General features: G+C 41.4%; 2 protein-coding genes across 4 annotated transcripts; both read right to left on the reverse strand.

The window, feature by feature from the left end:
* Positions 1-9,998: 9,998 nt before the first annotated feature.
* Positions 9,999-14,308, reverse strand: LOC148863924 (plasmodesmata-located protein 7-like). The gene is made up of 5 exons (XM_088977789.1): positions 14,103-14,308; positions 13,868-13,898; positions 12,100-13,723; positions 10,638-10,748; positions 9,999-10,515 (listed from the first exon to the last, which is right to left on the reverse strand). The coding sequence occupies exons 3-5, from the start codon at positions 12,860-12,862 to the stop codon at positions 10,508-10,510; spliced, it is 882 nt and encodes a 293-aa protein (XP_088833915.1). The 5' UTR covers positions 12,863-13,723; positions 13,868-13,898; positions 14,103-14,308; the 3' UTR covers positions 9,999-10,507.
* Positions 14,309-28,711: 14,403 nt separating this feature from the next.
* LOC148863925 (putative peroxygenase 4) lies at positions 28,712-32,773 on the reverse strand. 3 transcript variants are annotated; one of them, XM_088975168.1, is made up of 7 exons: positions 32,139-32,773; positions 31,895-32,005; positions 31,719-31,804; positions 29,770-29,864; positions 29,316-29,441; positions 29,101-29,244; positions 28,712-28,978 (listed from the first exon to the last, which is right to left on the reverse strand). In XM_088975168.1, the coding sequence occupies exons 1-7, from the start codon at positions 32,191-32,193 to the stop codon at positions 28,963-28,965; spliced, it is 633 nt and encodes a 210-aa protein (XP_088831294.1). In that variant the 5' UTR covers positions 32,194-32,773; the 3' UTR covers positions 28,712-28,962. The 3 variants fall into 3 exon arrangements, with proteins under 3 accessions (XP_088831294.1, XP_088831297.1, XP_088831295.1); XM_088975171.1 differs by lacking the exon at positions 29,316-29,441; XM_088975169.1 differs by lacking the exon at positions 28,712-28,978 and having other exon boundaries at positions 29,054-29,244.
* Positions 32,774-59,363: the final 26,590 nt, after the last annotated feature.

The raw sequence follows: 59,363 nt of genomic DNA on the forward strand, positions 1-59,363 counted from the left end.
GGTGGACTCGTACAGAAGGGATTTTAAATTGAGCCGGTGGATGATTTGGAACACGTACCCCGAGCTCGATATCAGTGCCATATCCACTTCACGCATAACTCAAGAGATGGCCAACGCTGCTAATGGTGAGCCAGATTCCGAGGGCGAGGCAGGACCTTCGGGTATTGTTGAAGTGGTTTCTGATAATGAAGAAGTAGCTCCGGGCCCGTGAAAATGTAATTTTTTTTGAAATGTACACTCCCTTATTTTGAAATGGAATGACTTTTCTTTTGGTTAAGTGTTGGTTGTTCTTTCTCTTGAACTAACCGTATTTGCCGAATTGATCATATGCCCGATCTGTTTCTTGCCCGGGTTACTGCACTCGCACGACCTGTTTTGATGTTTAATACTTTAAGTCTCTGCTTCGCCTGAGCCTTTGGCTGACACTTTTCTTCTCTTGCCTATGCCGAGGTTCCTTCGTTATCTCGGCATCCTAGCCCTTGGGCTCTGGTAGCGATTTCGTCCACTTCGCTTAGCGGTCTATAGGTAGTATTGCCTTAAGTTGACGATGTTCCATGCTCGGGCTACTTGTTTGCCCTCTAAGGTTTCGAGCTCGTATGCCCCGTCGAGCGCTCTCTTTACTCTGTAGGGCCCTTCCCAATTTGGTCGAAGTTTGCCCACGCCGGGTTCGGGCACCATGATCTTACGGAGAACCAGGTCGCCGACGCGGAAGCTCCGCTTCTTTACTCTAGCATTGTAGTACCGATCTACTTTTTGCTAGTAGGCTGCTGTCCGGATGTGCGCGAGGTCTCTTATCTCATCCAATAGGTCAAGGTTAGTGCGTAACTCATCTCCATTTGTCTGATCATCATATGCTTATGCTCGCAGTATAGGTATTCAATTTCCGCTAGGATTACCGCTTCAGTGTCGTAGATGAGGTTAAAGGGGGTCTCTCCCGTGGCGGTTTTTTCTGTAGTTCGGTGAGCCCATAGAACACTTGGTAGCTCGTCCGCCCACAACCCTTTAGCTTGGTCTAGTCATGCTTTCAGTCCACGGAGGATGGCTTTGTTCATTACTTCTGTCTGACCGTTTGCCTGCGGGTGTGTGACCGATGTGAAGTTCTGACGAATTCCCATATTTTGGCACCATTCTTGGAACTTGATATCCTCGAACTACTTGCCGTTGTCGGAGATCAGTGCCCGAGGTAGCCTGAAGCGACATACTATGTTCTTCCAAAAGAAGTTTTGTATGTTTCGGGCTGTAACTGTTGCTAAAGGTTCAACTTCTATCCATTTTGTGAAGTAATCTACTGCCACCACCAGGAACTTTCTCTCACCTGTTGCTGGCGGGAATGGCCCCAGGAGGTTGATGCCCCATTGTGCAAAGGGTCATAGACTGGTGAGGTACTTGAGGTCGGCAACAGGTTGATGGTGGATATTGGCATGCTTCTGACACTTGTTGCATTTTCTGACGAGCTCAACAGCTTCTGCCTTCATCGTTGGCCAGTAGTATCCTTGTCGAAGTGCCTTTTGGGTGAGGGCTCTGCCCCCAGGTGTCCGCCGCATAGACCTTCATGAGTGTTGCGGAGTGCGAGCTCGGCTTCGGCATGTCACAAGCAACGCAGGTAGGGGAGCGTGTAGGATCGTCGGTACAACCGTTTGTCTATTATGATGTATTTGGCTGCCTGGCGTTGCACCCTTTTGGCTGCATTGCGGTCCGCAGGGAGGGTTCCATCTAGCAAGAAGCTCACGAATGGGTCGATCCAGCTCGACTCTGCTTCAAGGACGAGAGCGACCTCCTCTGCCCCACCGAGAATGCTAGGCCGAGGTAAGTCCTCTATGTACAGGGTTTTCATTGTGTTGTGACTCGTGCTAGCTAACCGGGATAGGGCGTCGGCCTCAGTGTTCTCTGACCTCGGGATTTTTCTGATGAAGTGTGACTGGAAGTTGAGCAGAGCCTCCTTTACTTTTGCCAAGTATGCGATCATAGAGAGCTCGCGTGCTTCGTATTCGCCCGTAACCTGGTTGACCACGAGCTGAGATTCACTATAGATAACTATGTGCTTTGCTCTTACCTTTTGCGCTAGGTTCAGCCCGGCTATCAATGCCTCATACTTCGCCTCGTTGTTGGACGTCGCGAACTCAAAGCGTAGTGCGTACTCCAATTTCGTGCCACCTGGGCCGCGTAGGACTATTCCAGCCCCGTTGCCCTGCTGGTTTGAGGAGCCATCTATGTGAAGGATCCAGGACTCCTCATCCCAGTTCGCGCTTGGCCTAACCAGAAGAGATGCGACACTGGCTCCTACTTCACGGGGTTCAGACTTTATTGGCTTGGGAGCTCCAGGTTCACCCGAACTGGGGATCTCGGACTTAATCGGCCCCGGGGCTTCGAGGCTGAATGTGCACTCAGCGATAAAATTTGCTAAGGCTTGGGCCTTAATGGCAGTTCGTGGCTTATATTGGAGGTCATATTCGCTGAGCTCGATGACAGTGTGAGCTTGCAAATATGGGCGGAGTTTCCGAGCTACAATTATCAGTGCATATGCTAACTTTTCTATCTGCGGGTATCTTGTCTTTGCTCCCTACAGAATTTTACTAACATAATAGACGGGTCGCTGGACCCGATCTACTTCTTTTATTAGTACCGAACTGACCACCTCGTCGCTTGCCGAGAGGTACAGTTTTAAGACCTCGTCCTCCTCGGGCCTGGCTAAAGTTGGCATAGTAGCGAGGTAGTTCTTTAGCTCGTCGAATGCGAGCTGGCAGTCTCAGGTCCATTCGAACCCTTTGCCTTTGATTGCCTTGAACAAAGTCAGACAACGGTCTGCGGATTTGGACATGAAGCGGCTCAGAGCGGCTATGCGGCCGTTTAGCTTCTGAATTTCTTTTACTTTTCGGGGTGGTCTCATATCTAGGATGGCCTTTATCTTGTCCGGGTTGGCCTCAATACCACGCCGGTTGACAATGTACCTTAGAAACTTCACCGAGGTGACACTGAAGACACATTTGCTGGGGTTCAGTTTCATGCTAAATCGACGCAGAATTTGGAAGATAGAATCTAAGTCTTGTATTAATTCCTGTGAGAACTGCGTCTTGACGACCATGTCGTCTACATAACATTCTATTTTCATGCCAATTAAGGGCCGTAATAGCTTATTTACAAGTTTTTGGAAGGTCGCCCCAGCATTCTTTAGTCCGAAGGGCATGACCTTGTCGCAGTACAGGCTGAACTCGGTTATGAAGCTGGTTTCTTCCTCATCGGACTGGTCCATCCTGATTTGGTTGTAGCATGAGTAGGCATCCAAGAAGCTTAGCAACTCATGTCCCGAGGTCGCGTCCACTAAGCGGTCAATTCTGGGGAGGGGGAAACAGTCTTTTGGGCAAGCTCGGTTCAGGTCGGTGTAGTCGACGCACATGCCACTTGTCATTTGCCTTTTTCACCAGTACCAGGTTGGCTACCCAGCTCGGGTAATGAACTTCCCTTATGAAGTTTGCCGCGAGGAGCTTTTCGACCTCCTCGTCGACTGCCCTCCAATGTTCTGGGGCTAAGTTGCATTTCTTTTGTCTAATAGGTCCGACTACAAGGTCAGTATTAAGTTTATGAGTTATAAGGCCAGGGTTAATACCAGGCATATCGGCTGCAGACCATGCAAAAATATCTAAATTTTGAAGTAAGAAACTCACCAGTTTGGTTCGTAGAGGCTCCTTGACGGAAGCACCGATCTGTAGCATTCGAGCCAGATCCGTAGCCGAGGTCGGGATCATGACCATTTCCTCCGTGGACGAAGCTCGTTCCTCGCCCTGCTCCGTAGGCCACTCCAGCTCGAGGTCGTCGGCTGCCTTGGTTTTTCCCTTCAGTGCGACAACATAACACTTGCGGGACTCAAGTTGGTCGCCCCGTGCTACCCCCACACCGAAGTCTGTGGGGAACTTCATTGCTAGATAGTCGGTGGAGACCACTGCCCTCAGAATATGCGTAATTGGTCGCCCTTTTATGGCATTGTATGGAGAGGGGGTCGCGATCACCAGGAAATCGTGGTTGAGTCTGACCGCACAAGGCCATGTGCCGACTTCCACAGGTACTGTTATCTTCTCAAGGGGCCTGACTTCCTCTCCGTTGAAGCCCACCAGATGAGTGTTTGTGGATTTCAGTTCGCTTCTCTGCAACTATACCTGGTCAAACACCGATTTGAAGAGGATGTCCACCGAACCACCTGAATCCACAAGTACGCGCCTGACTTCGAAGTCGCTGATTCTTAGTTTTATGACAAGCGCATCATCGTGGGGGTAGTGGACACCTCGCGCATCTTCTTCCGTGAAGAAGATCGGTTCTTCTGTATTCGGCCTCTTTGGCGGGTTCTGTCCTTCTCGGGCTGCCTCGCGAATTGACGTCCAGGCTACTGCTGAAGTACACCCTGCTACCACCGAACCTCCCACTATCACATGGATGGTTCCTCGAACTGGCCTCTCTTCCGGAGGCTGTCGTGGCAACGCTTCGGCTGGTCTACTGCTGGATTCGGGGGCATCCTTTCTGTGCTCCCCTTGCCGACTTGCCTTATTGTTATTATTATTGTTATGCTATATAAAATTTCTCAAGTATTTGTGATGGACGAATCCCTCTATCTCGTCCCGGAGATTATTACACTGTTCGGTACTATGACCGTGATCTCTATGAAAACTATAGTACAAATTTTTATTTCTCTTGTTTGGATTCCCCTTTAGGCGAGGTGGCCACTTTACGTATGGGACGTCTTTGATTGTCATCAAGATCTCGGTCCGCCTCGTGTTTAACGGCGTGTAATCCATCCGAACTGCTAAGGGAGCTCGTGACTGCTGGCTTGGCTTCGCCTCCCGGGCCGGGTTTCTTCTGTCACCTGGGTTGGAGGGCTCACATTCTCTTTTCCTTTTCTCGACCCCGCCTTCTGTCTTTTGGTTGATCTCTTCCTCTGTTCTCATGAACTTGTCTGCAAGCTTAAGGAATTCGGCCACGGTCGCGGGTTGGCTAGCTACCATGTGCCATTTGAACTCCTTGTGTGTTACTCCTCTCTTGGCCACCACGAGCTGTACCGCGGGGTCTAATCGCGGTATCTGCAAGCACGCTTCATTGAACCGCTTGATGTAGCCCTGGATGAATTCTCCTTCTCTCTGGACTACTCCGAAGATGCTTTCCTCGGTTTTGGAGCACCGCTTGCTGGTGACAAAGTGTGCGGTGAAGACCTGCATGAACTAGGCCCAGCATTTTATCGACCCGGGGGCCAGGTTCCTGTACCAAGTGCGAGCTACCCCCCTAAAGGTGGTGGTGAAGGCCACACACATGCATGATTCACTGGCCTTAGCGATGTGCATTTTGGATTGGAAAGCATCGACGTGGTCGTTGGGGTCAAAGGACCCATCATACTTGTCCAAAGGTGGGAGCTTGAAGTTTTTGGGCATGGGGACTGTCAGGAGTTCTGATGCGAGGGGGAAAGGAACTGAGAGAATTGGGGCAGCTTTTACCTTGTCCGATCTCGTCTCTTCCTTACCTCTGAGCTCGGGCAGGACATGGGTGGCAGTTCGGCGACTTCGCCGGCGCCTTCGTTGTTGAGAAGGCCTAGTACTGGCGTTGTTGGCCTTTGTGTTGCCGAGCTCGATGGGCCCAGAATGTTGGTAGTCTACTGCTAGGGCACCAAATCGGTTCTCTGTGAGAGGGAACTTTGGAGCGCCGAGGTGCTGATTTTATGGGCGAGGTTCCCAACCCGCCTGCGAGTTGCGAGGCGGGGGTGATTTTCCTTTCCCTTTGGCTTGGGGATGAGGCTTGGCTATTAGGGGGGTTCTGGAGTTGGGAGGCTTTTCCTTGGTGAGGGCGTCCACCCTGAGGGGAGGCCTTAACCGGCTTTGGAGCAAGGTGCCGAGGTGGAAGCAGTGACTGGTTCAGGGGTAGTTGAGGGAACTGTTGCTGATAGTGGTGTTGAGAGAGGTGGTGTAGTATTTGGTGTTGCTGGAATTGTTGCATTTGGGCTTGCATTGTCCACATGCATTGCATTAGTTCGTCAAATTGGTTTTGACGGGTCACTAGGGGGACAATAGTTGGTTCAGCAAAAGTTGTTTCGATAGGGAGTGGAAGAGGGACATTCATGGTAGGAAGGTTTATGGGCGCCACTGTTTGTGGCGCATTCAAGCTAGGGATCCCATCCACCGTAAGGGGGATGGTGAACTGTCCGATGCACACCACAGGGACTTGGAGTTGTTCCCCGGTGGTGTTCATCTCTGTGCCACGTCCGACATTGCTAGAAGAAGCCATGAGTGTTGGAGTTTCTGGAAGAAGAAGAGGTTATGAGAGTTTTAGATGGAGGCTTTTAGAAGCGTTTCCCACAGATGGCGCCAATTGATGTTGCACAATCTGGCCGGTCCTAGCTGTCGACGGCCTTGCCTCTGAACGGAGCTACAGGGAACCTTAGACGGAGAAGATGAGGGAACTCTGGGGGGAGCCCAGTGAGATTGCTCCGAAGCTCAAGTTAGTATTCTCTCAAAGGCAAGATAAAACCAGATGGCGCAAAGTTCACATACCTTGTTCTTGGGGGGGTAGGGAGCTTTTTATAACCACTTCACGCACTCACTCCGAGGCTTCTGTCAGGTCAGGTATGGTTATCTCTGCGCTCCTGCCAGTTCGGGTGTCATCACCTCTGCTTGGACAGAACCGCCACAACTTCGCCTCTAGGACGCCAAACTGAACAACCGTACCTCGCCTGACACCAAGGAAGTCCGTACCTAGGTGGCAGTGGGTGAGGTGAAGTTTTGAGTTCGGATAGGGGAGTGTCCCGAACTGTCGTGGGGCGGGCCAGTTCGGGTCGTTGCCTTGTGTGAGGCTCGGGGCCTAAGGGAGAATTCGGGCTCCTTGTAGGGAGTTTGGGCTCCTAGCAGGGAGTTCGGACTATTGGTAGGGAGTTCAGACTGCTGGTAGGGAGTTCAGACTGCTGATTCTTCCCTTTGGTGGTCGCTCCTTGGACGTGCTATTGTGCAGAGCTATTGCCTTTGCCACGTGATGGATAATAACGGGGTCGGGCTAAATCTTCGTTCATCACTAATGCTTTTTGCTTTTTTCTTAGTTTATTCACTGACCATGATTTGATCCATTTTTAAGTACACAGGGGAGTGGTAATGGTTAGGTATGTTTATGGGTTGTGTTCAATATGGGTTCGGCTTGATCCAAGCTCGATTCAACTAAAAGGCAAGAAAATATCAAACCCGCCCCGCCCCATTTATATAGTACATTTGTACTTAATCAAACCTATACATACAAAAATTTAAATGATGCAATGATGATGGACCGGGTTCAATATGGACCCATTTCAACCTGAATCCACCCGAAACCCGATAGGGTTGGGTCAGATTGGGTTAGGGTTGGTGCGGGTTTACCCTTACCCGACCCATTGACATCCTAATAATCATAATTCAGCATTCCAAGAATATTAATTTTTTTGATATATTTAATATTCCAAGTTGTACCTCATTCCATTCATACTTCATCAATTAATCATTGATGAATAAAGTATACATTATCAATATTAATCGCTTAAAAAAACTGCTTTCGCCATTTTAAAGTTGTCCCTTCATATGTCTTCTTTCAAATGTGGAATAAATTAAAGGAGTGCTATAAAAAAACTCTCATGAACAAATGTGCATGAGGACAATGCATCAAAGGCACTTTGGATAATAAAAAGATGTGTCCTATTCTTTCCATATTTTTGTGACAAAAATGGCCTTAAGTGGCTAAATAGTGACTACTCAAGTTTCATTCATGGTATCAAAACTAGACCGGATTAGATTGTTAGACCGGAAAAACCGGGAATCGATCAGGTGATAGGTTTTGGTTTCTCCAAAATCGGAAATTTGCTCAAAACTGTTGATTCTGGTCAGTAAATCGCTGACCTGGGCAATTAATCGCTCGAATGGTTTCGACTATTTATTTTTTATTATTTTTTTGTTAGAACGAACCGATCATTCGACCCAATAACTGTACCTTGACCGGTTTGGTCTCCAGGTCATTTTTAAAAACCATGGTTTCATTAGTATTTACCAGAAATCAACTTTAGACCGACTCAAAAATAAATCTGTTTCCAAATTCAAGTTTACCCATATAGAGAAAGATACGATTTCAATTCATCTTGGAGATTTATTGATCAGAAATAATCCTCAAAGCTGAAATATGTTTACACCAAGGATCAATGGTTCAACCATCCAAATTTATAGGCCATTGGATGAATCAATAGAGTTTTATAATATAATATAATGGGTTAGAAGTTGAACCAAACCGGGGTTATAATCACATCAATGGGGTCACCAGTCTAACCGGCCGAGTCAATGAAGGGTTAAAAACATTGCCTAGAATGAACTCGAAACATGATGATATAGTGTTTTCAGGACCGATGCCCTCTCACTTGTGTTGAAGAGTAAGAAGTGGATTTTGGAAAAAAAATATTATAAAATTATATAATGTTTTCATGCTCGAAACATGATGATACATTTTTAAATGTATAACATATATTGATTCGATGTATTATTTCTTAGGTATCAATTCTAATGGGCAACTATAACCTGAAATTATGCAATCAAAGCAAAACTAAGAGGGCATTTTGGTCCAAAAATATAAAATATTAGTGAAAAAAGAATATTTCATGGGCGTTATCTTGGGAAGGAAGGAAAAATGAGTATGCACAATCTTTTTCCCATACAAACAAAGGAGTTTGGGGCCCATCCATAAAGCCTTTTTCTAATTTCCCATACAGATAAAACTTTGAACCTGGATAAATGGTCTCATATTAAAAAAGAAAAAGAAGAAAAAAAGCAAGTCTATAAAGTTACCCTGAGAGAGCTAGGGTTGATCTTATTACCTTTCTCCATAACAGACCTAGGAACATACAATTGGTCCTACCAAGAATGGTCTAGTGGTAACACCTTTGTAGTTTTAATTTGCAAATTTTGAGATGCAAAATTTGCAATGCCAATGAGTGTAAATGTGACAAATTACAATTTTTATATCATATACGATTACAAATCATTATTGCAAACAAATAGAAACAAAACTGAACTGGGTGCAAAATTTATATCTACCCGTTTCAAATTTGCATTGCAAACAAACGGAGCTTCAGCAGCAAAGAGGTGGTACTGGGGACTTAGCCATCAGGCTACCTTACATTATATCAAAAGCTATCTCTTTGATAGCTTCTTTTAAATCTATCTGAAATCTAATTGGTGGATCATGTGTAAAAGTCATGAATAAAATGCCATCCATCTGCTTAGTAGCTGCAAGGATGCTTGTTTTTTATGGTTGTTCTTCTTTTATTTGTTTACAAGATTTTTGTTTGTACTTTCTCAACCTTATGTAATTTTCTCTTGCTGGTCATCAATTGAGGATGGAAAGAAGACAATGCTTTTGTGGAACATGATACTTTGCAGTTTGTTGAGAATATATATAATTCAGAGGGGGAGAAAAATGAAGACTTTTGAAGACGAATTTAGAAGTTATTAATTAATTCAAGGCTCATGGTAGATATTTGTTCATCTTTATTGTACTGGTCCAAATCAATTCAAGACTTTAATAAGGTGGAAGTTTTCTTTTTATTTATAATTAAAAAAAAATCAGTGCTTGACTCACCTTAGTGTGTCAGAGAGAGAGAGAGAGAGAAGGGAAAAAAGAATTAATTTGAAATAACATATTTAAACTATTCGTCAATAGCTCGAGTGCAAAAAACTTACATTCACATTTTTTTTTATGAATATGTTACATTGCATATTGCATGAATCCTTTTTTGCCACTCAAACATTCAGCAATGATTTTTTTGTTAAAATATTCAAATAAAATCAACTACAGAAAATATTTTCAATTCAAGTAGTGTTAAAAAGATGTTAGGTAGTTTGGTGGTAGTTTCCTTGAGCTTTTGATAGCACACATTTGGTATCAAAACTGAAACCCATCAGTGAAAGCTTACATAGCAAACAAAAACAAAATGGAAGGATGTAAAATACACAATGGACAACAACTTTGCAAATTAGACTGAATCACATTATTGAATTGATAATAGATTTAGAGAACAATCAGGTTGAACATTGATTTTTGGGACAAAACCAAGCTTCCCAACCCTGAATTATGGACAAAGTAATAAAGTGAAGGCCTACAAAGACCAGGATGATATGACGATGCACCTAATCACCTTCTAAAAGAATTTGCATTTGTTTCTGCACAATGGACAACAACTTTGCAAAGTGGGGTGAGGAGAGTGGAATCTTGGCCTCCTGCCTTTTTATCTTTCTAGCTTTCTCTTCATTTGTTCCAACATACCTTTCTAAACACATCCTTTCCATCTTCTTTTTAGAGTCTCCTTTTATAGAAATACAAAAGAAAGTTCAAAAAAGATAAAGAAGGAAGAAAAATAGAAGTTGAGAGAGAAAAAAAAAAAAAAGTGAAGCAAAAGAGCCACCAGAAGTAAGTCACCGGAAATCGCCGGAGTCAAGTGCAGTTTCCGGCAATTACAATTCCCACCTGTATCAATTTATTTACCTGCATAACAATTACCATATCCATTACATGGTGAATTATTATTATTTTTATTTTCCTAATATATTCATTTCAAAGCCTTAAGAGTGTGTAAACATTAAGAGAGAGAGAGACAGGGGTCTTACCTTTCTCCCCACACACCCTTCTTAACAGAGAAGCAAAGATGATGATTAAAGCCACCCCAGCCAATAATCCGATAATAATTGCGAGAGTCTTTCCAGCCTCATCAGATGAATCTGTTGTTTATCATAAGATAAAAATTTAAAATGTACTGATCAAGAGCATAGAAAAATATATATTGAGTCAAGGCATTATAATTATTTTATTAGTGAGGGCATCAATGGTCAGTACCTAAGTAGGTAGTTGGTAATGGTAAGTGACTTTAGTGCAAATTGACTAAACTTCAAACAATTATAGATATACTTAATTCTAAGTCAACTTGCTTTTCTGACCATTACAACACATCACCACTAGATTCTTTACTTGTGGTTACAATGAGACAGTAATTCATGGTAGGGCCTTGTTTGTTGATTGTTCCTTCACATGGTAACCAATGGTACCGATGAACAAGTGATTTAGTAAGAAACAAGGAACCCTTCTTTGTTTATTAGACACTAGAAAAGTCTAAGCAGTTGTGACAAGAAGGTTGTTCTTGAGTAACAATCAGACTTAGTTAACACCATGCCTTTCAATCACTTGTATAGAATTTGAGGGGTGGAGCGTCAGCTCTCATCTTTTCTTTCTTGCGGTACAACACCTGTCACCTTTTCATTGGCCATACAATCTAAAAATAGTATTGATGTTATGTAGGGATGTACTATACAATTCTTTTTTTCCCATCCTCTTATCTTGATCACAATCTTTCGTTCTCTACTTCTCTTAAAATTGCCAAGTGCAACCACTAACCACGGTAGAATGGGTCCCCATTAGAGGGTGCCTTATCGGATACACATCTCCGCCCCACAGCACATCCCCGCTGTGTATTGGGAACATCTCCCAATGATAGTATCATTTCAATCGGGAGATGTTCCTAATGCGTTGTGGGGTCTTGACCTTATTGCTTCTTTCCTTACTCCAAACTCCAAAGTCACCAAACACTGATTTGTTGATGGGTCTTGACCTTCTAAACGAATGAAATTGCCAAATGGCAAATTATGGCCCGGCCGGTTCTTGGGTCTTGCTTTTCCCAACTGACTAATTCCATTACCAAACGTTTGGAAAATGAAAATTCAATCGCAATACGAAGGTATTTTTGTAATTATGTAATGCACCGCAAATCAAAACCGCTGGTAATTGGTGAAGTTAAACACAACAAAACACACACACACACACAAAAAAAAAAAAAAAAAAAAAACAACTTACAAAATCATCTTGGATAATCTGAATCGACCAGAACCACCCTGCAAATGACTCTTCTCGTTTACAGGGGTACCGGTAAATTCGAAATCTATTCAAGGAGTTTCCAGTAAATTTCCACTTAAAAAAACACCTATGCTCTCACTTAAATTTGTAGTCAAATTAAACCACCCAAAAAGTAATAAAACCAGAAAACCAGAAACCACCATCCATGACAGTAAAACCGCTTACCATTTTTGGCCTGAGAGTAGTAATAATTCCCAGCGCCACCACCACCACCGGCAGCAGCAGGACTGGCTGAGTACCTGGCGTAACACTTGCCCAAGAACATGTCGCCCGAAAAAGCCGTGCCACAATCACTTCTCAACCGTCCGATCGCCTGAGATAAGCAATCCTGACACTCGCTTGCACTCAGGTCCCCCACACACTGCGCGATCCCCTGAACGTCCTCGGACCCGCCTACCCTATAGGGCCCACCTCCGCTGGTCAGACTGGCCAGAACCGCATCTCTCCGGCTCATGACGTCAGGATTATACCCAATCGACGGCCCACACTTCTTCAACACCACGGTCTTGTCTTCTACGCCCAGGAACGTCGTGTTATCATACTTGATGAAGCAGCCCTGCAGCTGCAACGCGCCACCGCACGAGTCGAAGCAGAGGACGCCGAGTTGTCTCACGGCGCTGGCGATGCACTGGGAGCAGTCCGGCATGGAGAGGTCGCCCCGACATTGGTAGAGACCGTAGACGACGTCGTGTGAGTTGGAACTCGTGACGGTGAAGTTGTTGTAGGCGGAGAAGGTGGCGGAGTTGACCAGGGAGGTGATGAGGGAGTTGAGGTTGGTCTCGTAGGCTGAGGCCGACGCGTATTTTAGCTGCGAGCAACCACCGTAGATGAAGGTGTCGGTGGCCGGACTCGACGGACTGGGGAGAGTCGACAAGGTGAGAAAGAGAGTAAAGAGAGAGAGAAGCGGATGAAGCTCAGCCCGAGCCATCGTCGTCTCACTCTCAGTCTGTTTGTTCAATTTGGTCGGTTTCTCTTCGTTTTGAGAAGGAACGAGAGAAGGGGTAGTAGTAGACTAGTAGTAGACTTATGAGAGACATTTGGGTGAGTATGGACCGTTGGATGTGAAGGGCTAGGAAACATTGAGCACAATGAAACATATAAACATTCTCTCCATGAGATTTTCTGACAAACTCTTCATTGCTTCGGATTGAACTTATGTACAATGGTTAATAAACTTGATTTCTCGTTGGAGTTTTGGACTGAAGTGTATCTGCATGTATTTGATCGAAAGTGATCAATCAGTGGGCTAGTGGGTCCAGCTTGTAAGATACGAAATTTATTCTTTTTCCGTGCATGGACGGTGGGATCTACTTTAAGTGGGACCCAGGATGGAGCCCACGGATCTTCCTTGTAACATGGACTGCAGGACGATGGTGCCTCCGAATGACGGAAATGCCCATGAGCAGCTTGGGAGAGCAGATAGAACGATAGAGGGTGTTACTGTCTAAAAGAAGTATGACTGATATAGGATCGGTTTGGCTACGTAAGTCAAGGAATTTTCTAGAAATTTCATGTTATTAGTGTGAGGTACCACTTTTTCTTACTTTATCTCTTGATTGCTTTAGGCCCCAAGTTGATTCCAGGGAATGTGAGTTGACTACTATATCTCTCTGTTTAGAGCTGTTATTAATGCCATGATGCCTAATGGGTCGGATTTTCCCGGTCGAGCTGAACCGATCAATTTGGTTGTTGAGAAAGGATGAGATAAAAAGAAATATGTTTTTTCTATAGGAAGAAAGACCCACGACGATACTGACCCATAACAATACATCCCAATGCACAGCGAGATCTGGAAGACACTTATTCAAACAATCATAAACAAAGACCCATAAGGATACCAACTGAAGAATCATTACATTCAGACAGGAGAGGCAGGGAATAAGTAGATCAAATATCCATAATGATAAATCTGGAAAAAAGAGGGAGCTCTTACCTTCCCGCAATTGAATGGAAATACTTGAACCCTATGGACAAAAAAAAGTGGATAAGCATGTTAGATCTATAATGTATACACGCAAATATGTAAAAAACATAGCTTCATACCGTCGGAAACAATGGTGTTTAGTCGGTGAACGACTGTGTATTACAACCGATGGAAAGAGAGTGACAAAACCAAAAAGGGGAAGAAAATAATCATCTGGGTTTAGGGGTTATAGATCTGGCCTTACCTTGCCCGGATATTGCCTGAAACGTCATCGGAGACTCGACCGTTGTTGAGATGTTGAAGCAGTGAGGACGACTCCAGTCACAGTCGAGACAACCTGATATTTTTTTCTCAGTGTTTTCTCTTTCTCACCGGGGTCACACCATACCAGCGCAACCCCACATCCTAACTTTTGAGGAACAACCAAACGCATGAAGGTGGAAATCTTATGAGAATATTTCCATTTTCCCATTCCATTCATAGCAACCAAACGCACCATTATTGGCAGCAGGATTTGATCCCAATTTCTACTACTAGTCATATATTTTACCAATTAAATCATATTCATTGATCAAATTTGTACTTTTTTTTCCTAATTAATGATTGCATCAGGGTCACTTTTTGTTGTTTTGAACTGATTTTATAATTAATAATATATAAAGGTTTTTTGTTTTTTTTTTGTTTTTTTTGCAATTTTTGTTGATAATTGGACATGGCCACTTTTTATTATATTCATAAAGTTCTGGTTAAAAACACTTACTTTATCAACATATAAATATTTTACTATTTTATAATTACTTTTATTACGATTATACTATAAAAAATAAAGTTTTAAGTTATTATTATAGGTAATTATAATTATCAAGTATTATTGGGTCATACCCAATTATCTCAATCATGGTTTTGAAAATCGGATCAGACCGGTAACCCAAAAATCGGTTAGGTAACTAGTACCATTTCACCCTAAAACTGCTTTTGGGCAAAAAACCGTTGATTTGGTCAGCGATCTGCCGATTCGAGCGGTCGAACTGTCCACTCGTCGATCCAGTCAATGGTTTTTGACAATTTTTTTAAAAAATTTTAAATCAGAACGGGCCATTCGTTCGAACTAGATGATTGGACCATTCAACCAAAAAACAGGTGACTAGAATGATTCCATATCCGGTCCGGATTTTAAAACTTTGATCCCGTATTAATAATTAGTACGGTTCAGGATATATCTTAATATAACCAATTGATAAACCCTGATATGAACCAGACCCGACCCATTCTCTCTTCCTCGTTTAATCAAAACGTAGCGGATTATATTAAAGACCCATATGGTAGAATTGGGGTCGATTATCATATTATGGTTGGGAAACTGGGCCCGAGTGTGGACTCACAGGATCCATGATTCAGGGGCAGATGAGTCTGGTATAGAAATTTGACCCGACTTGGATACGGTTCAAATGGATCTATATTCGGGTTCAAATGATTGATCTAATCGTGTGGTGGTTGTAGTGGAAGGGGTCATGTAAGATGGTGGTACACAACTACACATACGCCATATCATTATTAATCCTTGTAAAGTATCATTAAATCAATTCTCTTCTTCTTTCTGGGCTTTTGTTTTGTATGATACAGTCTACCAAGGAGCTAGGTCATGACCACCAAAGGGAGCAAGTTCATTGTCTTTTGGTCACCTTTTAAATGGAGAAGATACAACAAGAAGAATTGAAATTTGAAATTGAAGGGTTTTGGGTAGTAAGCGAATCTTGAGCATTTGAGATCCATCAAACCTTTTTCTATCTCTTTGCCTTTTGCTTTTTTCAAGCTTTTGCATTTTGTCCAGATGACTTTATACCCATTACAGTCTCTCCACTCAAGACAGAAAGACAGCTGCTTCCAACCTATTTTCACATCAGATTTGGCTGGGTCAGATCAGATGCTAAACAACCCCATTCTTTGCTCCCTTGCCCGATCCGAATCAACCCATATTCGAGCCCAGTTCCCTATGAAGCACTGCAAAAGTGTCAGCTTGACTTGTAAAGCTTCCAAGTTGGTTCTACAGCTGGGCCCATATGTCTTTTTTGGATCCAGGAGGGGTGGGTGTCAGTGGGATCGGGACCGACTCGATCTTTGTGTTTTGATTATCAATTGGGCTTGATAAGGGCAGATTAATCTGGTTTAATTTGGTCCAGCTAAAAAACCATGGCCTGGCCAAAACTGGACCAGTTTAGTGGTTTACACTAGACCAATGATCCTGGCTAGTATTATTAGAACTAGGCTTATACATCACATCTTTGATCAAATTTACAAAAGTCCATGGAAGACCTTCACTGAATCTTCCTATGAAATCAGTGCAATTGCCCGGAAAGTAAGAGGGCTTGGAAAGATGCTATAAGATGATATCTGTTAGATAAGTGGGGACAGATGAAGTGTTGCTCAACGTTAATGGGGACAAAGAAGATAATGACCAGATTGATTATTCATTTTGAGGTCTTGTATATCAGTCCAAATATATTAGGTTGGTTTTGGAGCTTAGGCCAGAAGCTCTTGTTTACCATGGTGACTGTTAGGAAGTCAGTTATTTATTTATTTATTTATTTTTTTTAAAGAAATCTCTACAAGTTAGATGCATTAAATGAGAGAGATACCAATTCTTCTAATATTTATTAGAAGATCCATCACCCACATCTGAGTAATATGGGTAATGAATTTATCCTGATCAATCAAAACATGATCAACAAATAGTCAAATTCTCTTTGGTTTCTAGTTAATCACTCACCATCCTTTCTCTAGCTCTCTCTCTCTCAATAGGACCAATGTAATTGTTTCACTATATAGCAGAATTCACCGATTGACTTGCTTGGCTAATATCATCAATTCACTAGTCTATTTGGTTCTTACCACCATCAACCAAGTCAACGGGTTGGACAAAACTTTGTTTTTCATGCCGTTTACACCAAAACAAATTAAAAGGTTGGAGAAGAAAGTTCTTGGGGCCACAGTAGCTGGAAATTAGCTGAAACATTTCAGTCTGAAAAGTTGTCCGCCCCATATTTGAAATGAATAAAACTTGTACAAAAATTGCGTATTGAGTGCTCCATGTTTCATACGGTTTTCCTTTTCTTTAATTTTCGCAAAACTAGGGCTAGCAATTTAAAGGCTTTTTACCCTTGTCAATGTTATCATAATAAAAAGGTAAAATAGAAGTAAAAGATTTTGTTAGAGGTTTAGTTTATTGGTCAACCAGTCAACCATCAAGTGACTGCATATGGTTCAACCAAAATTCCTTAAGAACTTTCTGTTTCTTCTTATTTTGTATCAAACCAAATACAGTCTCAGTTAATATTTGAGTAAGACCCATAAATTGGTTGACTGGGGGGGAGTTGTTTGCTTTTTTCCCCACTCTCTCTCACTGGCTTGAGCTTTACTCTTGAATAAAATTTTTATTTTGTAATTTTAAAATTAAAGACTGCATTAGAAATTTACATTGATGCCGAATTTTGGGTTTGGTTTCCATAACCAGGAATTGAGGGACATCTGTTCTTGCATTTCTACATAATTTTATATAGAAACCAAAAGCATGAATCCATGTTTTAAGTTGGAACTCTTCCTCCACTGTACCCTCTCTGCATTATTGCGTTTCCATTGTTGGGAACTTCTGACATGTTGATTTCTTTACTTAATTGTTTTGTCATGTAGTCTCCATGTTGTGGAGGCCCAAACTATATTTTTTGGCCTAAAAGCAAGCAGGAAAGGGATGGAACAAGAATGGGGTGTCACATTCAATAATGCTATTAATTAATTAAGTTATGATGCATTTGTCTTTGCTTCTAGTGCATAGTGCATGTAGAATCCTCATGCCAAGTCAAGCCAACCATTTTTTTAATACTTTCTCCTCAAGATAAGGGTCCAATTGAGTGGCCAAGATGGCCAAAACTTCCATAAGTCCTCCTACTGCAGACATAATAAAGAGGGACTTTGATATAAACTCTTTAGAAACTCCACAAGAGTTTGATACTAATTCAAGGATTCCTTATGTTTTCAGGCGAAGGATCAGAAATTAGTCGTACTCTTGTTTTAGGCTTCATCAGGAGAGTGTGTATTTGCAATAATTCAAGTTGATATTAGTTGCATTCATTCTCTCTTTCTCTCTCTCTCTTATTTGAATAGGCCTATTTTGCCTGTTTTATGGTTAATGTGATTATTTAAAACCTTATAGAAATTTTAGTCACAGTTTGAGATTATGTATTCATTGATATATTCCCTATCATGAACAAAAGTGCTGACTTGGTAATCATGTGAGGGTTCTTGCTTTTTTTTTTTTTGAAATTCTTTGATGGTGATTGTAATTTTTGCCAAAAAAAAAACCTAAGTTTTGATGGTTAATGTAATTCAACTTGGCTTGACAAACCAAGTTTTGAGGGCTCTCTATTGATATATGGCATTACTGGTGAATTTTGTCATCAAGCATCTTGTCTTCTAAAGCCTCACCTTACAAATCTACTCTTCATTTGGTGGTTCAGCCAACTGCCGATCCCTATATTAGACTGGTCCAAAATATTTATTAGGTTGGATTGGACCTGGCCCGTTCGTAACAAATTTATATTGGATTGAGTTGGATTAAACCAATATCTGTTCCATTGATATAAGATAAGAATATATGTGTCAATGGACCGGGTTTGGGTTGAAACCAATCTAAATCAAAATGAATTTGAACAGATTGGGTGGTCCAGACATTGAATTGGATTGGTCCAAATCGATTGATATCTATTGTATAACCATGCATACTTAGGGAAGTTTAGAAGGCAATTAGAGATGGAGCAGTTTTGGGCAATCATGTAGCAACAAACCCATCAATTGAGTGTAGTGGAGATAATGATGTTGGAAAAGAAGAAGGAAGGAAGAATATAACGTAGGAAATAAATGACTGGCATCCAAGGTTTTAAATATCCATACAGACCGATATATTAGTAGGGTGTATCGGCCTGTATCGGTGTCTTTTATTTATTTATTTTTTAAAACTGATTCAAAAGGATCGATACAATATATATCAACCTGACTCAATACACCCCTTTAAAAAAGCATTGGAAAGACCTCGATACAATACATATCAATCGATACGGGCCAGAGCACAACCATTCTGCACGGGTGAACAAACCCCATCTGAACAAACGAAGAAAACAAAACTACTAATCACCACAGAACAGACAACTGAGCACATCCAAATAAAAGAAGGATGAATTATCCACAAAAAGATGGCCATCCGGCCATGAATGAGACTTAAAATTCAATAAATTATAGCACATGGGAGAGAAAATGGCCTAACCTTCCTTCAGATTCTAAATAAGAAGATGGGGCCCTCATTTTTGTCTCTTCCCATTTGCATCCATGAGCCTTAGCCATCATAATCAACTGAGCCTACCTGGGAAGTTTTCTGGTTTTCTTAGCTTGGTTTGAGTGCTTACTCACAAAGATGCCTGGCTTAATGGTTCAAGAATTCTGATGCTACCTATCAAGCACTGCAGATGATTGTTTAGCTGCTTCTTCTTCTTCCCATCCATCATAGTTTGCAACTTCGATATTGATGTATGTTTCACTATGCAGAAATTGGGGGCCCGGGGTTTTGGAGATATTGTGCTAATCTGACCAAGAAAGATATATATGTGGAAATTAAGGCTTTATTTGCTTTTGATGAAGTTATTTATTCGGGTAAGAGTTTTTTAGGAATCACTTGCCTAGGTAAGTGTATTTATCCATATTCTTTTATTTTTCAAGTAAATAAGACAATGACTGTTTTAGTCATGAAATCCATGATTAAACGGGGCAATTTTGTCCTATCAAAGTATAAGCAACTTTCCCTTATCCACCCACCTAAAGGGAAATAAATTTTCCATGAACCCTACATAAATCTGAAAAAAGAACATAAATATCTTAATCAATGGGAAACAAAAATCCTATTGACCAACTTTCCCTTATCTCAAAATCCAAAAAAAAAAAAAAAAACCCAAAAGAAATTAGGGAAACATTTAATACTCAAAAAACCATAAAAAAATCAGGCACCAAGCTAAGAATGGAGGAATGACTAGATACCATTATTATGTGTATTAGATTACAACTTTAAGATGTAGAAAGGAGGGTTTTCATTATATGCCGTTTGTGGTGCCCTAGTTGCAATAACATCATTGAATTTCATCTAAGGAGAAGATTATGGGTCCACCAATTAACTTGACAATGTTACTTTTTGATGTATTTCCTCGGCCATGTTTGAATATTCAATTTATAGATAACTCATAATAGTGTCCTTGGTCCACCTTTCCTTCTCAAGTGATACTTGCAGACAATTAAAATTTAATTCTGTAGGACAAGAAACAACTATTAAAACATGGATATTGAGAATTATATCCTTAGGCCAATTTAATTGTGGATTATTTTTTTATCATCAATTATTGAATCATGGATATTGAGGGGCATATCTATAAGGGGCTATTTGATAATAGCTGAAGTGGCTAAAGTAAGGTTGTGCTTGTTTTAGGTGTAAATTCAATTATACACTGATGGAAAATATGAATCAGTGATGGATGGAAATTGGAAATGGTTTTTTTTAGATATTTACACCAATCATGTTTGGTTGTTAAGGTGTGTAAATTTCCAGCCATTCTTCTCTTGCCATTAATCTAGTCCGAATGGCAGACTATAGCCTGTAAATTTCCTACCATGCTCATTGGTCAAACGTCATCAATCAGCTAACTGTATGGAGCTTGTAATTTGTAGAGGCATCATTGCTCTATTTCTTCCTTCCTTTAGCACCAACAATGACACGAGTTCAGATTTCCTGTCCACGAGAATTCTGTCCACGTTTATCGCGGTCACATATGGAGAACATCTCATCCTCTGCATAGTATTATGCAGGGGGAGATGTTCCCAATTCACGGGGGTAGTGCATTGTGGGTTGGCATGGGCAGAATTCTCATGGACAGGAGATCCAGAGTCCAATGATACAGAGAGAGAGAGAGAGAGAGAGAGAGAGAGAGAGAGAGAGAGGTAGAAACGGGTAAGTTTTACATTAATAATTTCAATGTATTTTTTTACATTGATTATCAGTGTAAGGGTATTTCGGAATGGAGTTTTACACCGATTTGTGATGCAAATATACACTATATCCAAACGCTTACAAAATCAAATTAGGGTGTAAAATTTACCTCGATTCAAACAAATGTGGCCTAAATGACTTATAATTTGGTCTCTTAGAGTCTTAGTGAATAGGTTTTCTAGAGGGTTGTGTTCTTCTTAATGGCTGAAGCTGAAGTTGGGTTGATCACCATGCCTTCAAATATTTTATTATTTAATTATTGGGTCATTTATTAAGACACCCTTCATAGTTTCATGTAATTATTAAGACTTATCCTACAATTTGCATATTACTAAGACGTCCCCTTTATAATTTCACATAATTACTATAACTTATCCTATAATTTGTGTATTACTATGACACCACCACTACTTTGCAGCCTCTTATTGTTGGTTCTCTTTTGGATAACAGAAAAGTAGAATCAAATAATAAATTAAAGAAGAAAATAAAGGAAAATAGTATAAAATAAAAAAATAAAGTAGACAATAAAAATGATTTTTCTATTATTGTCTATTTTACTTTTATTTTTATTTCTGCTATATTCCTTTGTTTTTGCTTATTTTTTGTTTTACTTTGGGATAAATTGTGTGCATGGGAGGAGCGTTGTTATTTCTAGAAAGGTGATATGAGAATTTTTACATGTATTTTCGAAAAAAAAAAACCAAACGGATATACATGCAAACAGCAGACAATGGTATAATGGGTAGCACCAGAATTAGGAATAAAAGAGTTCAATTTTAACAGGTTCTGCTTTGGTAACCTGGGCTTTTCTTCAGGGATTGGAGGTGTTTGTAGAAATCAGATGGGAAATATCGTGCTTAGATATTCTGATTCAGAAGGAAAAAGAAACTACTCGAGGGCTGAGATGCTTGCTCTCCTACAGGCTACAGGGTTTAAAACTGGGCCTATTCAACGGGTGGAGCAGAACAAATTTGATTGTAGAAGTAGATTTCCAGTTTGTTTTGGGATGGTTATCCTCAAGAGCAGAAGACTTTGGCTCCTAAGGCATTTAATAAGGGAATAGAAGGCTTTACCAACAAACATGAACTTCTCATTCAGTTGGACCCCCAGATCTGCCAACAGAATTGCAGACTCTTTAACAAGGACAGAGATGAATACAGATGAATTGATCTGGGGAGCACCAGGCCCAGGATTAAGTCTAGAACTTGAAGTTTTTAGCCTTTGGAAGTTCTGTACCAGGGTGTAATGTTTATTGATGCAAACATTCAAAAGGCTATTTAATACAGTAGCTACTGACCATAGGAATGATGTAAATGTTGTGCTTTTCTATGTAATGGAGAATCAAAATGTGCCACTTGGGAGGTGTGAATGAGAGCTCTCCTACTCTAATTGAGTAAATAAATATGTAATAAAATTATTATTGATCAAATCAACATTTCTAAAAACCAAGCAACCTAAAATCTCTTCAGATTCGAAATTTGCTTTCACCAGATCATGCTCTGTAATTCTGTTTCATATAATGGAATGATCAACCAAAATTGATCCAGTTCAATGGATTAAGTGATGCCAAAGGTCAGAAGAATACCCAGTCTAACCTTTCCAAGACACCAGATAGCCGGAACCAACATTGGGTGATGGCCAAGGATCAAGTAATGGATATTTCTTCTGTAGCTATAAGTAGAGATGCAGAATATATAGTGAGATAATCTGGTATTGGTGGACAAAAGAGTCGAAACTTTTCTGGCTTCTTAATAAGTATAGGATCTGAATCAAACAACCCATGTAGTTATACTTATCAAGAGAGAAATTTAAAATGGGTCCTGGATCTGTCACATTCCATTTCATGCCACCAATGTCATTCAACTATATGAACAGAATATCCAAACAAACAGACAGATGAAATGGTAAAAATTTTCAATTTAATGGGTTCAAAAACAAAGTAAAGATTAGCCATGTCAAAAGCAGCAACGGAGGGAAGATCAATTCTATCTCAGAGACAATCCCAGGTGCTTGCTGCCCGTGAAGTTGGGTGATTACAGACAGCAACACCTGAAAGCAACTTTGGCTGTCCACATTCGACAATCGACACAAGATCTTTCCATGTGACATGTCCATACAACCATGCCTTCAACACTGTTACCATTGCATGGAGTTCATATGGACCAACTTGTCAAGAGACTGTCTGTCCTGATCTTGTAGGTACATCCTTGTCAGCATGCTGAGTAAGCATTCAGTAAATATTCTGACAGTTGTCTAAGAAATTTGCTTGATTCATGGGTAATCTAGGGGTATTTATGGGACAGGTGTCAAAAAATTTACCGAGTGCTCATCAAGTGTGCCTGCTTGATCTGGATGTAGGGAGTGTGCCCTATGGACTGCGCAGGCTGTCAAATATAAGCAGCCAAATTTTGTCCCAATATCATGGCCGGGCTTTGCAAGTGTGCCTACAGCCTACTTTTTTTTCGGTCCTCCACTTGGATTGAGTGGTATTTGCTTTTGTTTGAGACCAAGGAAAACGAATGATATTTAGAAAATTGCTTTTTTATGGTATTTGATTGCGCATGAAATGGTTATGGAAACTGAACATTTTTTTTTTAAGGCTATGTTTGGTTTGAAGGAAAAGGTAGGGAAAGGCCTTTTCCTTCAAGCCAAACATAGCCTAAATGTACTAACTATAAGAAAGTTCAGAGAGAAAAAGAGAGGTCTTTATATAGTGTTCATTGATCCCGAGAAAGTATATGGTAGAGTCCCTAGAGAGATAATATAGTGGATTTTGGAAAAGAAAGGAATTCCAAATAGGTATGTGGAATCAATTAAGGGTGGATTTAGAACACTTACTAGAGACATGGATTTTACAGTTATGATGGGTTTTCCCTAGGGTTCAGCACTTAATCCTTATTAATTTGTGCTAATCATAGATGGGTGGACTAAACATATTGAAGAGGAGGGTCCATAGTGATTGTTTGTTGATGATATTGTATTAATTGATGAAACTAATGAAGGATTAAAACAAAAGGTTTTAAAATAAATAGGATTAAAACAGAACATATGCCACAAAAATTTAATAGTAATAGGAGTGCAAATGAGCTTATATTTAGAAATGGAGAGCAAGAGATAATTCAGACCCTATTCACATTTTGGTAAGTTACTTATTCGGGTAAATACACTTATCCAGGTAATTGTTTCTCAGGAAAGATTTACCTAGGTAAGTTACTTATTCGGGTAAATACACTTATCCAGGTAATTGTTTCCCAGGAAAGATTTACCTAGGCAATGACCATTTTATCCATAAAAATCCATTATTACAAGGGGCATTTTTGTCCCTTTCAAGTGTTGGCAACTTCCCACAAGGTGGAGAAATTATTTACCCACTTAGGAGATGGATATGTGATACCTAGGAAAATAAACTTTCTTTGGTGCCCACATAAATCTGAAAAAAGAACATAAGATTTTTGGTCAATGAGAATCAAAATCCCATTGACCAATTTCCCCCCTCTCAAAATCCCCTAAATGTAACTTCTTTTGTTCTCTTAATTTGATAATAATTTATAATAAGATAGTAAGGGAGATTGAGAAAGAAGTTGCAAATATAATTAAAATAGGATGGGCAAAAGAGAGGGGAACATCCCAAAGTCTTATGTGATAGGAGAATAGTCAAGAAACAATATCTCCAAAAAAAATGAGTATGGTAGAAATGCATATGCTAAGATAGATGAATGGAAACAATAAAAAGGATAGGGTAAAAAATGGAGGGCCTATTTGGCATGTCTTTCCGTGCAGTTCTTCAGCTGTTTACAAGCTGGGTAGACTGATTTTTGGTTTATTTTCATTTGGCTTGCAAAAGATCTAGCCGGCAAAAGCAGGAGCACAAAAAAAACACAAAAAGCCCATTTTGGACTGATTTCGGGAAGCTCCAAATGAAGTTTTTCGTGTCTTTCACATTTTATTCTCGTGCATAAAGACACGGAAATATGCACATCTGCCAAACGTGCTTCGAGCTGCTTAGATCTTCATGCAAAAGCACAATGCGTCTTTTGACTATCAATCTACCAGAAGATCTTCCTAAAAAGACGTGTCAAATGGGCCCAAAATCATTTGAAAGAACTTAAGAGTAACTCCAATAGATGAAAAAAAGAGAAAATGGACCAAGATAGTTTTGGTTATGTGTATAGAAAACGGTCTACAAAATTCATTATTAAGAATAAGCAATTTATTGCAAGTTGAAGGGGCTAGAAGGACTAGGGGCAGGCCAAAAGTTGGTTAGAAATGATTCAGGTACTCATAATTTAAGAATGGATTCATCTAACCAACCCCATATGGTTGAGACAAAGCATAAATGATGATGATGATTTAGTACTAATTGTAAGCAAATGAAATTCCTTATAATTAACTTTCAGTGAATGATTTTTTTTTTTTTTTTTTTTTTTAATTATGTTATGTGTTTTTGTCTTCCACAAGTCTGCAAGTTGGGCGGGCTTGCATCGAGTGTTTTCTAAAATTTGAATGGATCTAAACTGGGGGCCAATGCCTGATGTCATGACGGTACCTGATTTCCACTCCTTCCTAAATCTTGCAAAACTAAGCAAATATACCAAATCTTTTCATCATTGCCTCTCAACATAAATGTAGGTTGAAGTTAATCAGTCAAAGTTAGCTCATTTTGAAGCTTTTTCAATGCTTGCTAAAGCTACAACATATTCTTCTTATCAAATTAACAAGGTGACTACTAAACATGGTAATTGGTACCTAAGGAACGGTCTTAAGGCACTCTTTTATGCTCCTATTTCTTGTATTTTAGTAGTAGTAATGATTTTACGAGGCTTAGTCTTTAATATTAATGTTCAGAGAATCGGATCGGGCATTGACCTGACAAAGGCAGACGTTTATGGGTCAGAGGTCCAATTGGGATCGAACCATGCTGATGTAATAAATAAAAAATAAAAAAAAACCGTATATGAAAGAAAATTAATCCAAAATAGAAATAAGTCAATAACACTTCTGCAAGACTGAACAACTAATTGGAGACTCCACTAAGCCTAAAGGAATGATCAAATTTCAAACTGATGCAAAAATGAAGTTGGAATTTCATAAGTAATTAAATAATCAAGTTCAATAATTAAAAAATGAACATTAAAATTTTAAAATTTAAGTGTAACTAATCTGTAAACTATTAAACTGTAAACTAGCTAATCAGTAATGAATAAAAAATAAATAAATAAATGTTGAAGGTTATAAATTTAGAAATCGGTGGAAGAAGAAGAAGAAGAAGAAAGAGGAGGAGAGGAAACCGCCCGGTGGATTTAGAGGGAGAGGGATGCGTGCGGTGAACAAAGTCCATCAGCGGAAAAAAGGAGAGAGAGAGAGAGAGAGAGAGAGAGCCTGTCGGTGGAGCTAGAGGTAGGGGTGTTCATTATACGGTTAAAACCACAAAACTGAACTGGACCAAACCGAATTTGTGAGTTGGTTTGGTTTATATCTATAAATGGTTTGGTTCAGTTTGAGAATTTTCTAAATTGTGGTTTGCAGTTTCGGTTTGGTTTATTGAATTTTATAAACTGAACCAAACTGTAAACCGAAATTTTATATACATATACATAAGATGAATCTATGATATATAAACATTATATATAATATATCTAAATGGAGTGCGTAAAATTATAAATATATAATGAACTCTTTATTTTATAATAAAATAATAAATAAAAGTTTTAAGTTTTAATTTTTAGGGGAGCTATTTGGGCTTTCTAATTGGGTTAAGCCCAAAAGAACCATAAAATGGTCCAAAGTCCCTAAACCGTATTAGAAACTGCACCAAACCATAATAAAACAGTTTGGTTTGATTTGGTTTTTTATAGAAAAATGGTTTGGTTTGGTTTAGAAATTTCTCAAACCGTAATTTATTGGTTTGGTCTGAAATCTTCTCCAAACTGCACTGAACCGGACCGTGAGCACCCGTAGCTGGAGGCGCTGGTGGTGGTTAGGTCAGGTGGTATTAGGTTAGGTTTTTCGTTTTGAACAATTAGAGATCGATGGCTTTGAGTTTTTCAAATTTGTGATTCGATTGGATTTGGACCTAAGGGCCTGTTTGGCTCAACTTAACATATTTTTGTTTTTTGTACTAAGTCTGGAAATGAAGAAAACAGGCTGGTTATATAAAACTGGGACCGGTTTTACAGTTTGTTGGTTGAACCAGCTGGGTGACTGGTTATTCCCAGTTTTTTTTTTTTGATATATCGGTTTTGGGGGTATATCTGGATTGGCCAGGAGGCGGGTCATGGTCCAACCAGTTCAACCGGCCGGTCTGGTCCAGTTTTCAGAACATTGTTTAATATCAAAGTTAATTCCTTAATCACACAAATTGAGGTGTCGGATCATCTTCTTCATTTCTTCTTAAATCTTGATAAGAGAAAACCTTCGTTAACTCTTTTGGCTTTTTTCTCCAAGGCCAAGTCTTCTACTTTGGATCAATACTAAAAAAATTGGATCAATACCAATACAGTGGTTTGAAAGCCTTTATGCTAGGTTTTTAATTTGAATTAGGAACGGTAGTTCGATTATGATGCCGGAAAGATATGAAGAGAGCCAAGCATGGTGCCACAATCACCTGAATTGGGATCTACTCCTCACATAGTCTACCTCACAGTCACATCCCACCTTGTAACGAGAACATCTCCCATAAATAATAAAATTTAAGGACGGAAGGTGTTTCCGATGTATGGCCAGGACATGCTGTGAGGTGCACATTGTGAGGAGCAGATTCAGACTCCAATCACTTTCCACCAAAATGCCTAAAAGTTGGCTAGCTTCATGCTTTGGTGTACAGCCATCAATTCAGTCCTTCATGTATCTCCTTGGCCTATTGATCCTTGAGTATAGTGCCACAATTGAGTCTGGATGTCCTGCTCACACAAACTCTGCTAACGTCTACCCACATAACATTGCAGTCATACATGAAGAAGATCTCATCCTCCTACATAGTACTATGCAGGGGGAGATGTTCCCAATTCATGGGGGTAGTGTGTTGTGGGTATACATGGGCAGAATTTTCATGGGCAGGAGATCCAGAGTCGCCATAATCACTGTTGTCATTTCTAATCACCGCAATCCATCTCAGAAATCTGAAATTGAAGCCCCCTCCCAGTTTACTAGTAGCCCCTCCCCCCCTATAAATCGCATCCTGCCTATGAATTTGACATCAATCCACGGGCCAATATCCCAAACTACCCCCCTTCAAAGTTTAACTTAAGTGGGCTCAAGTCAATGCTTTAATTTCAAATCATACAATTTGTGATTCAAATCGTAGGATTCATACACAATTCAAATGATAATACATCAACATTAGAGATATGTATCTTTCAGTTGCTGCCCTTTTCATCAATGGACTCCTAAGGTAGGAGTGTGGTTCATCCAAAAAATTCTTATCTCTATATATTTCAATTTGGGAGATGTTTGGATTTCTCAAAACTCCATGGACATGTGGAAGAGAAATGCTATCCCTACTTGGACCAAGGCACAACTTTGCTACCCTCACTTGGACCAAGACATAACTTTTACCAAAAGTTTAAGAAACAGCATTGCTGGTTCTTTGCAATCATTCAAGCAATTTCCCTTCAATAGCAATAGCAGGGTCTTAAATATCTCTGTAGGGCTAGAGCATCTATACTGAGTCGAAATAGAATACACTAAGAAAGGACTCAAAATCAAGCCAAAACCAATTATGTCAATTCAAATTACACCATACCCATGCCAAAAAAAAAAAAATTACACCATGTCCATCATCCAAAAGGGCTCGAAATAAAGCCAAAGTCAATTATTTTAATGCAAGTAACAATGTCCCTAGGGCACTGCCCAATATTCTGAAAACTCTATATTTAATTCCTTGTACAACAAATAAAGGATTGTCTTTCACTCCCAAAATAAGGCACTAAAAAGAAATTCTCCTCTTTCTTCTCGTTTTCATGTAGGCAAATCCATTCTAGACCATTGAATAACTGGCTGAATGGACAATTCTACTAATCTGCACCTTTTATACATGAACTACACTGCAAGTCAATCCAATGTAACTGTTTAATTGTTTATTTTATACAATTGATTATTACAGGTATAAATAAGCAATGTCAAGATAAAATTCAGGGTAATTATAGCTTTCTTTTATGGTCTTTACTTTGATTTCCTAGATGATCTATGCTCCTCCATTTGTTCAAATAGGGTCCCATCATAAACACCTCTGATGGTATCTTTATGCAAGAAACCATCTTTGTCTTTACACAAGTAGTACAGTATCTTCCACTCTGTCCAGGCTCCAATCCTACAAACAATTTCACCATTTTTCGTTAGATGATAAATACTTCTAAAGATTACAAGATGTCAAGAACTAACCATCCTCCAAAGTTTTTAGGAACCCGGTTGTCCTTCAGCATTTCTGACACTTCCTTTGATGTTAAAGCGTTTGGATTGGTATGGGAATGCTTGTGAAAAATCTCTTCAAACTTTTCTGGCACAAACCTAAAAAAAATTGAAATTCACAAGGAAAAGAGAACTTTTACTAATATTTGCTCTACTTGCTTAAATGATATACCAACAATACAATTCATACTTATGTCGTATTCAAAATAATTTTTATTATTATTTCTATACTTCTCTCGTTTTAATTCATATTCACCTGAAAAAACCAGAGGTTATACTGCCTTTATTCATGCCTTTACCTTTGAAATATATTATCCAAACTTTATGTTTCAGAAAAAAACTATTTCTTATACAAGTAGTTATAATTTTCACCAAGTTTAGCTGGCACCAAATTAAGGCCTGTATAAAACAAGGAATATGAAATTACCTTCCTTCGGTATCATAAACACCAGTATCACTCCCATGCTTGGCTCTCTTTATGTTCTTTATTTCAATAGGGAACAGAAGAGACGGAAGCTTTCCCTGCACCATTGAAGGTCAACAAATACATATTTAGGATAAATTTGATAACCCCCACTTTATATTACTATTAATATCTAATATTCTTCTTTATAATAAATGCAAATTTGATTGAAAACAAACAATCTAAAAAGAAGAAGCCCATAATTACAAGTCTTCCAAAAGAAACAATTTTAAGGGTCTCATGACCACTGCTTGATTCTATTACAACCTGCAAAACCATTAATAGTATGCAGGTAATTAAGGACTGTTTGATAACGGGTGAAGTGAATGACTTGTTGCTTTGTTTTTAAAGTGGATGAAATAATCAGTTGTAGCCATAGAAACTTATTCACCAAAAGACAAAAATGACAAGCTTATCGAAGGTATAATAATCTATCCAACTTTCAGCTTTAGCCAATATTTGGAATCCACAACCTCCATTGATACTTATTATAGAAATTTATTCACTTAAAAGGCAAAGCAATAAACTTATAGTAATCTACCTAACTTACAGCTTTATTAACTAATAATCTATCCAATTTGACTGTTACCAAACGGTACCTTACTGTGACATGAATAGAGTGCTTTGAGCTTTTATGGTAAATCTTCACTATCTACTCTTTTGGCCTGGTTAATTTCCTGGGAGGGAGTGGGACCTGTTCAATGGTTTGTTTTGATGGGTAGCAAATGGCAAAATATTGTAATGGAATAGGTAAGGATCAATAATCTATATTGTTTTTCGGTATTTGGTTCAATAATCTATATGAGGGCTGCAATGGGTACAGATTGGGTTTGTCAGTGAGCTGAGCCATAAATTAAGTCAAAATTATTTATTTAAAAAAAATAAAAAAAATCTTAAAATGTTATGTTATATGAATTTTGATATATGCAATTATTTATATATAATAAGTATAGTATAATAAAATTAAAAACAATTGTTTACTTTATTATATATATATATAACATGCCATAGTGTTTACACCTCTAATAATTGCGACAGTTACTATTGAAAAATAACATGCGACCTATTACCATCCAACGGCAGGGATTTATTATCTGAAACTCTTAGAAGGGAAAGTTTCAGATAATAACCCTTCTAATTGCAAACACTTTTTTATTAAATTAATTTAATAGAAAAGTATTTATTAAATTAGAATAGCAAGCCACCTGTCAATCATGGGACAGCTACGTTATGCTTCTGGAGTAACGCTACGCTGCTTAACATGGTGCCTATTGGGGAGCACCAAACTACGCAGCGTAACTTTTAGTACATATCACACCGTCACGATGGAATCTTCTCAGTTGGGGTCCACATTGCAGCTTCCAGAGGGACGGTGGAATTTCCGAATTCGCATTGGCTCTTTGCGCATCTCAGCAACTGTGTCTGTGTGCATCGGGAAAGGGCGCGCTCTGTGGGAAACTAATGAAATCGGATTTGGTCCGTGCTGACACTGTTAGCATAATCTCTTACAGCCTTTCATTGCATTGAGAATATATTTTCAATCCATGACTATAAAAGACAGCAGTAACGGTGTGAGCACGGTTGGTTGAGTTCGATTTCGGTCAGTGAAATGACCGTTCGAACAGCCTTTACAATCTTATATTAGGAATATCTCCATACTTATATTCCTAAATCAAAGTTGGGAGAGGCTGTTCGAACGGCGTGAAGATGGGTTTGTACGGTTGCACCGACTGATGCGGTTCCAGCCTGTGAGAACTGACTGAAGCCGATTGGTTGATTTTTCCAAGAAAATTGTTGAATTATTTCGTTCTAACCAAATCAACGGTTATGGATAAGAAATGGACGGATCCTACGTGGCCCTTGTAGTTTAGCAAAACACGGGAAACACAAATGAGAGAGAGAGAGAGAGTGACCGGGCGAGTTTTGGAACTGAGAGCGCCATTGATGAAGATCGCAGCGATGGTGGACAAGGGGATGCCACAGCCGATGGCACGAAACCCTGAAACGAATTAACAGAAACGAAGGATCAGATCAAAGACGAGAATACATACGTGTATTTTAAATCGAAGGAGAAAGAGAAGATAAAAACCTTTGAAGGTTTCCGATGGATATATGAGGCCGTCTTTGTTTCTGTCGAAGAAAGCAACGTGTTTCTGGAGAGGGCTGAGATAACCATCAACGAGTTCTCCACAATTACGAGCTGCAAGGTTTCCACAATCCAGAGTTAATAATAAAAGATTAAAGTTGGAAAGGCAGAACAAGAGAAGAAGAAGAGGAAAGAGAGAACGGAACAATTCACAAGAAAAAAAAAAAGTTGCAAAAGAATAATGTACAGTTGCTCTGGTCGTTGCTGGAGGCCGCTTTGGATTCAATAGAAAAGTTAGCCATTTGAGATTAAATGATTACTTCTTCTTCTTCGTTGAGAGAGAGAGAGAGAGATAATCGGGCTTCGGAAATGGGCTAAGAGATGGTATTTAAAGGGGAGGAATCGACAGAGAAAGAAGAAGAAGCGAACAAGCTGTCTTTTTGCCTTTCTGAGTTCACATTGTTGAAGAAAACGTTAAAGCCAATCATAATTAACAATCCAAGCTTTACTATTAGCGTCTGCGTCTCTGTGGCCTTGGCCTACGAGCTTTTTGGATCGGAGCACATTAGCTGTCAATGGGTTGAGTTTGAATAGTATGGACCAGCCCGAATTGATTATATTAATCGGTTATCTATGAAATAGATCTAGAACCGAACCTGTTATTATATGGGATGATTTGGTCTGACCCCATTATACTTATCGTAATAACAATTTAAAACTCATTTTTGAGGAAAACCATGTAAATAGTGAAACCGTTTATATGTTGATGAAATAAGCAGTTTTTAATCAAAATTATTACGGGTGTAGTCCGAGTTTTTCGACCGGGCCAAAAAATCCCAACCGCAGCTGAGAGCTCATCAACTTAGACATAGAGTTAAATCTGGACCCCAAGTAGCGAACCACTAATGACTAAACTATGACTGACTGAGCGACATAAATCACACAATTGGGTCGGTTTGATTCTGGCGGATAGACCGAAAATTGAATTGACAGCTCCAGCCACCAATGCGTACTGTGCGCAGAACAACCAGATCAGAACATACGTAAAGAGAAAGGGTTGTTATGATACGTGTTCCCACGCGTTCCGTTCGGTAAAAGGCACGCCGTTGGATGGGAACATTATTCTACACGTATATGGGAATCTTGACCGACAGCAATGTGGCGTAGCGATTCTGAGTTCCAAATTGCCCTCTCTCCTATCCGTCCTTACCAATGTGGGATCACTAATAATTGGTGCGGGTGGGACCCAATACCGGAATGAGGAGATGACGTGGACCGCTTTCACATTTGATTTGATTCGGTTTGGAAGGGGAAGTTCCGGTTCCTTTTATGGTTATGCATCTAGCTTTACTGGTTTAGCAGCGTTTAGGACCACCCATCAGATCAAACGGCCATGAGTATCAGATACCGTACTGAGTGACTATATTACTGGAACATGTGGGCCACTTTGATTCGCGCCAGAAACGAGTCCAGCAAGGTTAGATTGGTCTGGGCCTAACCAATCCTATCCAAATATAATATGCGTATTGCATGTGACCAGGTGTAATGAATTAATGATCTTTTTTTTTTTAAAGAAAATATCTTAAATTATGTGTTTTTAGAAAAGTATGAATAGTATGAAATTTAAAATACAGTAGTATTTATCGAAATTCATGGGTGGGCTTTCATTGTTAAAAAAGTCTTATATATATATATATAAATTAAAATTTAAATATATTTACATTTTCAAATACATAAATATTTAATATATTATATTTTTTACATATTTAGATACAAAATACGCCCCTTATATGATTGTTAGATGTAGTCTTGTAGGGCTGTCAATGGACTTTGAAGAATCCAACCTGACATTCGATCCGATTGAAATTCATTATATAAATATAAACATAAATAAATTAATAAAATTGAAAGTTAATAATTATACAAGTAAAAAAAAAATGATTATTTAATTTTTCTTTATTTTAAAGACAATAAAGTAGAGCCAAAATCTATTATGCAAAAACTATACTATAAAACAAAAAGTGAACCAGTGATAAAGTGAAATGTCATAGACGATATTTTTAACATTGTTAAAAGTCTTTAATGCAATTGATATAATAACTTTAAAAATACGAACCATTGAAAAATATACTATGTGCTACCAGTTATTTCTTTGATTTATTGTATAGCTTTTTATATCATAATTGGACTCTGAAGTAGATTCAAATTAACTAAGACCGAGATTCAAGTCTGTTATATAGTGAAATTTCAGATCAGATTTGAATCTGAAATTTCAATAATTGGATCAGATTTAGATGTGATCTGATTAGCATTATAGTGAAATTTGTTGAACATACTGATTGTAATTTTGTTTTAGCTTAATGTTATGATTAGTTTACTCAAGAAGAAATAACACATGCATATTTGGCCCTTTGGATGCACACTCCAATTTTGATTTGTTAATATTTGGGTTTGCTTCGAATCTTAATCATGGGATTCAAGTTGGTTTTAGATATTGAATGCTATTGATAAATTAAATTAGAATGATAAAAAATGTTTTGTTGTTAATGTGATAAAATTAAAAATGACTTTGATATTGAATATCGTGAATAAAATGAATTCAATTGATAATAACTTTACGATACCTCTTTTTTTTGGTATTATATATTACCTATTATAAGGGGATTAAGGAGTAGGGACCAAACAGTGTGCACGTGAGGTCTCATGACCTCATCACAGAGAGCCTGTAGTTAAGCACGTTTGAGCCCACACTTCATTGGAGATGGATTGATCTATACTATATCCAAATACAATTATATCAATAAATTTGGATCACTTTGATTGGATTGGACAAGAGTACAATTGTATCTTTAATGTTATTAAAGCCTCGATAAATACATTTGTATGAAAAATAAATAGATCATGTAATATTTTTAATCTGATTGGATTGAAATTTTGATTTGACGTACAATAAATTTTCGAAATGCATTCTTTGACATTTCTCTTTGGCATGACTCAAGTTTGAATGGGAGTTGCAAATTGAGTAATGGGACAACTAACCATGGTTGAGGTGTTTAAAGAGCACGCGTAAATATATTGGCATCAAATAGGAGTGGATTTGAGTTGAGGAAAATCAAATACTTGTCTATTCAAACTTGGCTTGATAGGTTCGATTAATTATTGATTTTTCATATAGATTAACCAAAACTGAATCAATATATTTAGTTTTCAAAAATATCAAACCGACCGATTTAGTTTCGTTTTTTTATCATGTGAAAAATATGGCCGTTGTTTTATTGGCCAATCAAAACCATCCATGTGGTATGTCCATGTTATCATGTGAAATTTACAAAAACATGGCCATTGTTTGATTGGCCTATTGGAGCCATAGGTTCCCACATTCACATAATATATTCTCTGGTAAAACACTCAAGTCCCTGTCTGAAGGAAGATTTGGCCCGACCTCGTAACCACTCAACACGTGGAAAAGCAGCAGCTCGACACAAAAATACGCCCGAGCCGTGAGCTCCAAAAAGAGGAACCTGCAGTGCGAACTCCCCACAAGGAGCCCAAGCTCTCCCTTGGACCCTGAGCCTTACAAACACAAAGGGCAACAACCCGAATTGGCCCACCCCATGGCAGTTCGGGCCACACCTCTATCTGAACTCAAGACTTCACCTCACACACCACTCCAGCACTTCGCCTCTAGGATGTCGAACTGAACAACTGCACCGTACCTGACACTGAAGTAGTCCGTATCCAAGGGCGGCGCACCTGACTGACTTGGGATCTGACGCTTGACAGCCACACTTCAACGACCACCTGCCACCACCATCTTTAGTTACAGAGATGGCTCCGACAAAGAGAGCAGTGGCGGTTCTGCCCCAACAGAGGTGATGACACCCGAATTGGTAGAAGCGTAGAGGTAATCATACCCGACCTGATAGAAGCTTAGGAGTGAGTGTGCGAAGTGGTTATAAAAGGCTCTCTACCCCCCAAGAAGGAGGTATGTGATAACTTTGCACCATCTGGTTTTATCTTGCTTTCGAGGAAATACTAACTTGAGCTTCGGAGCATTCTCACCGGGTTCTTCCCCGGAGATTACTCGCTTTCTCCTCCGTTTCAGGCACCTTTTGCTCCAGCCCGAGGCAAGATCGTTGACAGCTAGGACCTGCCGGATTGCGCACCATCAATTGGCACCGTCTGTGGGAACGCTTCTAAAAGCCTCCCTCTAAAACTCTCTTAACCCCTTTTTTCCAAAAAACCCCAACACTCATGGCTTCTTCTAGCAATGCCAGACGTGGCACGAAGATGAACACCATCGGGGAACAACTTCAAGTCCCCGTGGTGTGCATCGGATCCCTAGCTTGAATGCGCCACGAACAGTGGTGCCCGTAAACCTTCCCGCCATGAACGTCCCCTTTCCTTTCCCTATCGAAACAACCTTTACCGAACCAACTGTTGTCCCCCTGGCGACCAGCCAGAACCAGTTCGATGACCTGATGCAATGCATGCGAGCAATGCAAGCCCAAATGCAACAATTCCAGTAACACCAAGTACTGCACCACATCTCTCAGTATCACTATCAGCAGCAATTCCCCCAACTGCCTCTGAACCAACCACAGCTTCCACCTCGGCACCCTGCTCCAAAGCCGGTTAAGCCCTCCCCTTAGGGTGGACACCATCACTGAGGAGAAGCCTCCCAACCTCAGAACCCCCCAAGAGCCAGGCCTCATCCCTGAGCTGAGGGGAAAGAAAAATCTTGGAAACCTCGCCCGCCAAGTCAGTATCTCGACACTCCAAGCCGGAGCTCCCGCTGATAGAGAATCGATTCAGCGTCCTAGCGGCAGACTACCAACAGTCCGGGCCCATCGAGCTCAGCAACACAGAGGCTAGCAGCGCTAGTGCCAGGCCCACTCAGCAATGAAGACACTAGCGAAGTCGCCGAACTGCCACCCGTGTCCTGCCCGAGCTCAGAGGTAAAGAAGAGACAAGCTCGGACGAGGTAAAAGCTGCCCCTATTCTTCAGTTCCTTCCCCCCTCTCATCAGAACTCCTTGTAGTCCCCAGGCCCAGAGACTTCAAGCTCCCCCCTTTAGACAAGTATGATGGGTCATTTGACCCCAACGACCACGTCGATGCCTTCCAATCACAAATGCACCTAGCTAGGGCTAGTGAATCATGCATGAGCGTGGCCATCACCACCACCTTCAAGGGGGTGGCCCGCACTTGGTACAGGCACCTGGCCCCCGGGTCGATAAGAAGTTGGACCCAATTCATGCAGGTCTTCACCGCACACTTCGTTACCAGAAAGCGGTGCCCCAGAACCGAGGAAAGCATCTTCGGAGTAGTCCAGAGGGAAGGAGAGTCCATCCGGGGCTACATCAAGCAGTTCAATGACGCGTGCTTGCAGATACCGCTACTGGACCCAGCAGTGCAGCTCGTGGCGACCAAGAGAGGAGTAACACACAAGGAGTTCAAACGGCACATGGTAGCTTGCGAGCCCACGACCATAGCCGAATTTCTCAAGCTCGCGGATAAGTTCATGAGAACAGAGGAAGAGATCAACCAAAGGACTGAAAGTGAGATCGAGAAAAGGAAGAGGGAAAGCGAGCCCTTCAACCCAGTCGACAAAAGAAAAAACCTGGCCCGGGAGACGAAACCGAGCCAGCCGTTTCGAGCTCCCTTAGCACCTCGGACGGACTACACACCCTTAAACACGAGGTAGACCGAGATTTTGATGACGATCAAAGATGCCCCATTCGTAAAATGGCCACCTCACCTAAATGGGAACCCAAACGAGAGAAATAAAAACTTGTATTGCAGTTTCCATAGAGATCACGATCATAGTACCGAATAGTGTAATTGAAAAATTTTGTACAGCATAATAATAATAATAATAATAATAATAATAATAATAATAATAATAATAATAATAATAATAATAATAATAATAATAATAATAATAATAATAATAATAATAATAATAATAATAAGACATGTCGGCAAGGGGAGCACAGAAGGGATGCCCCCGAATCCAGCAGCAAGCCAACCAAACCATCGCAAAGACAGCCTCCGGAAGAGAGGCTAGTTCGGGGAACCATCCACATGATAGTGGGAGGAAGTCAGTTCGCGAAGCGACCCGACAAAGAACAGAACCCTCCAAAGAGGCCAAAGACGGAAGAACCGATTTTCTTCACAGAAGATGATGCGCGAGGGGTTCACTACCCCAACGATGACATGCTTGTCATAAAACTAAGGATCAACGACTTCGAAGTCAGGCGCGTACTTGTGAAAAAGGCAAATGGCAAGTGGTGCATGTGTGTCGACTATACCGACCTAAACTGAGCTTGCCCAAAAGACTGCTTTCCCCTCCCCAGAATTGACCGCCTAGTGGACGCGACCTCGAGACATGAGTTGCTAAGCTTCTTGGACGCCTACTCGGGCTACAACCAAATCAGGATGGACCAGCCCAATGAGGAAAAAACCAACTTCATAACCGAGTTCGGCCTATATTGCTACAAGGTCATGCCCTTCGGACTGAAGAATGCTGGGGCAACCTTCCAAAGGCTTGTGAATAAGCTGTTTTGGCCCTTAATTGGCATGAAAATAGAATGTTATGTAGATGACATGGTCGTCAAGACACAATTTTCACAAGAATTAATACAAGACTTAGATTCTGTCTTCCAAATTCTGCGTCAATTTAGCATGAAACTGAACCAAACAAGTGTGTCTTCGGTGTCACATCAGGTAAGTTCCTAGGGTACATTGTCAACCAGCGCGGTATTGAGGCCAACCTAGATAAGATAAAGGCCATCCTAGATATGAGACCACCCCGAAAAGTAAAAGAAGTTCAAAGGCTAAACGGCTGCATAGCCGCTCTGAGCCGCATAGCCGCTCTGAGCCGCTTCATGTCCAAATCGGCAGACCGTTGTCTGCCTTTCTTTAAAGCAATCAAAGGCAAAGGGTTCGAATGGACCTGAGACTGCCAGCTCACGTTCGACGAGCTAAAAAACTACCTCTGTACCTCTCAGCAAGCGACGAGGTGGTCAGTTTGGTACTAATAAAAGAAGTAGATCGGGTCCAACGACCCATCTATTATGTTAGTAAAATTTTGCAAGGAGCAGAGACGAGATACGCATAGATAAAAAAGCTAGCATACACACTGGTAATTGCAGCTTGGAAACTCCACCCATATTTCCAGGCTCACACTGTCATCATCTTGACTGATAAACCTCTGAGGCAAGTCTTACTCAAGTCTGAGATTTCCGGTTGGCTGACGAAGTGGGCCATCGAGCTCAACGAGTACGACCTCTAGTATAAGCCACGAACTGCTATTAAGGCCCAAGCCTTAGCAGATTTTATCGCCGAGTGCACGTTCAGCCTCGAAGTCCCTAGGCCGGTTGAGCCCGAGGTCCCTAGTTCGGGTGAGCCCAGAGCTCCCAAGCCAATAGAGTCTGAACCCCGTGAAGTAGCAGCCAGGGTGGCATCTCTCCTGGTTAGGCCAAACGCGAACTAGGATGAGGAGCCCTGGATCCTTCACGTAGATGGCTCCTCGAACTAGTAGGGCAACGGGGCTGGCATAGTGCTGCGTGGCCCAGGTGGCACGAAATTGGAATACGCACTATGCTTTGAGTTTGCGGCATCCAACAATGAGGCGGAGTATGATGCATTGATAGCCGAACTGAACCTAACGCAAAAGGTAAGGGCAAAACACATAGTTATCTGCAGCGATACCCAGCTTGTGGTCAACTAGGTTACGGGCAAATACGAAGAACGAGAGCTAACTATGATCGCCTACCTAGAAAAAGTAAAGGAGGCTCTGCTCAACTTCTAGTCACACTTCATCAGGCAAATCCCGAGGTCAGAGAACACTAAGGCCGACGCCCTGTCCCGGTTAGCCAGCATGAGTCACAATGCCATGAGAACCGTGTACATAGAGGACTTACCTCGGCCTAGCATTCTTGGTGGGGCAGAGGAGGTCGCTCCCGTCCTTAAAGCAGAGTCGAACTGGATCGACCCACTCGCGAGCTTCTTGCTAGATGGAACCCTCCCTGTGGACCGCAATGCATCCAGGAGGTTGCAGCGCCAGGCAGCCAAATATGTTATAATAGACGAACGGTTGTACCGAAGGTCCTACATGCTCCCCTATCTGCGTTGCTTGCAACCTGCCAAAGCCGAGATCGTACTCCGCGACACTCATGAAGGTCTGTGCGGCGGACACGTGGGAGACAGGGCCCTCGCCCAAAAGGCACTTCGACAAGGGTACTTCTGTCCATCGATGAAGGCAGAGGCCGTCGAGCTCGTCAGAAAATGCGACAAGTGTCAGAAGCATGCCAATATCCACCATCAGCTTGCCACTGACCTCAAGTACCTCACCAGTCCATGGCCCTTTGTGCAATGGGGCATCGACCTCTTGGGGCCATTCCCGCCAGCAACAGGTGGGAGAAAGTTCCTAGTGGTGGCGGTAGATTACTTCACAAAGTGGATAGTAGCTGAACCTCTGGCAACAGTTACAACCCAAAACGTACAGAACTTCTTTTGGAAGAACATCGTATGTCGCTTCGGGTGACCTCGGGTACTGATCTCTGACAATGGAAAGCGGTTCGAGGATATCAAGTTTCAGGAATGGTGCCAAGATATGGGAATTCGGCAGAACTTCACATCGATCGCACACTCACAGGCAAATGGTCAGACAGAAGTAATGAACAGAGCTATCCTCCACGGACTGAAAGCGCGACTAGACCAAGCTAAAGGGTTGTGGGCGGACGAGTTACCAAGTGTTCTATGGGCTCACCAAACCACAGAAAAAACCGCCATAGGAGAAACCCACTTTAACCTCACCTACGGCACTAAAGCGGTAATCCTGGCGGAGATCGAAATACCTACATTACGAATAGAAGAATATGACAATCAGACAAATGGAGACGAGTTACATACCAACCTCGACCTACTGGACGAGGTAAGAGACCTCGCGTACATCCGGACTGCAGCTTACCAACAAAGAGTAGCTCGGTACTACAATGCCAGAGTAAAGAAGCAGAACTTCCGTGTCGGTGACTTGGTTCTCCGTAAGATCATGGCACCTGAGCCCGGTGTGGGCAAATTTGGACCGAATTGGGAAGGGCCCTACCGAGTAAAGAGGGCGCTCGGAGGGGCATACGTGCTCGGAACTTTAGTGGGCAAACAAGTACCCCAAGTGTGGAACGTCATTAACTTTAGACAATACTATTTGTAGATCATCAAGCGAAGTGGACTAAATCGCTACCAGATCCTCAAGGCTAGAATGCCGAGCTAACAAGAACCTTGGCATAGGCAAGCAAAGGCAAAATAGGTTGCATGAGTGTAGTAACCCGGGCAAAATAGATTGGGCATATGGTCAGTTTAGCAAATACGGTCAATTCGGGAGAGAGAGTGACCAACACTTAACCAAAAGAAAGTCATTCCATTGCAAAAATAAGGGAGTGTACATTTCCAAAGGTCCTCCCTCATCCTCAGAGTCCAGTTCACCATCTATAGCATTGGCCATCTCCTGAGTAATGCGCAAAGTGGTTATAGCGCTAATATCGAGTTCGGGGTACATATTCCGGATCATCCACCGGCTTAGTTTAAAGCCCCTTCTGTACGAGCCCACCATCAGGTCATCAAAGTGCGACGAGGCGATATATTCATCGACGACCTTCTTCTTGGCATCCTCGATGCCTTGAGAAAAGATATGTTTCCTCTCCCTAATATCCTCTTGAAGGTATTCAACCTGATGCTGCAAATCCAGCCTCAGGTCCGCCATATGCTTCACCATAACTCCCATGGCCTTGGTATATCTCTGAGACCTCACCAGCCTAGCCTGTGCAGCATGAGAAGCTGCCTCAACAGCTCGAGAAGCCACCTCGACAACACGAGAAGCCTCTTCGGTAGCTCACGCCTGCCTCGAGCTCCTTTCCACTTGGGCCGCCACGGCATGGATTGAAGAATTCACCTACCAAAAGGAAAAATAACAAATGATCAAAAGAACGATAGCAAGAAAGATAAAAGCAAAGAGCCTGACAAGAATATTTTGACTTACCACCATGGCATGAGTGGTAGCACGACAAGCTACCTAGTTCAAAGGAAGCTCAGTCCATGCCACGACCTCCTCAGGGTAAATGGCATCCCTACTCTTCTGAAGAGCGTGGTTCAGCGACAACACGCTCTTGAACTCGCATTGGGCTCCCGAGCTTGAAGGCCCAGCTCGCGTATAAGCAGACTCAGAGTAAGCGGGAGCCCCCGTGTAAGTAGCCTCGGCATAAGGGGTAGGGGTGTTCACGGGTCGGGTTGGGTCGGTTTCATGAGATTTTCCCAACCGGCCCGACCTAGTCGGGTTACTAGAGGTGGGAACTGAAACCAACCCACTGATAGGCCAAACCGACCTGGTCGGTTTGAGTCGGGTTGGGTCAGTTTGGGTCAGTTTCGGTTTTGCTCCTGTACAAATCTGAATAAACTCTGAATTAGTTGAGGACTTGAGTTGAGGGGGGCGGACCAACCAAGTTAAGTTAGAGAATAGAAGATTTTAAGAGAAGACAAAAGTGGAATTAGAAGACTAGTAGGAAACTAGGAATTCTAATTGTAATTGCCTAATCTAGGTAAAAAACTAAAAAAGGACACCTAATTAATTGAATTCTAATTGTAATTGTCTAATGGGCCTTCTATTTCTAGTAGAAGTCTAGAAGACTAGTAGGAATTAGGAAACTATTCAAACTAGGAAGTAGGAACTACCAAACTAGTAGAAGAAAGACTAGTTTGGTACAGGTCGGGTCGGTTTCGGTTTTCACATAAGAAAACCAAAACCGACCCGAGATATTGGTTTTTGTATGTGCCCAACCCAAAACCGACCAGTACGAATGAAAACCCGGCCGACTCTGGTTGGGTTAGTCTGGGTTGGTCGGTTTGGGCATTCTTATGAACAGCCCTAATAAGGGGCCATCTCGGGTTCCCTGGGCAGATCCACTGACGAGTAGTCCTGTACCTCGGGCTCTGCATCTCGGGGCAGCTCGGCACGAGTTCGTTTGGTGACTCGCTTCCTCCTCTTCATGGCGTGAAACAGGTTCCCACCACGAGTCTTCTCTGAGTCCATAACACCTGCAAAAAGAGCTCAGCATCAGGAAAATGAAAGAACAGAGCAAAACAAAAGGCAAGCCTCTTAGTAAGGAACCTACCCGAACTCAGACCAACCTCAATGAGCTTGACCTCCGTCAAATAATGGTGGAATTTTAGCCCAAGTCGTGCCCATTCCTGGAGGCTCTTCTCCGTCTCCCTATCAAGCGTAACACCGGCATCAAGGGCAGCCATCCCCCACCCGGTTTGGAACGGCCACCCTAATGCACTTTGCACCCTGAAGTAGTCCCGTTTCCATGCCGGGACCTTGTTGGGAAGATCGTATAAAAGCTTAAACCTTGGGTGAGGAGATAGGTAATACGCCCGCCTACGCCCAGGAAGGGGACCCGCTTGCTTCTTAAGCATTAGAATGGAAGAAAAGATCTCTAGGTCTAAAGGCAAGATCTGTTCGCAAGATAGGGAGATTGTCCCCACCAAGTTACGAATAGAATTCGGGTGAAGCTGGCCGACAGTAACGCCGAAGTGGTTCATAACCTCGACAACGAGGGGGTGAAAAGGTAGGCGCAACCCAACAACGAGCTGCTCTCGGAATATCACGATCTCATCAGGACCGTGTTCCCAAGGGAAACTGCCCGAGGGTATAAAATATGTGTACTCCCCAGGCAAGTTGAACTGGGTAATAAGGGAGTGAAGCCCCTCAAGTGTCATGGTCGAAGGCCCAAACTTGTCTAACGTCCGACCTCGACGGGAGGAGGACACCAAACTACTCGAGGTGACTCAGCCTATGGGTTCGAACTCTTCCTCGAGCTACCTCGGGTTCACTAGGGCTGTCGGGGGATGCATCTTGGTTCGTAGAACCTGCATCTGACTCCCTCGAAGAACTGTCTGAGCTATCCGAGCTAGACATCGGGAGGAGAAGGATTCCAAGAAAGTACTCACCCGGAAAAAAGCAAACGAACTACGGGAACTTGAACGTGAACTAAAAACTTGGATGCGAGCTCAAGAAGCAAAACACAGGAGAATGACAAAGCGATGGGGTCCCCCACAATTTATACCCACAGTAACTGAAAATCAACGGTTATGATCAAAGCAAATCCAACGGCCCGCAGTCACGCTGACCGCATGTCTCCTGAGAACGAGACGTGACTGGCCACACGTCTTTTGAAACTGAAAGAGGACCAACACACGTCTCCTCGCATTAAAGGCAACAGCGGCGCGCTTTTTCAAATTTGAAAAGACGCCCACTATCACGTCTCCTAGCGGTGCATTTTTTAAATTTTGAAATAAACGTGTGTTGTCATGTCTATCAACATTTATAGACAGAATGGCACGTTTCTCGACTTTTTGGGGCTCGTGAAACCCAAAAAAATCTTGGTGAACACGCACTTCGCGCTATTAGTTGAACCAGTTCGAAGTACGTGTCAAATCCACCCGCCACCTTGCGAACTCCCTGCGCCAGGGCAAGTCCCTTTGCGCGAGGAGTGGGGGGCAATTGATGAAGGAAGATTTGGCTCGACCTCGTAACCACTCAACACGTGGAAAGCCAGCAGCTTGGCACAACAGTATGCCCGAGGCGCGAGCTCTGAAAAGAGGAACCCACGGTCCGAACTCCCCACAAGGAGCCCGAGCTCTCCCTTGGACCTCGAGCCTTACAAACACAAAGGGTAACAACCTGAACTAACTCGCCCCGTGGCAGTTTGGGCCATACCTCTATCCGAACTCAAGACTTCAGCTCGCACACCACTCCAACACTTTGCCTCTAGGACGCCGAATTGAACAACCACACCGTACCTGACACCGGAGGAGTCCGTATCCAGGGGTGGCGCACCTAACTGACTTGGGATCTGACGCTTGACAGCCACACTTCAACGGCCACCTGCCACCGCCACCTGCCACCGCCATCTCCAGTTACAGAGACGACTCCGACAAAGAGAGCAGTGGCGGTTCTGCCCTAGCAGAGGTGATGACACCCGAACTGGCAGAAGCGCTGAGGTAATCGTACCCGATCTGATAGAAGCTTAGGAGTGAGTGCGCGAAGTGGTTATAAAAGGCTCTCTACCCCCCCAAGAACGAGGTATGTGATAACTTTGCGCCATCTGGTTTTATCTTGCCTTCGAGGAAATACTAACTTGAACTTTGGAGCATTCTCATCGGGTTCTTCCTTGGAGATTACTCGCTTTCTCATTCGTTTCAGGCACCTTCTGCTCCAGCCCGAGGCAATATCGTTGACAGTTAGGACCTGTCGGATTGCGCACCATCACTATCCAAGTTTGATAGGCACATCCCATGGCACACTGAGTAAGCAAACAATCGGTATGTGATACTTGAAAGAAAGCTTAGATCATTGTACAAGTGGGTTGAGACACTTAGGCCCCGTTTGCTTTTTGGTAAGTTACTTATTCGGGTAAATGCAGTTACCTGGGTAAGTGTTTCTTAGTGCATTTACACATGTTCTTTTATTTCTAATGTAAATAAGGCAATGACCATTTTATCCATAAAAAATCTATTATTAAAAAGTGCATTTTTGTACCATTCAAGTGTTGACAACTTTCCCCCTACCTAGGAAAGTTATTTACCCACCCAATAAATGATACCTAGGAAAATATTGAGACATTCTTTACATAATTTTGATTTTGTCCATATACAAAAATATTGAGACATTCTTTAATTGAAAAATCACAAAAAATATTTATGAAACAAAAAAAAAAGAGAAAATAGAGGAAATTGCTCTAAAGAAAACCCCTTTCTCTCCTCTCCCTCTCTACCAAATCTCTGCTTTTTTACATTATTATTATTATTATTATTATTATTATTATTATTATTATTACTATTATTATTAGGTAAATCTATGATGCCAAATAGGATATTAACTGAAGAGCTTTAACCAATCAAAACATCCATCAATTTTGATCAATATCACCTGATTGATTACTACTTTCATAATATTATGTCTGGAGATATAAAAGTAACTTTATAATTTAACTTTCAATCTACTCAAACTAACGAAAGGAATTGCTTTACAGAAGGTTTAAGAGAAAAAAAAAGGAGAAAAAACTAAAGGAAGGAATCAGTTTAAATAATTAATTGAAATGTAATGAAGGTTTTTGGAGAGGTCAAAGTCAAAGTTAAGAAGAGGTTAAAAGGAATTTTCAAATTGATGTTTCTTCTTCAAAGCTCTTTGCCAAATTGGTTCTATGCTTTTGAAGTCGAAAGTTTTGAGTATCTATGCTTTTTCTTTTTTCTTTTACTTTCGCTTTCTCTATTATTGATTGGCTTGTGATGAGGCCTGAGGGGTTCCACCATTAAAATATCTTTCTTTCTCTTGAGAGAAGCTGGAATTCACACTAACGTGTCGTTAACTCATTATTCTTTGCAGTCCCCACAAATGTTGAATTGGTGAGCGGTGAATCGGTGACCTACCTAATTAAAGCAGACACAGAAACCCTGAAATCTTGCGTAATCAGGGGCTTTGCCAACCCTTAAGATGAAGTTAACGTCTTGCTTACTCAAACAGAATGAAGGAAACAAATTAGTAGCAGTGATCCCTTGTCACCAAACAACGTTGAAAATTTCTGTCAGAAGCTGTGTACCATTTTCCACTTCAAATTTACATTAGCTTTTCGTTTTGAGTACTCTAAAATGTGGTTTCTTAACCTTGCTTTTAGCGAGGGTTACATAAGAACAAAATATTTTCTGTGATAGCTTTCTCAGGTGAAACTCTTCTGTTTAGGATGGCGTGCTCTGTTTTTTTTTTTTTTTTTTTTTTTCTGTTTTTCTTTTTTCAATGGTGAAATGAGGAATCCTGTTGCGATGTGCCAACTGGGTGGTTGGTAAGATGTCCTACTAATTATAGCTGAGATTTGGGATTGAATCCCACATCCACCGGGTTTATGGGTTTGAGGATAGAGATGTCAGATCAGATTGAAGATGAGATTCTCGCCCCATGTGCACATCTCGGTGTGCATGTGGAACATCTCCCATATTACATATTTGTCATGGGGGAGATATTTCCAATACACGGGTGGGAGATTCTATAAGGCGCTTATCTTATCTCATCCGATTGGCGACCCACAAGAACATCTCAATTTGCAATGGGTAGCTGTGGGGCACCCTTTGTATAGCGCCAATCTGATCTCTTGGGATGAGCATGGGTTACCTCGTGAAGAAAAATGGGAATCCAATTTGAAACTTTCAATTGTGAGTTCAAATCTGCGCCCAACCACTTCTCGCCCCCACAAACGCCCCACACGCAAAGCATCTGCCATCTGTCCATTGTCATGGGGTTATTCAACGAGGCCTGTGTAGCGCTCGATAGGGTCGAGAAAGCCTACGAGTGCAAGTAACAACATATAGAAGGCAACAAGAAGACATATAAATTAGTCAAAAGGCTACTTGTATTGCATTGATTGATGGTAAGTACAAGCACACAGTACAATATCAAGGGGATTTCGTGCTTAACCTTTATACGCTTATGACTCACTCGACTACTTACCTCCCCTCAAAGAGTATGTTAGGCTTTTAGGGGAGTGACAAGAGGAAACATAAAAAAGATGAAAAGTCATACTACAGAATTATAATAATGCCATTGGCAATCCCCCATACAAAATACATGCAATGTCCCACCCAAGATACACACTTGGACACTCGGATGACATGCTATGGGCGTGGTGATGGCACTTGAAGGCGTGGCAAAATAGTCCCTTGTGACAATTTGTCCTTTTGCACATGATCGGCATTTCCACATGCGGGGCTAATGTGACATCTGTTAGCTGAATTCAAATCTGCGCCTCACCACCTCTTGCCCCACACGTCGAGCATCTGCCATCTGTCCTTTCGCATGCAATTGGCATTTTTGCATGCGGGGCTAACGGGACATCCGTTAGCTTGTCCTGTTAGCCCCAAAATCGAGTCAAAACCCTCATCTATCTTAACATTTTTACATTCCCACCTGTTTGTACTGGCCTCCCTTGACCCCCCATTCTTCTCCTCTCACCCGAGCTCAGGTTCAACTACAATGACCGGCCATCTAAAACAACCACCGACGATCATCTGGCCATTTCACTATCGTAGGTACTCTCCAACTCAACTCTTTCACACATTTTCTTATTTTTTTCTTTTTTTCTAATATTTTGTTTTTTCAGAAATAAGAGAAACCACGACAACAGTGCTTCTTTCTCCGGCGTTGATTGAGAGTATGAGATAGAGAGATTAAGAGAGAGAGAGAGAGAGAGAGAGAGGACCGTTGCGAGAATTGAAGTCATGGACGAGATAGAGAGTCCGACGGGCGGCGGTGATGATAGATGACGGGTTTGTCGAAGCCATCAAAATTAGTACTAGTCCCACAATAAAATATTTGTAGTAAAAGTGGTACTAGGTCGAATCCCACAAGGAGCAAATCAGTAATCTTTTAGTTGAATGGATAAAGTAATTGTGTGGGAAAATTTAATAACTAAAATTAAAAGAATAACAAACTAAGCAAACAAGAGAAAATCAGTCTTATCGAATTCTGCTCCATAGCCGAATTGCTTCCTTGATCTTCTTGGCCTCTTGATGATCTCTTGGATCTTGGAATGAGTGATGCTAGAGCTGGTTCGCCCCCCTCTTTATATAGCCAAAGGAGATGGCTGTTTTCCAACTCCTTCTAGGAGATCATCTTATCTTTAGGGAGTCTTGATCCTATCCTATCTCTTATCTAATCCCCAACATTCTTATCCTTATAGGATTACATTCAAAGTTTAGATCTAATAAGACTCTCTCCCTCTTGGGATATTACATTCGAATTAAGACTCTAGACTCTTGCATCTGAGTTGGGCTTCTCTGCTACTTGGGCTGCTTCCAGGTTTTTTCTGCGAGTTGGGCTTCAACTGTTAAATGGGCCTGGCTACGAACTTGCTCTGATTTCGGGCCCAGTTTCGTACTTGATGTAGACCGAATCAGTCAAAACCCAAAACACAAAAGTTGTGGGCCTTTCTTTCTTCTTTCTAATTCTTCTTGAATTGCCCAATTCGGAGTCCGGAATTGTGAGTTATGCCTATATCACTCACTACCGCTGAAACCGTGCAAAATCACCCGAATTTGCCTGTATCCTTCCAATTGCCTTCTTTATTGCCCTGAATCAAAATACAAGAGTAATGAGTGCATTTAAGTGCTAAGGTAGTATAAAAGGATGAAGATTAAGGGACAAAAATAGGGTTCTTTTCAGTCTTATCAATAGACGAAGGTTGAAGGAAGATTAAAGATCCAAAACTTTTCTTTGAGGAAGACGAAGGCACACATGAAGCTAGAGTTGAGAAAATGTAATTTGAATACTATTATTTGTTGAATTCAATTTCCTCTTTTTAAATCCCATTTAAGGTATTAACTCTCATTCACCCTTATTTAACCATACACTTAAGGCATTTTTGTTTCTTTTAATTACTAAATTCCACTAATTAAATCATACATAAATAATTCTAATAACATAAAAACTTGTACTTTTGAAATTGACTTGGAAAAGCAGTATTTTTATCTAGGTGGTGGTAAGAAATTAAATAATTTTGTGTCAAATGGGCCAACCCATGTTGTGTTGTTTCCACAATTAAATAATAAAAAATTAAAACTTGATAAAACACAAAAAAAAATATAGAAATTAAATAAAAATTTGGGAACAATCTTTAATATCATATATTTATCATATTAGACAAGAATAAGTACAATAAATAAGAAATATTTTTATTAATGATGGATATAGAATATAAAATTCAAAACCATTTGGAAATAAAATTATTTTCTTATACTCTCTCATTAAGTTTCATATCTAAGGTATATTCTCTTATTAAATCCTATATTTAAGATATATTTTTATCATCATTAAAATCTATTAATTAAATCCACAATGTTGATTTTAATAATATAAAAATAAATATTTTGAAAAATAATTTGAAAACAAAATCATTTTCTTTCCTCCCGGTGGTGGGTAAGCAATTTAACCATTTGGGTCAAATGGGTTAACCAATAATGCCATAATTAAATAATAAAAAAATCAAAACAAATAATATATAAAAAAGATAAAGAAAAAAGAATTGAGCATATCTCTACTATTATATATTCATTATACTAAATAAAATTAAGTATGAAATGTATGAAATATTTTTATTAATGATGAAAATGGAATTACAAATCTAAAATAAACCTTGAAATTAAATTAAATGGTGTCATAGTCAAATAATAAAATTTTTAAAATACAAATATAAAAATCACAAAAATAAAGAACAATTTGGGCACATATTTGATATTATATATTTATAAAAAATAAAACATTGGGTCCATTTAAAATATTATACATTCATTATATTGAACAAAAATAAGTATTATATATAATTTTATCAATGACGGAAATGCAACAATAAATGGTTTGGGTGGTGGGTTTGTGGTTTGGGTCAAATGGATTAACCAATTATGCTATAGTAAAATAATACAACTTTAAAAAATAAAAGGTACAAAGAATAAAAAATATAAACATTATAAAAAATTTGGACACTTATCTAATATTATATATTAATTGTATCAAATAAAAATTAAGTATGCTAAAAAAAATATTTATATAATGTAGATGAAATATATAATTTAAAATTGTTCTAAAAGCAAGGCTATATTCATTTCTAGATGGTGGGCCAATAATCAAACTTTTCAAATAAACTTATGATGATGTCATAATTGAATAATAAACATTTTAGAAAGATAGAATACAAAAAGTGAAAAATATACAATTTTGAAAACATTTGGGGACATTTCTAATGTTATATATTTATCATATTAAATAAAAAATTGTTAAAATAAAAATTATTTTTATTTTTGGTGGAAATGGGAAACAATAAATAATAATAATAATAATAATAATAATAATAATAATAATAATAATTTTCATTATAATTTAAAATTTTAACGTATAATACATGTTCACATTTACTAGTAATAATAAAAAAATAAAGAAAAACAAACATCATAATTCTTAAGCAATATCAAAGATCATAATTTAATTTGCTAAGCTTTAAGGACACTTGCCTCCTAGGTTTAGGGAGCTAACATAAACTCATCCATGGCAATCTAGATGGCTATATCCCACCTTATAATTTCCTTTAAAATACAAAAAATATAATTTCCTTTAAAATTTGTTTATTTTGGGCAGATTGGACAAGTGTTATTGTGATGAGATTTGACCCTTGAATTGATGGCACATGTTGGGCCATCCGGCAATGTTGAAAGTTTTTTTTTCTTTTCATTCTGCAAACTACTTCACCTAATTGTACAAGACTAGTAGATGCGTTTGTAACAAGGACTTGCAGTTACGGATAACAAATTAAAGCCAGGAGAAGAAGTGTGCAAAGCCTTTTGGGGTAAGATAGCGATTCATGACCAAATTGATATAGTAATGTAAAAATATTTAGTTACCGTTTGGTTCGGGGGAATAGGGATCTGGAATCAGAATTGGAAAGGGTTATTCTGATTTTAACTGTTTGGTTAGGTAAAATTGGAATCTCATTTTCATTCTTGTTGAAATGGCATTCTTTTATTTGAGAGAATGGACATTCTCTGTCTCTTTCTTGAGATTTAAATTTCATTCCTTCTTATTGCAATTCCCATACCCATTCCTATCTGAACCAAATAGATTATGGGAACGGACCATTCTGATTCTAAGTGCGAATCAAATGGACCCTTAATTAAAAAGATGGATCCAACTTGATCTTTTATAAATGGAGTAAAAGAAGATTTGTTAAAGAAATTAGGTACGTGCATGACATTTTTTTTAAGTAAAGATATAGAAAACGTCAAAGCAAAAATATCCATCCAAACGTCCTCGCAAAACCAAACAGTCACCTAACTGTACCTTATACCTTATAGCAAATGAGGTAGTCGGGGAGGATATTGTGAATATCTTTTGATGATGATGCTAGAGTAGCGTAGAAAGATAGGTGGCAACCCAGTTAGTACTTAACCTAACATGGATATTAGCAACTACCTCATGCCGCAATCTTTCTCTTTTTCTCCAAAAGCCATCTCTACGGTCACTTATTCCTTAATAATGCAATATTCCTTATTCAATTTGTGACAATAGATTTTTTAAAACATTAGTAATTCATCCAAAATTTAGGTTTGCATTAAAACTGTTTGTTGAGAGATATATAATGTAAATTCAACATGCTTGGGTGGTAAGATAGTATAGACATTTTTCTTTCTTTAATAATGCTATGCTATGTATTTAATGGGTTAACTTTTAGATGGGAGACTGAGTTTTTCTTGTTCTTTATTCTTCTCTCTCTCTCTCCTTTTCCCTCACTCTAATATTTTTTTCTTATTGTTTTGACCATTAATGGTTAATTTTTGGAGCGGGGAGACTGAGATTCTTCATCTCTTTCCTTGACCGACCTGTTATTTCCCTTTGATTTTCTATTTCTTCTATCGACCACCGTTGAGGATGTAACCAGGTTGGTGTATATTCTAAAAGTGATATGTGATGGTTTCATCCATCAGCATTCGAAAATGATTCAAATGGAGTTTAAATCTTGGTTCAAGGTAACTTTGCATTCTGGTTCATTTTTGTCGCCTGTGTTTGGCAACATTACATTTATGCATTGATAAATGATAGACCAATGTATATTTACATTGATAATAAGTTGTAAAAATGCATCAATAAAAAAAAAAAGTAAATTTGCACTCGAGTAGGCTTTTGATAAAAAAAATTGCATATGTTTTATTGAAATTCATGTTTGTATCTATTACAGCTAAAAGTCTATTTGATGAGAAGGTAATTTTGTCAGTACAAAATTAACCAAACTTTACAATTTATATGACCCATTTTACACTTTACATATTTGCGTTCACACTTATTTACATTATTTCCAAATGCAGCCTAAGCTTTTATATAGTGAGTGATTGATAAAGTAATACCCTCTAGTGGGTATTAACCAAGATGGGTTATTCTAGTGTCAAGTAATTGTATTGAGAAGGCCGAAACTGATAAGGAGAAGTCCTGGTGACGCTGCCTTGTGAAGAGAAAAGTTGATTTCAAATATGGAGAATAAACCTACAGGCGATTATAGTTGGGTGGAATTACGGATTCCAATCATCAAGCCATTATTCTATCAACACTTTATGACTATTCAAATAACTTTCATAAGCCAAATGAAAACCATTATGATGTGTGGGCAAAATCCGTTGAAGTGTTGCTTAGAGATGAAAGGAATCTGAAGTATCTTACTGAAAAGAAACCGCCAGAAGTTGGAACTGGAAGTTCTGCATATTCAGATTAGATTCAAGAAGAGACCTTGATCTAAATGTGGTTATGGAACTCAGTGGAGTCTAAGATTAGCAATTCACTAATTTCCCTTGATATATAACAAGGAGAAATTGATGGGGATATTGCTCATAGAATTATAGTAAGATGGGAGAAATGGAAGCGTGCATGCAAAATCTCATGTGATAGGTGAATACAATTTGGAATAAAAGGACAATTCTAAAAAATAGTTTGTAACGTTATGTTAAGTTGTTTAGCTGGATGGGTGGAAAAGTTAAAAAAATAAGATAAAAAAAATGAAGTTGATGAAGGAAGATTTGGCCCGATCTCATAATTATGCAACACGTAGCAAAGGCAACAGTTCGACACAACAGCACGCCTAAGGCGAGAGCACCAAAGGGAGGAACCAGTGGTCCGAACTCCCTACCAGCAGTTTGAACTCCCTACTAGGAGCCCGAACTCTCCCTTAGGCCCCGAGCCAAACTCAAAGGACAGTAGCCTGAACTGGCCTGCCCTATGGTAGGTCGGGACACTCCTCTCCGAACTGGCCTACCTTATGGCAGTTCGGGACACACCTCCGAACTAGCCTGCCCTATGGCAGTTCAGGACACACCTCCAAACTCAAGACTTCACCTTGCTCACCACTCCAACACTTCGCCTCCAGGACGCCAAACTGAACAACCGTACCATGCCTGACACCGAGGAAGTTCGTATCCAGGGGCGGCGCACCTGACTAACTTGGGATCTGACGCTTGACAGCCACACTTCAAACGACCACCTGCCACCGCCATCTCCAGTTATAGAGACAATTCCGACAAGGAGCAATGGCGGTTCTGTCCTAGCAGAAGGGATGACACCCGAAGTGGTAGAAACACATAATTAATCATACCCGACCTGACAGAAGCCTCGGAGTGGTTATAAAAGGCCCCCTACCCCCAACAACAAAGTATGCAAACTTTGCGCCATCTGGTTTTATCTTGCCTTTGAGAGAATACTAACTTGAGCTTCGGAGCAAACTCACCGGGTTCCCCCCGGAGTTCCCCCATCTTCTCCGTTTTAGGCTCCCCGTTGCTCCAGTCAGAGGCAAGGTCGTTGATAGTTAGGACCGGCTGGATTGCGCACCATCAATTGGCTCCGTCTGTGGGAAACGATTCTAAAACCCTCCCTCTAAAACTCTCTTACCTCTCTTACCTCATCTTCTTCCAAAAAACTCCAACACCCATGGCTTTTTCCAACAATGCCGGACGTGGCACAGAAATGAACACCACCAGGGAACAACTCCAAGCTTTTCATGGTGTGTGTTGGGCAGTTCACCATCCCTCTTTCAACAGATGGGACCCCCAGCTTGAATGTGCCACAAGCAGTGGCGCCCCTGAACCTTCCTGCCTTGAACGTCCCTCTTCAACTCCCTATTGAAGCAACCTTCGCTGAACCAACTGCTGTCCCACTGGCGGCCCGCTAGAACCAGCTGGACGACCTAATGCAATGCATGCGGGCAATGCAAGCCCAAATGCAACAATTACAGCAACATCAACTCCAGTAGCACCAGGTACTACACCACCTCTCCCAACACCATTATCAGCAGTAGTTCCCTCAACTACCCCTGAACCAATCACTGCTTCCACCTCGGCACCCTGTTCCGAAGCCGGTTAAGGCCTCCTCTCAAGGTGGACGCCCTCACCGAGGAGAAGCTTCCCAACTCCAGAACCCCCCTAATAGTCAAGCCTCGTTCCCAGGCCGAAAGGAAAGAAAAATTACCTCCGCCTCGTAGCTCGCAGGTGGGTCGGGAACCTCACCCACAAAGTCTGCACCTTGGCGCTCCAAGCCTGAGTTCCCACTCATGGAGAACTGGTTCAGCGCCCTAGCAGTAGACCAGCATTCTGGGCCCATCGAGCTAGGCAACACAAAGGCTAGCAGCGCTAGTACCAGGCCCACTCAACGAAGGCGCCGAACTGCCACCCATGTCCTGCCCGAGCTCAAAGGAAAGGAAGAGACGAGCTCAGACGAGGTAAAAGCTGTCCCAATTCTCTCAGTTCCTTCCCCCCTCACATCAGAACTCCTAGCAGTCCCCATGCCCAGAGATTTCAAGCTCCCACCTTTGGATAAGTATGATGGGTCCTCTGACCCCAACGACCACGTCGATGCTTTCCAGTCCTAAATGCACCTCTCTAGGGCCAGTGAATCATGCATGTGTGTGGCCTTCACCACCACCTTCAGGGGGTGGCCCGCACCTGGTACTGGAACCTAGCCCCCGGGTCAATAAGAAGCTGAGCCCAGTTCGTGCAGATCTTCACCGCACACTTTGTTACCAGCAAGCGGTGCCCCAGAACCGATGAAAGCCTCTTCGGGGTAGTCTAGAGGGAAGGAGAATCCATCTGGGGCTACATCAAGTGGTTCAATGAAGCATGCTTGCAGATACCGTGATTAGACTCCGCGGTGCAGCTCACGGCGGCCATGAGAGGGGTAACGCACAAGGAGTTCAAATGGCACATGGTGGCTAGCCAGCCTGCGACCACGGCCTATTTCCTCAAGCTCGCGAACAAGTTCATGAGAACAGAGGAAGAAATCAACCAAAGAACCGAAGGCGGAGTCAAGAAAAGAAAAAGGGAAGGTGAGCCCTCCAACCCAGGCGACAAAAGAAACTAGGCCCGAGAGGCAAAGTCAAGCCAGCTGTCCCGAGCTCCCTTAGCAGTTCGGACGAATTACACGCCGTTAAACACAAGGCGGACCGAGATCTTGATGACGATCAAGGACGCCCCCTACGTAAAGTGGCCACCTCGCCTAAAGAGTAATTCAAACAAGAGAAATAAAAATCTATACATTAGTTTTCATAGAGATCACGGTCATAGTACCGAACAGTGTAATAATCTCCGGGACGATATAGAGGGATTCATCCATCGCGGATACTAGACAAATTTTGTACAACATAATCATAATAATAATAAGGCAGGTCGACAAGGGGAGCATAGAAAGGATGCCCCCGAATCTATCAGCAGATCGGTCGAAGCCTTACAGCGACCGCCTCCAGAAGAGAGCCCAGTTCGGGGAACAATCCATGTGATAGTGGGAGGTTCGATGGTAGTAGGATGCACTTTGGCAACAGCACGGACGTCAGTTCGCGAGGTAGCCCGAGAAGAATAGAACCCTCCAAAGAGGCCGAAGAGAGAAGAACCGATCTTTTTCACGAAAGACGACGCGCGAGGTGTTCACTATCCCCATGATGACGCGCTCGTCATAAAACTAAGGATCAACGACTTCGAAGTCCGGCGCGTTGTGGACTCAGGTAGTTCGGCGGACATCTTCTTCTACAGTTGTAGAGAAGCAAGTTGAAGCCCGCAAACACTCCTCTGGTGGGCTTCAGCGGAGAGGAAGTCAGGCCCCTTGGGAAGATACCAGTACTTGTGGAAGTCGGCACATGGCCTTGCACAGTCAGACTCAACCACGATTTCCTGGTGGTCATCGACCCCCTCCCCATACGATGCCATAATAGGGCGGCCAATTACGCATATTCTGCGGGCAGTGGTCTCCACCTACTATCTGGCAATGAAGTTCCCTACGGACTTCGGTGTGGGGGTAGCGCGGGGCGACCAACTTGAGTCCCGCAAGCGTTATGTTGCCGCCCTGAAGGGAAAAACCAAGGCAGTTGACGACTTCAAACTGGAGCGGCCTACGGAGTAGGGTGAGGAATGAGCTTTTCCCATAGAGGAAACGATCGTGATCCCGACCTCGGCTATAGATCTGGCTCGAATGCTATAGATCAGTGCTTCTGTCAAAGAGCCTCTATGAACCGAATTGGTGAGTTTCTTACTTCAAAGTTTAGATATTTTTGCATGGTCCATGGCCAATATGCCCGGTATTGACCCTGGCCTTATAACTCACAAACTTAACATTGACCCTGTAGTTAGACCCATTAGATAGAAGAAACGCAACTTAGCCCCGGAGCGTTGGAGGGCGGTCGACGAGGAGGTCGAAAAGCTCCTTGCAGCGAACTTCATAAGGGAAGTTCATTACCCGAGCTGGGTAGCCAACCCAGTGCTGGTGAAAAAGTCAAATGGCAAGTGGCGCATGTGCGTCGACTACACAGACCTAAACCGAGCTTGCCCAAAAGACTGCTTCCCCCTCCCCTGAATTGACCGCCTAGTAGATGCGACCTCGGGGCATGAGCTGCTAAGCTTCTTGGATGCCTACTCAGGCTACAACCAAATCTGGATGGACCAGTCCGATGAGGAAAAAACTAGCATCATAACCGAGTTCGACCTGTACTGCTATAAGGTCGTGCCCTTCGGACTAAAGAATGTTGGGGCGACCTTCCAAAGACTTGTAAATAAGCTTTTTCGGCCCTTAATTGGCACGAAAATAGAATGTTATGTAGATGACATGGTCGTCAAGACACAGTTCTCACAGGAATTAATACAAGACTTAGATTCTGTCTTCCAAATTCTATGTCAATTTAGCATGAAACTAAACCCCAACAAATGTGTCTTCGGTGTCACCTCGGGTAAGTCAATAGGGTACACTGTCAACTGGCACGGTATCGAGGCCAACCCAGACAAGATAAAGTCCATCCTAGATATGAGACCATCCTAGGGTACACTGTCAACCGGCTAAACTGCCGCATAGCCGCCCTCAACCGCTCCTTTCTTTAAGACAATCAAAGGCAAAGGGTTCGAATGGACCCGAGACTTCCAGCTCGCGTTCGACGAACTAAAGAGCTACCTCGCCACTGTGCCAACCTTAGCCAAGCCCAAGGAGGGCGAGGTCTTAGAACTGTACCTCTCGACGAGCGACGAGGTGGTCAGTTCAGTACTGATAAAAGAAGTAGATCGGATCCAACGGTCTGTCTATTATGTTAGTAAAAATCTGCAGGGAGCAGAGACGGGATACCCGTAGATAGAAAAGCTAGCATGCGCACTGGTAATTGCAGCTCAGAAACTCCGCCCATATTTCCAGGCTCACACCATCGTCGTCTTAACTGACAAACCTCTGAGACAAGTCTTACTCAAGCCCGAGGTTTCCGATCAGATGGCGAAGTGGGCCATCGAGCTCAATGAGTACGACCTCCAGTACAAGCCATGAACTGCCATTAAGGCCCAAGCCTTAGCAGACTTTATCGCCGAGTGCACATTCAGCCTCGAAGACCCTGGGCTGGTTGAGCCCGAGATCCCTAGTTCGGGTGAACCCGGAGCTCCCGAGCCAATAGAGTTTGAACCCCTTGAAGTAGCAACCAGTGTGGCATCTCTCCTGGTTAGGCCAAGCGCGAACTGGGATGAGGAGCCCTGGATCCTTCACGTAGATGACTCCTCGAACAGCAGGGCAGCGGGGCTGCAATAGTCCTATGCGGCCCGAGTGGCACGAAATTGGAATACGCACTACACTTTGAGTTCGCGGCCTCCAACAACGAGGCAGAGTATGAGGCACTGATACCTGGGTTGAACCTAGCGCAAAAGGTAAGAGCAAAGCACATAGTTATCTACAGTGATTCCCAGCTCGTGGTCAACTAGGTTACGGGCGAATACGAAGCACGCGAGCTCTCTATGATTGCATACTTGGCGAAAGTAAAGGAGGCTCTACTCAACTTTCAGTCACACTTCATCAGGCAAATCCCGAGGTTAGAGAACACTGAGACCGACGCCCTATCCCGGTTAGCTAGCATGAGTCACAACACCATGGAACCGTGTACATAGAGGACTTACCTCGGCGTAGCATTCTCGATGGGGCAGAGGAGGTCGCTCCTATCCTTGAAGCAGAGCCGAGCTGGATCGACCCACTCACGAGCTTCTTGCTAGATGGAACCCTCCTTGCGGATCGCAATGCATCCAAGAGGGTGCAGCGCCAAGTAGCCAAATACGTCATAATAGACGAACGGTTGTACTGATGGTCCTACACTTCCCCTACCTACGTTGCTTGCGACCTGTCGAAGCCGAGCTCGTACTCCATGACACTCATGAAGGACTCTGTGGCGGACACCTGGGGGCAAAGCACTCACCCAAAAGTCACTTCGACAAGGATACTATTGGCCAACGGTGAAGGCAGAAGCCGTCAAGCTCATCAGAAAATGCGACAAGTGTCAGAAGCACGCCAATATTCACCATCAGCCTGCTTCCGACCTCAAATACCTCACCAGCCCGTG

The sequence above is a fragment of the Nelumbo lutea genome, chromosome 3, assembly GCF_056320005.1.
Source record: "Nelumbo lutea isolate HS-2025 chromosome 3, American lotus-T2T, whole genome shotgun sequence".
Taxonomy (NCBI): domain Eukaryota; kingdom Viridiplantae; phylum Streptophyta; class Magnoliopsida; order Proteales; family Nelumbonaceae; genus Nelumbo; species Nelumbo lutea.

Coding starts and splice junctions, on each gene's coding strand:
- LOC148863925 (XM_088975168.1), bottom strand. CDS start 32,193: ATGGCTAACTTTTCTATTGAATCCAAAGCGGCCTCCAGCAACGACCAG. Junction 29,442..29,769: donor GTTTATGATACCGAAGGAAG/GTAATTTCATAT, acceptor AATTTTTTTTAG/GTTTGTGCCAGAAAAGTTTG. Junction 29,245..29,315: donor CCTAAAAACTTTGGAGGATG/GTTAGTTCTTGA, acceptor AATTGTTTGTAG/GATTGGAGCCTGGACAGAGT.
- LOC148863924 (XM_088977789.1), bottom strand. CDS start 12,862: ATGGCTCGGGCTGAGCTTCATCCGCTTCTCTCTCTCTTTACTCTCTTT. Junction 10,749..12,099: donor CTACTCTCAGGCCAAAAATG/GTAAGCGGTTTT, acceptor GATAAACAACAG/ATTCATCTGATGAGGCTGGA.